At 36.2% G+C, this 71,750-nt stretch overlaps 6 protein-coding genes, 1 non-coding gene and 1 pseudogene across 13 annotated transcripts in view; 2 read left to right on the forward strand and 6 right to left on the reverse strand.

Annotated features, from left to right (window-relative positions):
* LOC126715710 (WAT1-related protein At4g30420-like) overlaps positions 1–4,735 on the reverse strand; it is an 8,222-nt gene extending 3,487 nt beyond the window's left edge. The window contains exons 1-6 of the mRNA XM_050416461.1: positions 4,459–4,735; positions 4,308–4,376; positions 4,115–4,231; positions 2,653–2,881; positions 2,412–2,570; positions 2,102–2,250 (exon numbers count right to left, since the gene is read on the reverse strand). Coding sequence (XP_050272418.1) covers positions 2,102–2,250; positions 2,412–2,570; positions 2,653–2,881; positions 4,115–4,231; positions 4,308–4,376; positions 4,459–4,640 — 905 coding nt within the window. The 5' untranslated portion in view covers positions 4,641–4,735. The remainder of the gene's footprint in view (positions 1–2,101; positions 2,251–2,411; positions 2,571–2,652; positions 2,882–4,114; positions 4,232–4,307; positions 4,377–4,458) is intronic.
* A 3,458-nt stretch (positions 4,736–8,193) lies between these two features.
* On the forward strand, positions 8,194–9,606 carry LOC126707479 (uncharacterized). The gene is made up of 2 exons (XM_050407139.1): positions 8,194–8,643; positions 9,012–9,606. The coding sequence occupies exon 2, from the start codon at positions 9,017–9,019 to the stop codon at positions 9,464–9,466; it is 450 nt and encodes a 149-aa protein (XP_050263096.1). The 5' UTR covers positions 8,194–8,643; positions 9,012–9,016; the 3' UTR covers positions 9,467–9,606.
* A 10,863-nt stretch (positions 9,607–20,469) lies between these two features.
* On the reverse strand, positions 20,470–22,324 carry LOC126705195 (B3 domain-containing protein At4g01580-like). Its single transcript, XM_050404115.1, has 4 exons — positions 22,223–22,324; positions 21,212–21,566; positions 20,987–21,114; positions 20,470–20,751 (listed from the first exon to the last, which is right to left on the reverse strand). The coding sequence occupies exons 1-4, from the start codon at positions 22,322–22,324 to the stop codon at positions 20,470–20,472; spliced, it is 867 nt and encodes a 288-aa protein (XP_050260072.1).
* Positions 22,325–29,827: 7,503 nt separating this feature from the next.
* On the reverse strand, positions 29,828–32,253 carry LOC126715713 (uncharacterized). 3 transcript variants are annotated; one of them, XM_050416470.1, is made up of 4 exons: positions 31,715–32,250; positions 30,956–31,059; positions 30,731–30,799; positions 29,828–30,156 (listed from the first exon to the last, which is right to left on the reverse strand). In XM_050416470.1, the coding sequence occupies exons 1-4, from the start codon at positions 31,795–31,797 to the stop codon at positions 30,152–30,154; spliced, it is 261 nt and encodes an 86-aa protein (XP_050272427.1). In that variant the 5' UTR covers positions 31,798–32,250; the 3' UTR covers positions 29,828–30,151. The 3 variants fall into 3 exon arrangements, with proteins under 3 accessions (XP_050272427.1, XP_050272426.1, XP_050272425.1); XM_050416469.1 differs by having other exon boundaries at positions 29,828–30,167; positions 31,715–32,247; XM_050416468.1 differs by lacking the exon at positions 29,828–30,156 and adding an exon at positions 30,330–30,370 and having other exon boundaries at positions 31,715–32,253.
* On the reverse strand, positions 31,957–40,072 carry LOC126715711 (serine/threonine-protein phosphatase 7 long form homolog). Of its 5 annotated transcripts, none has more exons than XM_050416465.1 (8): positions 39,868–40,072; positions 39,309–39,415; positions 38,468–39,225; positions 38,208–38,295; positions 34,342–34,740; positions 32,509–33,193; positions 32,349–32,408; positions 31,957–32,270 (listed from the first exon to the last, which is right to left on the reverse strand). In XM_050416465.1, the coding sequence occupies exons 2-7, from the start codon at positions 39,411–39,413 to the stop codon at positions 32,359–32,361; spliced, it is 2,085 nt and encodes a 694-aa protein (XP_050272422.1). In that variant the 5' UTR covers positions 39,414–39,415; positions 39,868–40,072; the 3' UTR covers positions 31,957–32,270; positions 32,349–32,358. The 5 variants fall into 5 exon arrangements, with proteins under 5 accessions (XP_050272422.1, XP_050272421.1, XP_050272420.1 ...); XM_050416464.1 differs by having other exon boundaries at positions 31,957–32,195; positions 32,324–32,408; XM_050416463.1 differs by having other exon boundaries at positions 31,957–32,242; positions 32,324–32,408.
* Positions 36,978–37,088, reverse strand: LOC126716272 (U6 spliceosomal RNA; annotated as a pseudogene).
* Positions 40,073–48,359: 8,287 nt separating the features above from the next.
* On the reverse strand, positions 48,360–52,544 carry LOC126715714 (WAT1-related protein At4g30420-like). Its single transcript, XM_050416471.1, has 7 exons — positions 52,199–52,544; positions 51,965–52,036; positions 51,728–51,844; positions 50,099–50,300; positions 49,853–50,011; positions 49,542–49,693; positions 48,360–48,755 (listed from the first exon to the last, which is right to left on the reverse strand). The coding sequence occupies exons 1-7, from the start codon at positions 52,375–52,377 to the stop codon at positions 48,527–48,529; spliced, it is 1,110 nt and encodes a 369-aa protein (XP_050272428.1). The 5' UTR covers positions 52,378–52,544; the 3' UTR covers positions 48,360–48,526.
* LOC126716296 (small nucleolar RNA SNORD116) lies at positions 48,808–48,896 on the forward strand. The gene has a single exon (XR_007652098.1). It is a non-coding gene; the product is annotated as a small nucleolar RNA SNORD116 (small nucleolar RNA).
* Positions 52,545–71,750: the final 19,206 nt, after the last annotated feature.

Raw genomic sequence — 71,750 nt, forward strand, 5'->3', positions numbered from 1 at the left:
TAGTTTCCTACATCATCTTCCTCAGAGTCTCCCATTTTTACTGATCTTTTCCTCTCTCTCTATCCTGAACTTGTGGAGGATTCTTCAACATCGACTGCCTCTCCAGACGACTCATCTCCGGTTCTGTCTCCGGCATATGACCCACCTGTCTTGGATCCTGTGGCACCACCCTCTCCTGAGTCTCCTATTGGTCCTGAACTTCGTCGTTCCACTCGGGTAAGCATTCCTCCCCCTTATCTCACTGATTATCATTGCTCTTTTGCTCTTGCCACTCTCTATGAACCTCACACCTATCGTGAGGCTCATACTGACCCTCTTTGGCAACAAGCCATGAATGAAGAACTAGATGCCCTTCATAAGAATCACACTTGGGATATAGTTGATTTGCCTCCTGGTCAGTCTGTAGTAGGTTGTAGATGGGTTTACAAGATCAAGACCAAGGCTGATGGATCTGTTGAATGATACAAGGCTCGCCTAGTTGCCAAGGGCTTTACTCAGGAGTATGGTATTGACTATGAGGAAACATTTGCTCCTGTTGCTCGTCTTACATCTGTTAGATGTCTCATTGCTGTGGCTGTTGTTCGCCGTTGGCCTCTTTATCAAACGGATGTGAAGAATGCTTTCCTCAATGGAGACCTCCATGAAGAAGTGTACATGCAACCACCCCCTGGCTATCCACACTCAGACAATCAAGTTTGCCGCCTTCGCCGTGCTCTTTATGGCCTCAAGCAGGCTCCTCGAGCTTGGTTTGAAAATTTTAGCTCAGTTGTTGCTCAGCAGGGTTTCACTTCGAGTCCTCATGACACTGCTCTCTTTGTTCGAAGATCCTTTGCTGGTATCACTCTTATTCTTCGTTATGTTAATGATATGATTATTACTAGAGATGATTCTGCAGGTATCCGCTCTCTTCAGAACTTCCTTAGTCAGCATTTTGAGATGAAAGATCTGGGCACTCTCAGCTATTTTCTTGCGCTTGAGGTTACCTCATCCTCTGATGGATACTATCTTTCACAGGCTAAATATGCTTCTGATCTTCTCTCCAAAGCCGGTGTCACTGATAACAAGACTGTTTCCACTCCTTTGGAATACAATGCAAAGCTCACACCCTTGGACGGTGAACCTATATCTGATGCTACTCGCTATCGTCAGTTGGTTGGCAGTTTGATTTATCTCACTATTACTCATCCGAATATTTCACATGCCGTGGGTATGGTTAGTAAGTTCATGGATGCACCTCGTTCTATCCACTATGTTGCTGTTCTTCGGATTCTCCGATATGTCAAAGGCACACTTTATCATGGTCTGCATTACTCCTCTCGAGCTTCATGCTTATTCAGATGCTGACTGGGCAGGTGATCCGACTGATCGATGCTCTATCATAGGTTTCTGTTTCCTGTTAGGTACTTCTTTGGTCTCGTGGCGCAGCAAGAAGCAGGATGTGGTTTCCCGTTCCAGTACTGAGGCTGAGTATCGTGCCCTTGCCGACACCACTTGTGAGCTTGTTTGGCTTCGCTGGCTCTTGGCTGACATGGATGCTTCACAGCCTATTGCCACTCCTCTTTATTGTGACAATCGTAGTGCTATCTACATTGCTAATAATAATGTCTTCCATGAACGCACTAAGCATATTGAGATCGACTGCCACATCACTCGCCAGCATCTTAAGAAAGGAAATCTCAAGTTATTCTCCATCTCCTCTACTGACCAACCTGCTGATATCTTTATCAAGACTCACCCGCCTGGTCGTCTTCGAGATCTTATATCCAAACTCCAGTTGGCTTCCTCCTTGCCACCTCGAGTTTGAGGGGGGATGTTAGTGTATAGCTTAGCCTAGTTTAGCCCATTGGGCTTAGCCCAGTATACTGTACTTGTAATTTACTCCTTTTACTTGTACTGTACACATATCTAGCCTATATAAGACTCTCTATTGTACATTATTATACACACATCAATATACAGACTATTCAGTCTTTCTCACACTTTATATTCTTAACAGAAAACTTGGGTTAGAATTTACTTCTCCTCCTTTACAAATAAATAGAATATAGGAACTTAAACTTTGAAAGATACTTCAAAATCCAAAGGATTGGTAATATGTTACCTTCCGGTATATAACTCTTCTTGTAGAAACACAGAAGCTATAATGGTTGTAATGACTGTGCATAGAGGATTGAACATTGCAGAAAAGAGCGGACCCCTTTGTGATATGCACCAGGTCTGAACAAAAAAGGTAACTGCAGATCCAATTCCCTATTCATATATAAGGAAAACCCGTTGAGTTATTTTGATGGAGAATTCATTTTTGTTGCAGTATATGTAATCAAAATGTATACAACATGCTGTTATATAATAATAAGAAACCTTTCTAGTAAGATGGAAAAGAGAAAGTTCATGAACAACTGACAACTTACGGCATATAAACAACATCCAAATTCCTCAACTGAATGCAAATACCATGCTTCCGGGCCATTCTCTATGAGCAATGCAAATATTGCTGATTGTATCATTGCCAAGAAAAGCATCCAAGTAGATGAATATATATGATCAGGAACGCATGCTGTAACTGGTACCTAGTTAGGTAGTTATAAATTTTAACCAATATTTAGTATCAAAAAAATAATACAAGCTGGGAGAATTTGATTAGTAAAATACCTGCATAATCACCCAAAATGACCAGAAACAACTGCTTCCAAAGAGAGAGAGACAACCCAACAGCCAATTATCACCTCCTGCTCCAAAGATAGATTTTGATGGTAGCAATTCCATGTTTAATAGCTTTGGCCCTTTAAGCAATGCCATTGAGATGGCTCCACCAACACAGACGGCTGTCCCTAGTATCTTGGCACTACTTCTGAAGCTTCGTATATTAACTTTCTCCATTCTAGCCAATTTAGAGACTTTTTAAAAAAAATGTAAAAGCTTCTATAGTTAAATATAATAAAAGGGGAAACATCCATTACAATGTTTAGGGTCACTCATTTTAAAGTTCCTCAAAAAAAAGAAAAAAAAAAAGAAGGGTCACTCATTTTAAAACATAGTTCACCATGGCCTAGTTGGTTTCCAATTTTATTTATTTATTTATTTATGTTATTTATATCAGATTCTTGAATAGTTAGAATAATATTATCATACTTTAATCTAATTATATTATCATACCTAGATTATTGTAGGTGGTGGAACTCGGTGGGAACCCCCACAATTATCATACCAGATTAAAGTTGTAACAAAAGATCAATCATAAGTTTAAGCTAATTGAGGTAAGATAAATATGATTTAGTTTTTGTTGAAGTGTACCAGATCATTCTGTTCTTTTGTAATAAGTATTCAAAACAGATATGTTAGATAGCTTGATTTGAACAAGGTTTTAAGATTTCATAAAAATGGGATCAACTTAAAGTATATGCTTTAACCAAAATAACTATTTTTTTATACCAATGTATTGGGTTTTTCTTATAGAGTATGCTTGGATGTAGGATGGAAAAGTGGGAAGATAAAAAATAGTAAGATAAAAAAGTGGAGGATTGAAAAGATTTTAGGTTTTTATTTATTTATTTATTTATTTTTATGTGTATTTGATTGGAGGGGTCGAAAAGTGGAGAAATAGAAATTTTTTTGTTTAATTGAGAAGAAAAATTAGAGAATGAAAAATGATGTTTATATAAATTTAGTTTCATGGCTTTATTATTATTATTATTATTATTATTATTATTATTATATAATTTAATAGTTTATAAGTAAGGAAATAAAAAAGTTTGAGAGAGAGAGAGAGAGAGAGAGAGAGAGAGAGAGAGAGAGAGAGAGAGAGAGAGGTTGAAGGGAGAAGGACAGATATATAATTTTCCATCTTATGCCCACTTTCTTTCTCATTTTCTTCCCAATTTGGGAAGAAAACTCAATTTTCACAAAAGATGAGCCTGGTTAGAAAATAATTTTCTTTTCCATTTTTCATTTCTCTAACTAAATACATGCACTCACTATTTTCTCTCTCCCGTTTTCTACTCCTCTTGTTTTCATTCCAAGCAAAAAAGGACTAATGATAGATAGTAATAGTACTATTTTATGCATGTGCATTGACATGTTGCTATTAAGAGTTCAGTTGGGTTTGTGCATTTACCCTAAAATGGCTGCCATTACAAAGGTGATTGCAGGGATCAGATTGACCATGGCACTTGCTGCTGTTGAAGAGGCCAAGTACAGGCCTTCAAAATAGGCGTTCTGATTTGCTGTCACCCTATGAATAAAATTAAGCATTAACCTCACAACCATATGTAATTAAATCAAGAATTTAAATTTCTAGAGAACTCTACCCAATAAGAGATGTCACAAATATTAAAGAAAAGCTCCTTATTCCCAATGAGATCCGACCAGAATTCCTCCTGCCAAGTGCCAACAGAATCAAGTATGAGATCAAGAGAGAGAGAGAGAGAGAGAGAGAGAGAGAGAGAGTTTCGGGATCACCTTCTTCTAAAACAAGCTATAGGAGCCATGATCAATGTGGCTATGACTTGCCTGTAGACCACAAACACCCTGGGGCTCATACCTTGAACTAAAGCAACTCCAGTAAAGAGAGCAAACCCTGCATAAATGAATTGTAGCCCAATCATAGCCAGTGCAGGCTTGTAACAGTCGAACTCACCCATACTTTGCTTGTCAAAATACTATGGCAATTCAACTATATAACATTCAAAGCACTTCTTTAAAACCCTTTGTATTGCAACAATCATGAAAGCACACACGCGACACACATGGACTGACATGATTTGATAACACTATTTTACTATTATCTTGCAAATTAAGTAAAGAAAGAGACTTTTCTCAAAAAAAAAAAAAAAAGTAAAGAAAGAGACAAAACGGACCAACAAAATAGTAATGCAATTATACACTATAATCCAGAGAGCTGCTTCCTCTTTTAATGTATAAAATAATAATTAAAAATTGCACAGTCTGACGTGGTGAGATTAGGTCCATAAGGATAGGGTTTCGAAGATACTTTTGATATCACAACTCACAAGGATTGGCACTGACCTGTCTCAAAGTTTGTCTGCGGGTGCTCCAAATGATTTGATATATCGAGCTTGTTTATATATTACTCCTCTATCTTTTCCTTTGTCAATGTTTTTTTTTTTTTTTTTAAGGGTTTGTTTGGATAGAACTTATTTTGCTGAAAGTAAAAACTAAAAACTGAAAACACTGTAACAAAATAATTTTTAAATATGTGAATAGTGCCGTAGAATCCATTTTTAATGAAAAAGTTGATAAAAAGTGAGATTTGTGGGTTAAAATAGTCAAAAGTTGCGGTTACTATTCATGAACAGTAACCGTTGTCCCCTGAATGAGTGTTGCAGCAGAAGAAAAAAGAAAAAGAAAAAAAAGGTGAAAACGCATGAAACGCAACACGTATCTAAACCCTTCCTTAGTGTGCGTTTGTGCGCTTCCCAAACGCACGTTTTGCGTTTCAGGTTTTTTTTTTTTTTTTTTAGTCGAAATGTTTGATTTTTTCTGTGAACAGTGCATGGTATGCACTATTTATGAATTTACAAATTTCACTTTTCAGCTAGTTTTTATTAAAAATGAGTTCCACGGTACTATTTACATAATTAAAAATTATTTTGCTATAGTATTTTTCAGTTTTCAATTTTCAGTTTTCAGCTGTATCCAAACGGACCCTAGTATCCGTTTGGATACACGTTGCGTTTACTGCGTCTGGCGTTTCCTGTGCTTTCCTTTTTTTTGCAGCACGCGTTTCAGGGGGACAAGCGGCTACTATTCTTGAACAGTAGCAGTATATTTCTGACTTTTCAACTACTTTTCATCAGTTTGTGGGTCTGTGCATTGTTCACGGGACCCACAAACTTCAATTTTCAACAATTTTTTCATTAAAAATGGGTCCCACGGCACTATTCATACATTTAAAAATTATTTTGCTACAGTATTTTCAGTTTTCAATTTCAACAAAATAAGTTCTATCCAAACGGACCCTTAGATAAATGTTATGAATACCATTTTGGAATTTGTTTCGGTTTGTTTAGTAGAATGAAATGTTTTAATATATGTATATATATATATTTATATATATATATATATATTATCAATTAAAAAAAAAAGTAAATAACTAAATATCAAATAATACAACTTATTTATTTTTAAGTCTGAACATCAATATCACATCCCAAAATTTATAACAATTAGGGCACGTTTGGTATACTGTAATGATTATTATATGGAAATAAGAATAAGTAGTACAAGGAATACATTAACTTGGAATGTAATAAGTATTACTATTTATTAGTTTGGTGACCATTTAGGAATAGAATCCTGAATATGCATCCACAATTTAGTAGAATATAAAAAGAATGTGTAATTAAATCATTTTTAAGTCAAATTTCCTAAAATATACTTATTTTAGAGTGTTTAAAATAGAGCTAATAATTAACAAGAAGGAAAATTTTTTTTCTTTCCTTTTGAAGATGTGGCAACTAATGGCTTTTTAGGAAATTTTTAAAAAAAATTATTACATAAGGTGAACAAATAGATATTCAATACTTTTGATAAAGAATATTTATTTCTCATTTCGAAGAATAGCTATTCGTAAGGAATAACTATTCATTATAATAAAAACATAACCAAACAACCGAATAATTATATTATAGGAATATCTATTACATTACAGTGTCTATTACAATCTACCAAATATGCCTTTACTTTGGATTGGCTGCTTGTAGTATGTGGCTAAACATTTTATATTGTGGAAAAACTTGGGTCTCCACATGCACATGCATCCATGCAGACTATTTTTGTAGGGCATTGGTGAGGGATATGTCATATTAATTTGTTTTGAATGTATAGTGATATATATAGCAACCAAACCACATGTGCCATTGTATATTTATCAATAAGCTTTCACTGTGTAGGTGGGTGAGAGTGAGACAACGAAATCAGGAACCGCAATAGGGATTATAATGTAGAGGTTGGAAGGGTTATGGATCACCTCTGATTAGCCTGAAAAAGAAAAGTAGCCTACTTATTAGGCCATGAGACTAATAAGTGGAGTTTTTCGGCGCACCTCAATTAAAAAAAACAACATTGGTAGACTTAGAAAAATTGAAAAGTTTTTACCCAAAAAAAAGAAAAAGAAAAATCTTCTCTCTCACGCATTGGTAGAGAGCTATTTTTTTAAGTAAGATAACATATATGCTTAACACTTGAGTTTTAACGTTAACGTCCTTGAATTTTCACGTAGTTTAGGTAAGCCTGATCTGGTTTACTTAAATCTCCCTCATGTGATTGACCTTTTGCCTCTCTTTAGCAGCTTTTTGTGTTTTTGTTTCTTCTCTCTGTGCTCTCATGTTTGTTCATCTTCCTTACTTATATATTGTCCCGCAGCGGCGCAGCCACATATTTCCTTGCTTATAGCTCCAGTTTTTTTTTTTTTTTTTTGGGGGGGGGGGGGGGGGGGGGGTGCGATTATAGCACCTTATGCATTGCTCTCATAGTAAGTTCTCTCACTCGTTTAGACTTGGTATAAATAATTTTCTTTTTCTTTTAATTTTTTAGCTTATAAGAATTAGGATTATTAATAATTTTCTTATATGCATTTGATGGGTCTAAACTGTGTGTGTATATATATATATATTGTTTATTAAAAAAATAATTATGTGGTTTTTGTTTGTTTTTAAGGTCAGCAGTAGCAATTATCATACTAAAACTAATCGTAAATCAGTTTGAAAATTGAATTTTTAAGATGAGAATTCCTTTGTGAGAGTTGAACTGCTAGAACCTATATCATCAAAAGATAGCAATGATGAATTTCATGCTAATGTAGAAGGAGAAGTGATTATGAAATTAGGAATGGAATTTGAGACTGAGAAAGAAGTGTATGACTTCAAAAACAATTATGCACGTGTGGTCGGATTTAATATTAGGTGAAGTTAGGGGCATAAAAATGGCTTAGGTAAATGGTTAGGTAGAGTGTTTTTTGTTGTTATTGCCAAGGCATATAAAGAAATGACAAAAGAGATATCAACGTGAAATGCCATCATCTAGAAACAAGGTGTTGTTGTTTGGCTTAAATGAAAATTAGTCATAGATCTAGTGAAAAATATTGTGACGTAAAATTTGTGACAAATCATTCACATGTTTTAGCTCAAGGAATGGCCAAAATGGGCAAATGCCCTTTTTTCGGAAATTAAACATCTTTGTGCCCTCATTCTGAAACTAAATAGGGAAATGCCCCTCTTTTGTAACTCGATGATACTAAAATCGAGTTATATGAAATACTCGATACTTCAATAATCGAGTTATACACAGGTTTTTCCCGCACTGCTGGCATTTTTTGTTTTGAATCTCTACATAACTCGATTAGTTAAAAATCGAGTTAGTTATACTGTTATAAACCCTGATTTCGTACTGTCTTTGTGTCAGGTGGAGTGTTTCAATGTAACTCGATTCCTGGAATATCGAGGTATAAAGTATACTTGATATCCGTAAAGTCGAGTTATTCTCTTATAATTTCTGCACACCTTCTCCCACTCAGTGTGCCTTGCTCTCTGCTGAACTGAGGACTTTCTGCTGAACTGAGTTGGAACTCCTCCACGGATCAACAGCAGGTTTCTTCAAACTCAATTGAAATTTGTATCACCTCAGGTAAAAAATTCACATCACAATTTTAGGGCAATGTTATGTTCATTTGATATTGTACTAAATTTTGATTTTTTAGGTTGAATGAATGTGAAGTAAGTACATTGGTGTGATTTTGGTTATTTGTTGTAGTAAACGTTGGTAAGAAGAGAATGAAATAATTTCTTTACTATAGCAACATTTTGTATTGCACATAATCATCATTGGTCAGACATTTACAACAACATTTAGTGTTGAAGACAATGTGTAGACATTACCAACAATGTCTATTGTTTATGAATGTCTTTGTTGTATACCATTCTATGCAGGATTACATTATTTAGCAACAGTTGATACACACTGTTAACTTGATCATTTGGTGTTATTGTATTCAGTGTCAATGTCTGGTTCTGGCAACCCACAACTGTATAGGCCTCATGATGTGTTCACTGCTATGGGTCGTTGTTGGGTATTGGAAGATGAGTTCAGCTATCCAATCAATCCGAATTTGCGAAATAGTGCTTACGTTCACAATACCATGAGACAGGAGTGGGCTTGGTTATTTCGTGAACAACAAATGTTTTATGATGAGTTGGTTGGTTTTAAGTTGCCAGTGCCTCTGCGACTCGCATCAGAAATGCCCAGAGACAGCATCGACGAACTTCGTAAAGCATTGAACCGCATAAGAGAAGAAAATAATCGAATGAAGATACGTCTTAATCGATATCGGACCCAAGTTGAGATTCGAGAGTCAGTGCAGGAAGGGTGGTACGAGCATGCACAGTTCATGCAATCACTTCTTGCTGATCCCATTTATCAGTCAGACGTGGAGATGTCAGATGAAGAGTAATCGTGTTGTGTCGTGGTGTAATTAGATTTTGTTGGAGAACTATTTTGCTTAACTATGTGTTATATGTATGGTTGCATTTGTACTATGTAAACCTTATTATTGATTATGAGAAGCATGCACGTTATTCGTAATGTAGATTATTCTCACATAAGTCATAAAAGTCAAATATTCTCACACATGATGTTTTTCAATAAGCACGTACGACATAACACAGAAAACATAAAATAACTTACACTAACATTATTAACTTAACCATAGACATAACACACACACACACACACCACAGTGGCATTCATTCTGATAGGTAGTCCTCGTAGTTGAGGACATTGTTACGTTCTGCCGGAGTGAGTTGCCTGTTTGTTGCAACGGCTTGCTCCTCCGCCAATTGTAGCATATGATACCTGGACCTACGAAGTATCATAAGATTGTTTTCTTTTTTTATTTTCGTCACTGCACGCTCATATTGGTGCATGTTTTGTCGTGGCAGTGTGAGCGAGCTACGCTCGACAAGAGGCGCTCCGATTTGCAGGAGATCATTGTGCAGAGCGTTGGACTCGTTCACGCGAAAGTCCCACTCCTGTTGCAATCCGGCATAGTATTCCCTCTCGTCAGAATCTCTTTGCGTTCTATAGTTATTTGGAAAACGAGGTAGCATCCAATTACGCATTGACATTGGAAAATGTGACTTTAGATCGGTATGTGTAGAAGTTTTGCAAGGGTAGATGTATGTAAATGGGACTTCGGTATGTGTAGATGTTTTGCAAGGGTAGATGTAAATGGGACTTTATATAGGGGTTTTGCAAGGGCAAGTATTCAGGTGGATGTGAGTATAAGTATTCACGTGAATAAAGATGATATGAGTTGACAGTATATTGTTCAGTGGCGTCTGTTGGTGCATGTGATTCGTTGAGGTAGCTGTCGAGTTACACTATAGCTTGTGCTACAGTAGCGGGCTGGTGATGTGTACTGCAAAAGAGGTTGCGTATTTATTCACGTGAAGACTATTCAACATTGATGTGCTTCATCTGACATGATTTGACGAGACAATGTTGAGCTGTGTTAAATGTATCATAAACTTCTCAGGGATGCTATAGGTACATCCTTTAAAAATGCTGCATTGCAAAAGGATGCATAGCTGTGTCAGGTGTCAGGTGGAGTGTTTCAATGTTACTCGATTCCTGGAATATCGAGTTGGAACTGAGTTGGAACTCCTCCACGGATGCGTGTAGGTGATATGACTGGATAGGGTTCAATAGTGCAAAGCTATTGAGCAGCACTACGAACATCAATGTAGCACTAGGACCAATAACACTCGAAATTGATGCACAAAATTTTCTGCGTTGCTATGTGTATTGACGTGAGTGTGGATGGGTACTTCTGGTCAGGGTTCAACAATACTGAGCTATCCACCGTAGCTACAGTCATTGCTCCCTATGGTGGAATTTGGCAAGTGTGATTGAAGAAAGCTAATAACAACATTAGGTTTTGTAATGGTTGGCAGGATTTCGCTGAATACCATTCTATCTGTTATGGTTATTTTTTAGTCTTCAGATATGAAGGAAATTCAAGCTTCCATATTGTTATATTTGATAAGACTGCCATTGAGATTCAATATCCACGTAGGAAGAATTGTAAATTGGAAGATCATCAGGTAAAAATATCAAAAACTTAGATGAAGATCATACAAACATTTCTTCCTTAATGTACAAACCCATAAAACATGAAGTCAGAGAAAAGTTTGTTCTTAAAAAATTACAGATTATGTCCAGAGGAAGAAAGAGAGAGAGCAATCCAAGCAGCCAAAAAATTGAAGCCTAAAAATCCTTCTTTCATGGGTATCTCGTGGCCACATAATATGGTGAGCCTTTATACATAATGTGATTATGATGTTCTCTTAAATATGGCTTGGAAACATATATGGGAAGCAAGTATATTATTGGGAAGCAATTTGTCACACATCAATGTCTTGTGCTATTACCCTCCATCAAAACCTATTAAGCAATGAGATTCGGGGAAGGCTGGGTTGCATTTTCGAAAGACAATAATTTAGAAAAAGGAGATGTCACTGCCAATGAGGTGATCGAAAGGACTCCTGTTGTGATTAGTGTCTCAATATTTCACTTGGTTGACCATCAGAGTTTGGACAAGGATAACCTATTTAAAATTTAAACTAGTGATGTTTATGCTTATATTTAATTAGGGACTTTGATCAGTACTATGGTTTATTTCTCTGACCAGTTTGGTATGTCTTGTTCAAAACTATTCAGAATTCCTGTGCTTCATCTGACATGACTTGTTGAGACAGTACTGAGCTGTGTTCAATGTATCATAAACTTTTCAGCCATGCTCTGCATCCTTGAAAACGGTGCATTGCAAAAGAAGGCATATCTGTGTATTGACTGGACAGGGTTGAACAGTGCGAAGCTGTTAAGCAGCACATGTAGCACTACGAACAACATCTGTGTACCAATGTTGGACAGCTCACACCCAAAATTGATGCATAGCCAATTCAGGGATGCTCTGCCTCTTCGAAAACGGTGCATTGCAAAGGGTTGCACATATGTGTATTCACGTGAGTGGGGATGGGTACGTGTGGTCAGGGTTCAATAGTTTCGAGATGTTGAGTATCACATGCAGAACTACATCAATCAAGTGTAGCAATGATGGACAGCTTACCCCCAAAAATTTGCTTACACTTTTGAAGGGTCCTCTGCATCCTTGAAAATAGTGCATTGCAAAATGTTGCATATCTGTTTATTCACGTGAGCATGGATGATATGACTGGACAGGGTTCATTACCGTCGAGTTGTTGAGCAGCACATGCAGAACTGCGAACATGACTTCGCCGAACAGTGCCGAGCTGTGTTAGCCTTTTCCAACCTCACTTGCCAAATGCTAGTATTACGAGCAGTGAGTGTAGCAACAGTGGCTTGAGTTTTATCCCCCTGTTTCCCTACAAACTTTTCAGGGAGTCTTTGCAGGTAGAAAATGTAGTTACATTTTGTCAACATCAATGTAAAATTACATGAAGAAAACTATGCTTCCAAGTTTTACATCAATGGCTTCCGATCATCACAATTGCAATATTAGGGAGCTTTCAAGCAATGCTACAACAAACCAATAACTTGAATGAAATATTTCAAAGGCTGATCAGGCTTTTAGGCCTTTACTCTATTTTTAAGCAAACCAAATATCGTTGTGAGAGTGTGTTGGGTGAGCCATATGGATTTTCAGTGAGTGAGTGGTTAGTCTGGTTTGGACGAGTCTTTATGTAATGTATCTATATAAAGTAGGACACTATTAGAACTAAGATACACAGATACATGCATATTATATCGTGACTCAAAGAACTCATATAAAAGAATTATTCGAATTATTGAATCATATGCGCGGTTGGTCTATGTGGTTTGGATCAGTCTGTATGTATTGAATCTATTAAATTTTCCTACAAGTAATGTGCAATAAATATAATTTGGAGGCATTTCACTTCCTAAGGTTTTCCCTACATTACAAAGCAAAGGACATTGTTCGTCCATGACCCACATTACTTGAATGTAGCAACAAAGAACACGTATGAAAAAAATGAGAAAGTGATTTCACATAAACTTAGCCAAAAGTAATAAACAGTTAATCTTTAGAGTTGCAAAAGTTGAACATACATAATCATCATTTGTCACACATTAACAATAACATCATGTATTGCACATAATGTGTAGACATTAACAACAACGTCTAATGTTCGTAGGTAGAAATTTTTGGAAATCATCATTGCTTGAATCTGAGAAGTCTGAAATATCTGTTTCATCATCTAACGCTGTAATTTCATTAATAGACTTCATGGCTCGCTCTTGCGCCTTCCCCTTTAGATGCTTCCTAGCTTTTTGGATTGCGTGAAAACGGTCTAGTCGCCTTTGCATTTGATTGTTCTCTTGTTCAAGACGAGCAACTATGTTGGCAGGTTCATCTCTAGGTAACTCGGCAGAGCGTGCCTTAGGAACTCGTAACCCGTGCCATCGACAATACACCTCTAACTCACACCTCTTCTCGTATAGGGTTGACCATGGTGGTTCTGCTATAGTGAACTCTATTGCGGTGGTATCTGTACTTAGTTTTGTAGGTTTGCCGACCATGATGTGTCCGACGCTTCCAAGACTCTCATACGTGTATATTGGCATATTAACGAAATCTCTCTTCTTTCCAACCCATTTTCCTCCATAGTGGTCTGTGTATGTATGTAGTTGTTGATCTGTTGGAACTTGTGATGATGCATTTGTTGAAGTAGGTCCAAACTTGTTTCGCATTGTATGATTTGATGTTGAGGCATTGCGACTCATAGCTTAATCAATCTACGAAGTTAGCGGGGTAGAAAGTTAACATTATATCACTGGTGCATTTATAACCTCATTTCACGGTCCAGGCATTACAATTTCACTTATTAGGGCCTGTCATGTCAAACCCTTCAGGAAAAACACTATATGAACAAGATTTTAAATGTTCCTAATGTCACATCAAAGGTGGGCAGTAGTTGCAACAGTAGATGTAAATGAGACATTTGTGCATCCAATTTCACAATTCTGTATTCACGTGAGTGTGGGTGTGAAACAGTGTCGAATTGGGTATCCACATCGTGTAGAGCACCGAACATGACTTGACTAAGCAGCAGCGTCTGTTGGCACATGTGCTGCGATTGAAGGAGTTTGATATGACTACAGTTGGTGCTACAGAAGCAGGCTGGTGACGTGTGTTTAGAGTTGGAACTTGGTCACCTTCAAACTTCGCTATATTAATTGTGTTTTTTCTTTCACCAGCAAGTTCGCAATATTAATTTATTAATTATGTTTGGTCTTTCACAAAATAAATTATGAAGATCACAGTGTTTTCTGTGATTTGGTCATTTTGAATGTCTGTAAACATGATGGTGTGTAAATATGACGGTGTTCATTATCTTTGGTCATTAAACATTTACAGGTTAAAAGCATCACTTTGGTCTCAGAACCATCACTCTTACAAATTACGTAGCGCCATAGGTCATGTACAAGTGTACTTTCTCTTGTAATCGTAGCCAATTGATGTGAGACTGCATTTGAGGGAATACCTACTTACTCGACTATTCGATCAAACATCGTGGTCAAAGACTTGTCGGTTTGAAGCGAGGCCCAATTTGGTCTGAATACCACATCTGTTATACCGTAGATGTTGGTGGTGGCTTGAGCTCCTGGTTATATTTGTTTAATTGTGGACTTTACCTTTACAAAATCTTAAACATCATTAGTCATTGTCGTTGGTCATTTTCAAGGATGGTAGTCAAAACGCTCTTCCCATAATTCGTGACTGTTGGTTAGAAGAGATTGCATATAGGTAAAACCATGTTCAACCCTGAAACTAAGCTCTCAAACAAACGCGTGCCATAATAATTTACAGGTTGAAAGCACCACTTTGCTCTTAGAACTTTGATGTTAGTGGCTTGAGGTCACTGTTATATCTGTTTAATCGTGGTTGGTCCTTCACAACATACTTAAACTTCACGATGTTTATTATCTTCAGCTCACTGTTATCTAATATACATGGGAAGAGCAAACCACTTCAGGTTTGGATTTCTCATATTTGATTAAAAAAAATCCGTTAGACCTAATGCTAGAGTGAATGAGGTCATGCCAAGTGTCGCTTTTATATTTTTCGACGAGTCTGCACTGCAAGGTTTCATCAATAAATTTTGTAATGAAAATATGATGCATGAGGAATAGTCCAGGCGAGGATCAAATTCAGAATAATATAATTGCTGATTTAAGATCGACAAAAATATCCAATTAGTGGAAAATACATGTAAGCTCAGCAAAACCTCCAATAAAAATAGTTGCCTGAAGTCAAGATATAGCTTCAGCCATTGTTCCAAGGAAAATCTCCTAGGTGGTTCATCGTTAATATCAAAACCTGTAAACGAATTGTGCTTTCACAAAACCTTCCATTTGTATTAATAATTACTATAATCTAAAAACACGTGAGCGTCGTACAGAATTATGAAATAAATGTTATTTACACACAGACTTGGATCTACTTGATATTATATAGAATCACATAATAACATAAAAAATTCTTAGACCATTACATCCATTTCAATAATACTAATGATAGTAACGATGGGCATGAAACTAACCATCATATTAATATATCAAATTACTTTCAACGGATACCATGTTCTTCAAATTGCCACTAAAATAAAAAAATATAGAACTGTCATACAATTCTCCAAATATGTTATAGCAACCACGAACTGAAAATCGTCCCCCCCTTGGGTACAATACCCAATGGGAATCATCAAGAGTCAGATGGTGTAGAAGGTGGAACAAGACGTCTATAGTGAGCTAAGTCCGCTCGCATAGCTCCAACCTCGGCAAGAAGACCATGTAGAAGCTGACCATGGGCTGCCTGAGTCGTCATAATGGTCTCCATCATAGCATGAAGAGAGGGAGGAAGAGGGCATGTATGCGCTGCATCAACAGTGTCAACATCTATCTCATCATCACCATCCTCGGCAACAACAGATGTGGGATCCCCATGCATGTCCTCATCTTGAACATCTCCAGTAGTAGACCGTACTCGTGGTCTGTTGGATGGACCAACACTGAGGTCGACAACCTTCTTTTGGGCAGTTCGCTGTTTCAGAAATTTGGCTCCTATAGGGGCTTGGATGTGAACCAACTCGTGGGAAGGAAAGTTCTTTAATCCTAAATATTTGAGGACCCTATGGATGAGAACTGGGAAAAACAAAGCATGCCTCTTATACTTGCTCCTACGCACCTTGACAATGGTTTCGATGAAAAGGGAAGGAAAACAAATGGAACTATTGGTGACAAGGGCGTAAAGCAAGATACACCTGTCTACAGGGATTGCATGGATATGAGAGATAGGGAAAATATTGTGACAAGCTATCCTAAAGAAGATATAATTAAGCTCAGTCAACTCACTTGAGCTAATACTTCGGCCAGAATCCCGAATGTTTGATCGTCCACAAAGAACATCCATAACATCATCAATACGAGGAGACATAGAGTTTGGATAAGTAGGTGTACAAATTATAGGTACATCAAGGGCTTTAGATACGTGCTCCCTAGTTATTGTAAACGGTACACCACGTATGGACGATGCCACCTTGTGACCACCAAGATCCTCATGCACCGATAGATTCGAATAGAATTCTCTAATCAAGTCAGCTGGAGGGGGTTGTATGTTTGTACATAGGGACAGCCAATGCCTAGACTGTAGATTCTCACGAACAAAAGGATGCAGCTCCTGTAAATTGATTTGCCTTTCTCCCCAAATACGCCTACGCTTAATCAAGGTTTCAAAGGTTTGCTCATTTTCTGGCGTGAGGAACCTTAATTGATCAAACACCACTTCAGGTTCGGATGCAGCTTTGCATTTTCCCCTCTTAGTCCTCTTCGGACCCATAACTAATCGATGGTCAGTAGTGCAAACACGATCAGCTCACACAAAAACAGAACCAAAATGAAGTTTGAAGCAGAGAACAAAAATTGAAGAGTAACCAGCTACCATGTGTAGAAAATCATGCACACAATATACTGTCTAGAGCAGTTTACAACAACACAATGAAAACCAAATATTCTTATTCACGGGTTGTTTAGTTGGTGCAATAATTGTAATGCATTTTGGTCCGAGTCAATAATTTGAAGTTAGAGACCTAGAGTATATAACAGAAGTCTTATCATATAGGAAACATACAAGTGGATTTAGGAACTGACATATATCATACCATCGTAGCTACATGTAGTAAGTTTCACCAGCTTCTACAAAAAACAGAAAATAAATTGCACAATGTACAGTTCAGACATACAACCAGCATATATCTATACCACACACATATGGAGCCACTGGCAAGTTCATTTTGTGGAAGGAAGACAACCTATGACATAGGCAACCTTACTAACAACAATGCATTTGACTAGGCAAACACCCAATTTCATCACAATCTTCATAGACATAGACATAGAAGTGTGAAGCATCAAAATGCAAAATTTGAGAATAATGCACCAACAATGTGTAATTTCAAAGACAGCAACCGTTAAAAGAGTCTTACTATGTAAAATCCTCGACGAATTTGCGCGGGAAATTGTGGGTTCTAGCCGGATGAAGCGAGAGCAATCGAAGATGTAATTTTGGACAGCTGCAAGTTCTGCAGAACTGGGGAAGAGTTAATAAAAATGGGTAATAGATTGTAATGTCCATATAACTCGATATTACTATAATCGAGTTAAATGCAATCAAATTTTCAGCACAAGGGCTTGCACATAAACCGACTGTCCGTAAATCGAGTTATGTGTAGCACAAATAACAAGAATCCAGTTAATGGTGGAACGGCTTTCTCATAACTCGATGTTACAGAAAACGAGTTAATTTCAAATAACTCGATTATAAAGAACTCGAGTTATTTTTATGGGCCCCCAGGTATTTGGACTGGTCCAGATGCGGTCCAAGACGAATCGAAGTTTAAAGGTAGGCCTGCGACAATACTCGATTCTACTTGAATCGAGTTCTGTGCAGTGGACACTCACAAGAAATCAAATTCCTCGAGATTTGGAAAATCGAGTTACATTGTACACATGCACCCACCCAGCCCATATATTTGGACTGGTCCAGATGCAGTCCAAGAGGAATCCAACTGTATATGGCTACCTCGCACAAAACCGAACAAATAACATAGTACTCTGTTATTTGCAGTAGAATATCTCAAGAATGCAATTTCTGTGTGTAATGGCTTGCATATAAATGGCGACATCATAAAGCGAGTTATTTGCAGAGTTACTCAATTTTGTAGAACTTGAGTTATTTTCACTGGTCTCCCTTAATCTTCCTGTTAGGTGTAATCATTTGTCAACATTAATTGACAATAACAAGTAGTCTTCTAATACATGTTCCAAAAATCATGCGGAGCCTTTTTATTAAATATTTTTTATTTACTTATTTTTTAGTGGTATGATTCTCAATAAAATGTAAGTTTCACACTTTTTATGAAAATTTCAGCAAGAAAATGGATTTAGAAATAATCCAGACTCATGATTCCTTATGACAATGATAGAATTACTTGCATTTCTACCGTGTGGATGACCCACTTTCATAAGCAGTTAATGGCAGCAGTTATGATAGGAGTTTGACAGATGTTGTTTGCAGGTTTGTTTAGTTCAAAGATGATGTTTTTCTATAAATTTTGGTGTTTTGAATGCTTCCGTGTATCCTAAATCTCTCTCCTTTTTTATTTTCCCCTTATATTCATCCTTGCGTTTGCAACACTACTGTTCTTTTGAAGGACTACTGCAACAAAAAAAAAAAAAAAAATATCATCCATTTTGTGTAGATTTGATTTCAATATAATTTAATTATCTTATCCAGAAGCATGAGTATGGTCTCTCGAATTTTAATGTTTTTGTACATGCAGGGAGCTTGGCATTGGAATAGTTCCATACAGTCCTCTTGTTCGTGGTTTTTTAGCTGGCAAAGGAGCCGTGGAAAATTTGGCTGCAAATAGCGTATTGGTACATATTTCACCAGTATTTTGTGTTATTCATTTGTATATTAGCAAAGATTTTTCAGGAAACAATGATATTTTTCTTTGAGCAACGATTCATCAAGTTTTTTTTTTTTTTTTTTTGAGAAAGAAGCTGACTTATTTTATTAACTTGAAACAATTACATCCAAATCTAAAATCGAAACAATATGCGATGAGACATCTTCTATCCATACTTGAAAATCTGATATGCGTAATGCATTTTTCGGCAGACTATGAGCAACCCTATTGTCGTTTCTCTTAACATGAGAATACAACAATCGTTCAAAACTATTAGCAACCCTTTTCACATCATCTACCAGTAGACCTATTGGAGATAGGCTACACTCTGTTGACTTCAAACCTTTAATCTGACCGAGAGAATCTCCTTCGAGAGTAGCTCTTTGAAAACCCAACTCACGCGCAAATGTCACTGCCTTCAGAGCAGCCAGCGCCTCAACCTCATCAGGCTTGTAAGCTTGATGAATTTTTTCTGAACAAGAAGCCATCACAACTCCATTATTATCCCGAATTACCACTATTGCCGCCACTTGAAATTGATTTCCCTTGGAATATTTTTTCAAGGCATTAATTGGATTAACTCCAATTGTACATGCTAGCTGGCTGGTAGACTCCAAATTGGGTGTAACAATTCTTGCCAATAATAACTCTTCATTATTATTTATATTTGCCAAAAACGTATCCTCCTGTAATACCTCCACCGAAATAGAAGGTGTATTAATTGAGTTGGACTTATTGCTAATTGGCGTGGACTTTGGCAGCACTAAATCCTCAATAATTGCAGACACTGAAGCCCAATCCAGCTGCGTGGCTGAGGGCAGCATTAATGAGGGCGTTACTCCAGGAGTTGTAACTGAAGTAACGTTCCTCCAACTTCATCTATAACATTTGAAAAATTGCTACCAAGTGAAATTTTGAAAATTTAGCTTTCAAGCTTTTCAAGTTGCCACATTATATTGATTGACACAATTGATGGATTAACTTCTCACTTATTTTATAAACATCTAAATTTGCAAACATCTATAATAATGACTACAAATTATTGCACATGGTGTTATTGTATTAAAGTGTTACAATATATACAAAACATACAACAATGTCATCTGAAAAGAACAAAATCCTATAGCAATAACAATGTTGACCCCCCTAAAATAAAATCCAAGAGTCGCCATGCAAAAAAGGCCAAAATCCAAACAAAACCGTAGAAAAAAATACAGCATCACATTCATTTTAAAATACATATGAAAGTTCATCATAGTAATTAAAAATTTCCCAAGAGTGAAACTCTAAACATCACAAAAGTACCCAATCAATAAACTTGCAAACTGGGATGAACAAAATAGGGATGAATAGTAAAGTTGCAAAGTAAACACACTCTAAACATCACATAATATTATCATCACTTTGCATCCACCCTAACCACTTAGTCTTGGCACTTGAAAATGTGGACGTTTAACACAACACCGTCCCTCATAATCAGCTCAAATACGCAAACATCTCCTACTTGCAAACTATTTTCCCTCACAAACGCAGACCAACCAGCTGATACGACACATGATGAACCCCCACTTCGTTCATAAATGTATAGCTTCACAGGCCATAATCGGTCCACAATCTGGAGCTTGACAGGGAGTATACTTGCTTTGGTGTAGTCCTTGGTAAACCCGTCTCTTGGTAAGTAGTTGATAATGTGTTGGGGTAAACTCTGTACAAGGAACAATAATAGATATTTAACAAATATATTCCAGCAACAAGTATCTAATTGATCTACATCTTTTCACCTAAAAACACAAATAAGAACAAATCATTACCAACAAAATGTCCAGCCACAAGTATCTAGTGTGACAATCTTTCTAATTGATCTATGAAAAATGACAGTTAATGGGAGTTGCATTTCTAAATTACAAAAATATTCCATTTTACTGAAGCTAAAAGCTTACCGCACGATCCTTGCCATTAATGTAGGATGGACGCATGGTAACAGTGAAAAGGGGATTTTCTGATTTAAAAGCATTGGCTATAACAAGATTTTTAGCTACACCACCGTCTTTCTTAGGATGGGCTGATCCTGAAAGAAGTTGAAAATACGAAGTCATGCACATAAAATTAATAGAGCAGAAGCTAAACAAATCAAGCAGTTGCTTACAAAAGTGTAACATTCAAACCTGAACCCTCTCCCCTATAAAAGTGTTTGATGATTTCAACAGAGCTGTCATCACTCTCATCATCTTCGATCCTATGATGTACATGTTGTTCGTCGTCTAAAGTATAGTCTATTTCTGTTGCAGTGGCATCAAATATGAGTACATGAAACTGTGAATTTCCTTCATATTTGAAAACCAGCAAGTGCCCCACGGCTACACCATGAGAGCTTGCAAATTCGGACCAACCATTTTGAAACCAAACCCCCCCAGCATGTTGTGCCAACTTGACTTTCCATTTTCTACCATTTGGAATAGTGAGAAAGGCCATATCTGACAGGTCCACTCCAAATTTCTGCACGAACTTATCTGGAATCCGCTGTAAAAAGAATCTCCATAACATAAATGCAGGCTAGGGAAATAAACACATGCAATCAATCCTTATACACAATGCTAGAAAATAAAAGTTTGAATGACCCTCTTATACTTCTTAGTTACAGCCCCCCACCCCCACACAAAAAAGAAAAGAAAATCAAACAAAATAAAATGTAATCCTGCAACATTGACGTTATATTTAATAGCTATAACAGTAACAACTCTTATGAATTTTGAAACCAATTTATACAACCTAATCTTATAACCAAAATAACCATCAACCTCTACACTTTTACATTTCTCTGTTGTTGTTGAAATGTAAAAAATTTTGGGGAAATGTTGTACATTTGACAGGTCCACTGCAAAAGAATATATATTAAACTGTGAATTTCCTTCATATTTTTCCTCAATCTCTACCATGCGCTTATATCCCTGTTCCATTTTTTGTTCATATCTACTTGTACGATGCAAAAGTACTCTGTTATGTGACTGTGTTCTTCTTAAAGTGTAACCTACGTATTGCAAAATGAAAGTTTTTCTGACTACATGTAACAAATGTACATATTTCAACAATCACAAATAAAGAAGATGAAGTGTTCGAAGTGTATTAGCATATGATTTTCAGACAATGATAGAATTTATAAATTTGAGCATACTTACAAGCTTTCCTTCCTGAACAGCATTCTGCAGAATAATCTTGAAAAAGTGTGGGGACCGATCAGCAGGACCATCGTCGTTGTCTCTCCGCCATTGAGAAGCCATTGTTCTGGTTCTCCAAACTTTCGCTGAGAAGAAGTTGAACAGTTGCTGCTTCGTACGTTTGAGCACTAAATAGTGGGTTGGTCATACACATAACCCGACTATTTAGAAATCGAGTTATGTGTACTGGGACTAAAAGGAGTCCATGCTGTGCGCAGTGTATCTCAGAGGAATCCATGTTGTGTGTGGTGGTTTGGAAGTCCATTTGAAGTAACTCGATATCCTGAACATCAGGTTAAAGTAGAATTACTCGATATCCAAGAAATCGAGTTATATGGGACTAACTCGCTTATAAAGAAATCGAGTTAAGTTACATGGGAAATTGGGAATAACTCGGCAACAATTGTAGACAACGGTCTTCAACGTATCTCGATTCTAAATATATCGAGTTCCTCTCAACAGAACTCGGTAACCACTAAATCGAGTTACGTTGACTGGGCTTCCTGAGCCAGCCCAGATAGTTGGACTGGTCCAGAGGCAGTCCAAGAGGAATCTAAGTGGAGACAACGGCCTTCAACGTATCTCGATTCTATATAGATCGAGTTACTCTCCATTTGAAGTAACTCGATATCCTGAACATCAGGTTAAAGTAGAATTACTCGATAGCCAAGAAATCGAGTTATATGGGACTAACTCGCTTATAAAGAAATCGAGTTAAGTTACATGGGAAATTGGGAATAACTCGGCAACAATTGTAGACAACGGTCTTCAACGTATCTCGATTCTAAATATATCGAGTTCCTCTCAACAGAACTCGGTAACCACTAAATCGAGTTACGTTGACTGGGCTTCCTGAGCCAGCCCAGATAGTTGGACTGGTCCAGAGGCAGTCCAAGAGGAATCTAAGTGGAGACAACGGCCTTCAACGTATCTCGATGCTATATAGATCGAGTTACTCTCAACATAACTCGGTTACGACGAAATCGAGTTAAGTTGACTGGGCTTCCTGAGCCAGCCCAGATAGTTGGACTGGTCCAGAGGCAGTCCAAGAGGAATCTAAGTGGAGACAACGGTCTTCAACGTATCTCGATTCTATATATATCGAGTTACTCTCGACATAACTCGGTAAGGATGAAATCGAGTTAAGTTCACTGGGCTTCCAGCCCAGATATTTGGACTGGTGCCAGAGGCAGTCCAAGAGGAATCTAAGTGGAGACAACGGTCTTCAACGTATCTCGATTCTATATATATCGAGTTACTCTCAACATAACTCGGTAAAGATGAAATCGAGTTAAGTTGACTGGGCTTCCTACACCAGCCCAGATATTTGGACTGGTCCAGATACAGTCTAAGAGGAATCTCCAACGTAACTCGGTACCCTATAAATCGAGGTATGTTGAAGGTAACTCGGATATCTAGAAATCGAGTAACTCAGATACTTGACAATTGAGAGTGGATACAGTCGTAGGGGGTTGAAAATGGACTGCAACGTAACTCGTTATCTAGAAAATCGAGTTTCATTTAGTATAACCTTTCTACTTGTAGTTTTGCTTGCTACTTGCACTGTTCACACGCATTCAGTAACGTGCTTATTCATGGTTAAAGTGGACCTGCTGACAACCATGCTGTGAACAACAAGTCATCCATACAAATCATAACCAACCACATCCATCAGTAACATTCCCCCATTTGCATTACGCGAATGAAAAAATCATCCATATATACAAGCTTATTTGTAAGTAAAGAGCCTCTAAAGCTTTAATCAGTTGATGTACAAAAATAAAAAGTTCCATTTCTGCATTTTAAACAGTCATAGCAATTGTAAGTTGAAACTTGGACAGCATCCGCCAACAATGGTTTTAGGCAAACATGGAGTCATAGCATTTGAGTGACACCTTCTTTTTGTTCTTTTTAGAAGTTGCCTCCTTTCTGAGGAGTAGCCAACACAGAAATTAGTATACAACCCATGGTAATCAATAAATTGAATTGACAAATATAGAAGAGTATTCAAGCTTGCCTGCTTAAATGAGGAGCATCTACAGTTACACCTTGCGGATTGAATACAAATCTGCAGCAAAACATATACAGTTAGGGAAATAGAGACCTCATGAATACTAGAATATGTACACCACAAACAATAAGATTGAAAGAATACTACAAATTACTGCCCACATCTTAATTATAACTCATATAATGTAATATCTAAACATGTAAAGAAGAATAACTTATGATACCCCCTTGTTACTAAGATTTGTAATTCTTACCTGCTACATAGCACCATGGCTTGTTGAAGCCACATTTCGAGTTGGACATGTACGACGGTTATGACCCTCTTGGCGACACAACCCACACTTCAACTTTGGTCCATTCTCAATCCACAATGAGGTTGGCAACTCCCTATCCTCGTCATCCATCTCATTGCGGATTCTCGTGGACTTGGGCCGACCTTTTTCACGGATCAACCGCTGGTTTGGCATTACGGTTCTCCTTTCTGCTGGCTCCGGCCATTCTAACCTATCTTTTAGTGGTTGGAATATAGGCTCATAGTTGTGATAGCGTTCTTCAAGGCGGTAGAAATGATCCATATACTCAGTGGCATCATGGTTGTGTTTGGCACAAACTGCTATCAAGTGGGAACAAGGGATCTTGTTTGCTTCCCATTTGCCGCACGTGCATGTCATGTCTATGAGGGAAACCCTATGGGTGTGATCTCCCCCGCCAGTGTTCAACAGTGAAGACTGTGTCTCCACTGTATATAACCGTTGTTGCGCACTCATCCTTCTAACAATATGGAGCTTCGCCTTCTCTTGATTTTCCTCGAACTTGTCATAGGCATATTTGCACCACACTTGCCCCTCTTCCAACTTCTCTAGGGTTTTGTTTCGACGTTCGTCAAAGTATGAGTTCACCTTGTAAAATGTAAACTTCACCATTGCAGTTATGGGCAAGCTACGTGCGCCCTTAAGTACCCCATTGAAGCACTCTGACAGGTTGGTTGTCATTGCCCCATATCGGTGCCCATGGTCGTGTACAAGTGTCCACTTTTCTTGATTTACCTCCTTAAGATAGTCGTACGCAGCCAGGTTGACATTCTTGATGCAATCCATGGTGTTCTCAAACTTCCTAACTTGATTCGCAGTTGCTGCGTTCCATACCAAGTTCTTCAAGGCCACACTATTGAAGTTAGTGTTAACATTGCTTACTAAATGGCGGAGGCAATACCGGTGATGGGTTAAGGGCGGTTGCAAGTAGCCCCTAGTGGTGTCATCGAAGCATGATTGTATCCCACGATGCCTGTCGGATATTATACACAAATTGGTGCGGTCTGTAACATAGGTCAACAGGCATGCCAAGAACCATCCCCATGTCTCCGTGCTCTCGCTTTCGACAACGGCAAATGCGAGTGGATAAACCTCGTTGTTACCATCTGTTGCCATTGCTATCAACAGCTTTCCTTTGTACTTGCCATAAAGGTGCGTTGCATCTATGCTTATCACCGGCCTGCAATGCCTAAACCCTCTAATACACGGACCGAAAGCCCAAAACGCGGAGTTGAATATACAAGTCCCCGGGACATTGGGGTCACACTTTAGTGTGGTCACAGTATCCGGATCTGCATCAGACAATGCAGCTAGAAATCGTGGCAATTCTGCGTACGACTCGTCAAAATCCCCGTAAATACGTGCAACTGCCTTCTGTTTGGCTTCCCAAACCTTGTACATAGTTACATCATGCCCATGCCTTGCATGCAACATACTACGCAAGTCCCTTACCTTTCGGGTTAGGTCTTCCCGTACATACTTCTCAAGTGCAATGGAGATGAACTTTGAATCCATCATCCGCCCATCAGTTGGTAGCTGGAGGGATGAGCAACTATGGGGACCCTTACATGTACTGATAACCCACATCCCGTGCTTCTTGCTGCAATTGGCCCGAATTGACCACAGACATGCCTCATTCTTACACCGCACTACCAGCCTATTGGTGTCAGACTTGATGACCTTGTATTGCTTGTTATGCTCCACAGAGTAGAGGGTCAACACATATTGAATAGAGGCTTTATTCTTGAATAGCATCCCCCTTGCTGGGTGGTCATCTTTATGCCAACTTGTAAGATGTCCTGTACCCAATGCAGGTGATGGGTCATTAATATTGTCCCATGTGTTTGATGTGAACCATTCTGGGATAGGAACTGTTGTAAGGCAATCTTCCTCGTTATTTTCAATCAGTGGTACATCTAAGACCTCCGCGTCGTCCACTGGTCCATCTGTATCAATGAACTCTTCATACACATCTCGGCTGGCATCAATATCAATTCCCCCGTCCATATCAGCTTGGACATGCTCATATGTGTGAGTAGACCCTCCCACATCATGTGTATTGGTGGCGCCCACCACTTCGGTGTTGTCCAAATGATCTATTGCACATGGTTGATTATTGTAGGGGAAAGGCGTGGCATAGGCAAAGGGAGGATGCACGTCAACCGACAATGAGTGTGGCTCTTCCACCCCACTGGCATGCTGTGAACTTGCACTACCATGGAACCCAACAGCCTCAATAGTTACATACAAGTCAGACGCTATGAACTGGGGGGTCCGCTTAATCACTGCCCACATCATGTCCACGTCAGCATCGCAACCCAACGGATTTGAGTTGTAGACAACCTGAGTACTCACAAGTATCTGGGGGGCACGGTACACAATGGATATCTTATGTGACTCCTTGTCCAACCGTAGAGCTTCCATTATCTTCCGGTGCATTTTTCTCAAGTGTGTTCCCCATTTCAACTCAATGAACTTCTGCTTCACTGACTCGCCTTTATAGGACAGCCCATGCAAGTCATGGAAATACTGTTCCCCATCATAGTAAACGTAGAAGCAGTGACGACCCATGGCAGACCTGGATAAGGACAATTAATTGTGGTTATCATGCAGAAGATAGGGGGTTATGTTAATGCAATAGTAATTACTCTTTTACAGATGCACTATGATGCTATCCTAATTATAGGTGTACACACTTGATTCGTTTGAACACAAACATTGGCCTTTTAGGGGAGACGTGCCACAACAAAGAATTAGGGTGTTTGTAAACTCGCTTGGTAAGGATGCAATATGGAGTAGGAAAATGCAAACATGGTCAGCAAAACTTGTTCACCTCGCAGGCTTTCTTTTTCAGAACCCACACAGCAAAGACTTTCAGAACTGAAAGAGCCATACAATTTAAACCTCAGTATACATTACACATCATTAGTGTGTAGTTACGAATGAATGCATATGTCATCATATGAATTCACCGTACAATGTTTGTTTATATATATGTTTATTTAGAATGATTATATACATATTTCCCAAAAGAGTTCTCAAAAAAAAGTATTATATACATTACTATATAAAACTCGACATATTTAGGAACAATATGTATACAATATCACTATCACACACACATACACACATATAAGATTATTCTCACATAAGTCATAAGAGCACACAATAATTAATCGTTTCTTGGACAATTTTTTGCAGGATTTTCAATGCACTAACAGTTTTTGCAATTCCTAACAAAAATGTTTCAAAAAATTGGTGCCCTAAGCACATACATTATATGTAAACATACCTATACATGTGTGTGTGTGTATATATATATATATATATATATACATGTGATCATATATGGGTAGGTAGCTTTGTTTATATTTACATATATTTGCATATACATACATACATACATGTATATATATATATATTTCCCCTTATATGTGTGTGTGTGTGTATGTGTGTGTATATATATATACATATATTTGGGAATGCCACATATACATCTTATTATATGGGTAAGTACGTTTGTCTATATATACATATATCTATACAATGTTTTCTTTATGTATATATATACACACACATAATGTCAGAATAAGACAGTTGTAGAAAGCAATCCAAACCCTTAAGTAGTTATGTAAGTCAATCCATTTATAAGTAGTTATGTAAGTGAATATATACCTGTCAGGGAAGATGTGCCAGAACAAAGAAGAAGGGGACCACAGCAACAGCACGCCTGGTGAGGATGCAATAATGACAAGGAAAATGGCAGAAGAGTTAGCAAACTTTGTTCACCTCATAGGCTTTCTTTTTCAGAGACCAGACAGTGAAGGTTTTCAACACAGATAGAGCCAGACACGTGCATGGATTCTGAAATGTGGGGAGGGGGACAACATGACTCGATATTAAGTACATCGATTTTATATAATACTCGATACCACATAAATCGAGTTACTGTTGACAAGACGTATTGAAATGACGGCATTTCAGAAACTCGGTTAATGAGAAGTCGAGTTACATGTAACTCCGCATGCTATAACTCGATTTATATGGAATCGAGTTGTGGCCCCATTTCCACTACAAAAGCTCACTTCACACGTTAGAAGGTGCAGCCATGTTATTCTAGTGCAAAGAGTTCCCACCATTGCGTTTGTGTAGAGCAGGATGGGACGAACCTATGTTGTGTTTAACGGTCGTGTTCCAGGCATATACGACAGTTGGCTAGATGCGAGTAGACAAGTTCATAAATTCCCAAACGCCAATCACAAATCATATAAAGATCGAAGGGAAGCCGAAGCTGCATACATGGAGTATTTGCATGGTAATGGTATGGGCGTGCATGGTGGTGTGTCTACGTCGTGGGAAACTCCAAACATATCAACCTCAACTCCACCTAGCACTTCTCAAAGCGAAGGAACCAACTATGGCAGTGGAGACATTAGGCACACTTTGTTAAGGTATCAGTTGGAAGTTGCCATTGAGGAGCGTGACCACGCAAGGAGGATCGCAACGTTGAGTGCAAACATGTTGAATGAAGTGGTGGCTCACGTTGTGGGGGATGATGAAGTTGATGCACCCACGAGACAACGTACGGATGCATGAATGCAAAAGTACGACTTCTTGTTGTGGTATTTAGTAAGATATGTATACTTCCAAGTACCATCTGTTGTCATGTGTGCTTTAAGTAGAAGTGTCATCGTTTTCCAATTGTTTCACTGGCAGATATGTATATATGGAAAAATAACCTTATTATTTTTGTTTTTGGACTACTTTGGTCTTATTCGGTCCATTATATCTACTTTGGTCTTATTCGGTCCACTGTGGTTTCTAGGAAAATCGGTGTACTACATTCTATTTACTCTATTTGATCCTATTCAGTCACCTTTGGTCGTACCCCGTCTATTTGATTCACTGCAGTCCATTATTGTGTACTTACAAAATACTACATCAGCCTATACACAATGAGCCACGATTAACGAATGTACATGACGTAAAAAACAACAATGAATTGCATAACCTCTACATGAACGATTTGGAAATCCTCCTCGTTGGAGGATTCACTGCAATCCATACCAATCAAAGAAAATTCAAAGTTTAAAAAAGCTAGGATTGGAATTATTCATACATGATAAATCGTCCAACATTAGAAAATTATCTAAATTCTTCAAGTCAATTCTGAAAATTTTAATAGCCACAATATAGAAAGTCCAGAACAAAATGACCATGAATAAAAATTGACACCAACTAACTAAAAAAACAAATAACACAGCTATATAAAGGTTCTTGAATCCCAAACACAGTAAATAAAACCCTAAAATTATGATGTACCTTGTAGTATTATTCTGAATTAGAAAAAAAATGAACACTTAAAATTTAAAAGTTACGTAATCTCGTGAACATTACATGGAATACTACAGGTTTCAATAGATACATTACAATGGTCCCTCTAGCTAGCTCCACTGGACAAAACAGGTTCATCTCTATGAGAGTGGTCTTGCCACTGCCAATTCTGCCAACAATACGTATTTTGTGCCCTTCCTCAAATGTGCAACTGATCCCCCTCAGAACAAGTGCATCAGCCTATATTTGATCTGTTTTATCAATGATATATAAAGCCATATTATAAAGCCAAGTTTGAAGCAAATAACACAACTCTCAATCATGTGAAGATAAATAGAAAACCAGTCAGATTGGTAATGAATGCCAAAGCATTAGTCCGCTTAGATAAAGTCCGGAAGAACTTCAAATCAAGAATGCTTGCACTTCCGTCAAAAGTGCAAGCATTCCTTTCCCACTAAATACTCCACAAGAGACAAACTCAGTATCATCATGTCTAAATTTTTTAGCAATCAAACCATGTAAAGCACTAAACATATGAGGATTACCCATGTCAACAGTTTGGTCAATTAATGCCAACTTATACATCAGAAGTCTTATTAAATGCTTCTTCCACTTCTAACTTATAGGAAGCTCAAAGAAAATATGTTTGATGATCACCAAACAGACATGTAAGAAGAAAATTTTACAGCATCGTTAGTTTGCAAAATCTACAATTATTTTCATTCCCACATGATTTCAACACATTGCAGATAAGGATATATATATATATATATATATATAAAGCACAATGAAGGCAAATAAATGGAAAAAATACCTGTATGCCCAACAAAAGTATGTGTACATTTGCTTCCTCTCCAAAGTTTTAAAGTTGTATCACTTGAACCTAAAATCGTGGTAGCATAAAAATGAACCCCATAAGTTCATAGTGAAAGACATTCGTAGTTGATAATGCATTCCAATCTGATGTAACCAATTCCAACTACCAACAAAATCTAAAACAATATCTAGCAGAACAGTCATCTACTTAATCATATTATACCTGTAACAAGCTCGCCTGAAGGCAGCTTTATGAGTGCTTGGATTGCTGCCTTATGAGCCTCCCAGGATTCTGAAGGTTGGCCACTTCTCCAACGTCTTAATGTGCTGTGGTGAAGGAGACATTAGATACTAACCGAAAATTATTGAGAAAAATGCATATACCTTTGTAAGCATAGATAATAATTCAAACCCAAAAAACGGCAATACACAAACAATAAAAGTAACATTCAAACAGTATGCAAATTTTTCATTAATGCCTCCATCATTTCATTAAAGCAAATGATGGACAAGATTTGATTCATTGGCCAATGACACACACAACATATATATATATATATATATACTGAAAATCATAAAATAAGAAGGCTAATTGATGAAAAAATCAATAATCAATTAAATGTTTCTCATTGGGTTCCCAATTTGCTACCAAAATGAAAAGGTAATATATACAATGATAAATAACAATTACAAACCCCAAGAAGCAAAAGGAACAAAACATGCACACATAACTAAGATTTTTGCCGTTTTCAGCTTTGGGTAAGTTATATTGTGAGCTGCTCTAGAACAATGCTAGAAAAAAATATAAATTCTATTCTCCAAACTTCCTACTAACGAACTTGTAATCAAATGTACACAGATCTAATCATTCTAGAGAGGAGGGGATTTAAAGGAGATTAAAATTAATAAAATGGGAAGGAGGATGTACCAATCTAGGAATTGTAGGGAAGGCGAATCAGAAAATTAGGAGAGAGACACATACCTAGCCAAGCATTGTAGAGACTCGGATAAATGATTTGCTACAAAGGAGTTGGTTCTGCCATTGATCCGCATAAACTTCGTCATCAAACTCTTTTACAGAAAGTATCAAATTACTTCTTCTTGCTTATCAACAATACCACACATTTGTTTCTCACAAAACTAACAAAAATAAAAAAACAAATTACTCTCTTACAACCCACTTTACTGTAGCTAACAACATACAAAAACACAAGAAAGTTTGGCTTCAAATGAATACCAATCCAGACATTTGTCAAATTGCAATCAAAACTCCAAGTGCAGAAAAACTTCCTAATACATCAATAAATACAATACGCCTTATGGGTTTTCTCCAAAATATCAATTTCTTGACAACAAACACATTGACAGCCAGTATTCTCCCCAAGCAATGATCCAGAAATAGATGCACAGCCACCAAGATTCTCCCCAATTAGTAGAACATTTTGCATGCTTATTCCAGTCACCTATACACATGAAGAATAAGCACACAAGGACAATCCAGCTCAATGGCCTTTTCGTGTCCACCATTGCAGTTAGGTCTAAAAAAAAAATACGACTTTAGAAGAAAAGTGAAACGTAACTATGCAGTCACCTATAGGCAGGAAGTATAAGCATACACTAAGGCATTTAATGATCTTTTCGTTTCCGCCCATATGCCCTGACAGGTCTAATCTTACCTGTTTCATCAGACACAACAGCATAATTAAATTAACATAATCAATCAAATGCACAGTACAAGTAGCTCAAGAAGATGGGAAGTGTAGACGAAGTACATACCATCACCGGTCCCGCAATCGGGAGCATGCGCACGCGGGCGTCGCGATCTCCGCAAAGCCTCCACCGGCTCAATGTCCTCAGCCGGTATCTGCTCAATCTGTACAGCCTCTCCGTGGGCGGTTTGAGATGGAGCTGACATGGTGGGGTCCACTTGCACTAGAGGTGGGGTGGGCATGCCTGGTGTGGGGACAAATATGCATCCACCATCATGGGCAGATCCACTGAAAACTGGGGGCGACATACGAGGAGGGCCCTCAAAGTCCGTGCTAGCACCATGGGATGTAGTGTGGGCTGGAACAGTGCCCTGATGATCGACGCTATGGGATGGCCCAGCACCATCGCCAGGCGTGCATCGCGGTGTCCTGCCGTCGTCATCAGACAGTACCCAATCAGTGCCAAGCCATGCCTCTTCTACACCCTCCTCATTCCCTTCCTCGTAGATGGGAGCCGACTCGGTCGTACGGCTGCGACCAGCTTGACCACCTCCACGATGTCCACCCCCACGAGACCCACCACGTTGCCCGCCACGAACTGGGGCCTGTCTATCAATGTCAACTGCTTCTGCAAGCGCATTCGCCAATTTAAGTCGGCCTAGCTCCTCCACAAGCTCTAGTGTAAATGTAAGGTCAGTGTGCATGTCAGAACCTTCATCGCACCTCGGTATAGACCTAATCATCGTCCGAACCTACAAAACAAGGGCGTCATAAAAGCAAGAACGCAAGTATGATGCAAAACTTGGATAAATCTGTTCCAAAATCAAAAGAAAAAGTAGCAAACATAGCTAATGAAATCCTTATATTACTTATAATTATGAAGCATCTTTAAAAAGACAGTGTATAAAAATAGGGGTTGGCCCCCCCTGTGCAAGAATTTATAGTTCCAACCCAACACTCAAGAGGTTGTATGTTTCCTGTTATGTTTATCGCTACGCAATCTAAACATTGAGATAATACTTCTAAAAAACACGTATAGTTGGTTGTACATAAGTTCAATCTTAGCATAAGTGAAAATATCAGAATTTCACTTCTGTATCTAGGCTTCACGAGATTTACAACTCCATTAATATCACATTGCAATCAGGACACATATTTTGAAGTTATTATTTCCTAACGTACACGCCCAAATCAAATGAATTGAAAATATCAAACGCAAGCTTCAAGTTTCAATTAAGGGAAGTACCAAAAACTTAGAACATATATCATACTTGAATCTAGTATAAATGCACATCTCCTTGCTGCATACTTGCAAGATTTTAAATGACCTTTAAGCTGTTGGGAATTGCATTCTACCAACAGTTTAGTAAGGGACTTCCCAATCCTAGAGGTAATATCTATCAAGGAATATGTAATACATTAATCAGTCCTGGAGGAAAGGCTATCTAAACTATCATGAAATGCGAATTTATCACTACTACACAGAGTTGCACCGTCCATTTTAAAGTACAAGCCAACCAAAAACAAAAAAAAATTAAAAAAAATTAAAATAAAATACAATAAAACCCAACCCAACCTACCCTTTTTAAAAGTTGAATGTAATTATATGAACAAAGGTGTGGTCATCATTAGTCATTGCCCATTAACCATTCCTCATGCAAACAAATTGGATCAAGACAAATTCAGTTTGTTATGAACAACTTAAATCATGCAGTATTTTGACTTTAAAACATAATGACATGTCATGCAGTATTTTTTCACTTTAAAACAACATGACAGAGAAACTTATAGAGATGTAACAACAATAACTATTGTGGACTTCAAAATATGCATGATAAATCTGCTGAGGATATTTAATCCAACAATGGTTTCATCCATAAAATAGGAATTGTTGCCTCACCATGAGTTCCCAATACGCAGACTCTGGTGTTATGTACCGCCTTGTGTGGCGATTGTACCACATCATGTACTCAACGAGATACGTATCATCATCGTCTAGGAGATCGGACCCGCGAACTACATTCACTCGGTTGGCCCATTGCCGAATAAAGGGATCATGTTCTACCTCCCAGTTCTTCTCCCATTTACCCTGAAGGGATATCTTGTGAAGGGTAGTCGACGTATCCACGACACTTGGAACTGGTTGCTTCATCCCAAACTGACGGAGGACTCGCTCAGGATGATGCCACTCCACTATCCAAAAGAATATCAACGGCACCTCGGCCCTCCAAATATGCTGCCCAGCAGTGCAATACGCAGGTAGGGAGCCTAGCGTATGTGTGTACGGCTCCCATACAATCTGCATAAGTAGATTATGTTTGTGATAGTGAGACATCATACTAATTTAACATTATGTAGGTGATATGTAATATGCAAAGCATGGAATTTCTAGCTTCTAGTCGTACACAAAATCTTCAGGGATTATTGGGCAGAAACTAAAAGAACAACAAAATTGACCTGCAAAAAATATTAAAAGATCTAGGTTGTTCATGTCCACCATTTTCAGCCCCATGTTCATATGCTGGACAGGGTTCAAAGCTAACTGACACCATCAAATACTAGGGTTTTCAATCTGAACCAAACTTAGAGGAGGGTACTACAGCAGTCTTATGGCTGTAAGATGAATCCAAGTTGATGATTTCGCAAAATCTTTTTATCGTAATAGAAATATTGTGCTACATTAATTGCATTAGTCATTAACAATGTTTCAATGAATGAGAACAAAATGACTATTATAAGGTCTACTGAAGACATTGCATTTCAAGTACCACTTTATATTGCAAGAAATGGAAGCTATGTAAATTATTACATGGTATAATCCTCATCAAATACTGTTATTATATTTCTATGTAAATATATATTTCTTATAAATTTTAGTGTTGGAAATTACGTAAGCCTTTTAGTTATCTCAAACTAATCATGTCAATGTCTAAAATTACATTCCTCTTGAAGAATATGGTGATCAGCATATTTTGCACGCTTCTAAAATTATATGAATAAAGTACTCGTTAATAATCCATAGCTTTTAATAATTTTAGGACTATTAAGGCAGCTAAAGTGGGGACAACTTAAGGAGTTGCATGCTGCAATTAAATTGTGCTCTCCAACTTTGGTGCAAGGAGCACGAACTAACTTTTCATTTAGGTCAACAACAAGAGGTAATGTGTCAAGCGTCTTTATGTTTTCTCATATATCACTGATTAACAATTATTTGTTTCTTTAAACTTAGGCCATTGTTTTCCAAGAAGACAATCGAGGCTGTGCATATTCAAAATATACCACTTGAATACGTAAATCGAAGTCAAACAGTATTCTACTAGACTGTAAAAATATAACCTTCAATTCAGCAAAGGTAATTTATAACGTACAATGTAACAATGTTTTTTGCATCACAATAACAATTTTTGTAATCCTGGATACCCCTATGTTAGAAGAAGAAATACTAAATTGTCTACTTATTAGGCAGAGCAATAACTATGGTTTTAAGCTCATAACATTTTATTAATTAATTACAAGTGATTCACATTGACTACCTATGAAAACACCATCAACTAGAACATCCCAAACAGATGTTTAGATAACATAAAAGTTTATATTAACCTTAGATGGTCACTTAATACTAAATATTGCTATGTTCTGTCACAGGGGTAGTGAAATGCATAAACTCCAAACATTAGTAAGTTTTTGAAGGCAAAGCAACAATTGAGACTATCTTCGGTGCTCACTCTGGCATCCTAAACAACCCCAAATCTCACAAAGGGTTTAACCTATACCCTGGACTCTCGAGTTCCTACTGGGAGGGCACTAATGGCTTTGTATTTTGGAAATTTCACAGTGTGGACCCAAGCAATGACAACCATCCAGCATTGGACAAGGACAAGCTATGGCAATGGCTTAGCCTATGGTCACTCTATGACATTCAAGTCAGAGTAACTCCATCCTTTAGTTTGCTTAATTTCAAATTTCAATGAAAGCCAGAGAAGTGATCATGTGTTTTACGGGCCAATGATCAATAATGTCATCATTCCCTCTGTTTCTGTACTTAGGCCAAAAATGCAAACTTGGGTTATATTTTTGCTCTCATGTCATGATTACACAATAATTAGATAAAATTTTCGTAGTTTAACATTTGCAGCTTTCCCAACGTTCTAAATTTAAAGAATTTTATCATTTTATGAGATTTAACAGCCAACTATATTACAACAGTGAAGAGCAGCTCTAACTCAGCAAATTTAATTCAACGAAAATCTGGAATATAATTGTGGTAATATCTAAGTCAACCACCAAAACTATAGCGAATCCAGAAGGTGTGAAATATTAATAAGCTTCAACAGTTCTAAAAAAAATTTCTATTTTAAAGCTTTAATATTGAAGTATAACAACTATCAAAGATTCAAACTCTCTCTAAAAGAATTATGAGCACAAGTCTGGGCTAACCTGTTGAGCAAGACTCCAAAACGCATGTAAAGAAGCAGAAAGTGCAAAAACAACGAAGAAGACAGTGAAGCAGAATTCACACAAGGATTAGGGAAAGAAAAAAATTTGGACCATTTCTCGATTTATGCGTGTCATCCTTGCGCAGGGGCCATGCGTTTTGAAAATATCATTTGTATTCTAATATGCCTTGATTCCCTTGTTCTGAAAAGACCCATATTTGTCAAGTTTATAGTTAGAAATTTGTTGTTTAGAATTTAATTGACCATGCTGGTTCTGCGTTTACAATCATTCGCCTTATATAAAGTCTTAAGAAATATTGTTTTGAAATTTTTTAGTTCATTTTCATAGCAGGCTAAAAGTTCTATTTTCTCATGTTAAGTAGGTTGAAACGGTGTATAATAACATAATCAGAAAATGAACACAAACTTTTGATTCAGTTAGTAGCTGGAAAGAATTTAAAGATGTCATCGTCAGTTTTGAAGATGCATCATTAAAATCAAATGAATTACTTGAGCACACAAATACAACCAAAGACAAATCTGATCATCTTTGGTATACTATTAGGTAAATTCATTTCTCATTGAATTATAACCAATTACATAATCCAATATGTGCGTCTTCTCTTCATTGCATCAGCTTAATGACATTTGTAACAATTGGTGGAGTTTTTGTTTTTTGGTTGCAACACAAGTTTGAACTCACTGCCTTGCACTAAACGAAGACTTCATGCTCAATGTTTTGCGCATGTTGCACATGCTTCAAACATCTTGGAAAAGGGACAATTTATTCTGTGTTTTTTTTTTTTTTCCGTGTAAATCACAAACGTTTCCGTACATAATGAAGAATATAGCCAAATTCTACTTTATATATATATGACTAAATTTATATATAACCCATTGATTTAACCCAACTTAACCTGAGTCATGTTAGTTGGGTTGCATTGGAAAAAACCCTTCAATCCAACCCAATTTGGAAAAAACCCTTTGATTTAACATTCAAGAATTTTTTACTTTTGTTTTACTTTATGTAAGGACGAGCAAGTATTCATGCAGGTGCTACAAATGGAAGTTCTAATGTGAAGTACTTCACGATGGACATTCCAATTGAGTTAAATGATGGGATGGAAATCCAAGTACCAAACAAAATGATTGGATGGTATTATGAAATCAACTCATTCCTACAACAATCCAAGAATTCAAAATAATATAAAATTGAGGGAAACGAAAATAAAAGCATGTGCGGTGCATTTGAGGAAAACGTGCTCGGCCCGTAGTTATAAGAATTGAGGGAAACGTGGTCATAAGAATTCAAACTAAATTAACCGAATACCTGCTCGGCCCGTACTGTAGCCAGTGACGCCCGGTACGCAGCAAGGACGTGTGTGGCATGCTCTGCGGTGCATTTTGGCCCGCTCCACCTACCAAACATGAGATGTCGACAAATGCTCATTACTGAACCTTACATTTAACAAACTTTGCTTTTATATTTCACATCCATATACTAAGCATTGATAAGTTTCTTTCGTTTGTTAGTTTGGCATACTTTTAATTATATGAAAGAGACAAATAACGAGAACTCAATGAACGTACCTAATGGCAAGGGGCCCTGAGTGCACTGGCGGTAGAGGCGGCCTCACAACAGGGCATAATTGTGGGAACCTTGAATAGGCCCATAGCTGCACCAACAAGAGTGCTCCTCCAATCTGCATCGCATCCTTCTTCGATGCACCACAAAGTTGCCTATACAGCCAGGCCAATGTTGCACTACCCCAGCTATACCGTCTCGCATTGCTGACTGGGTTGAGCAACTGCAGAGGCAGCAGTGAGACCCGGTCCGCAGACCTGTCCATGAACAAGAGGGCCCCCATCCGTACAAGTAGGTGGTAGCGGGCATATTGCTGCACGACTTCGTCAGCAGCGTCCACAACTAAGGGAGCGGCAAACTGTGCATCAAGCCAGGTGTATCTTATCCTCGCCCCAGCAAGGGTAGACTTGTTTGAGTTTGGTATCGGGGGTGGAGGTTTATGGCCCAACAACTGTTCGCACAGCTCACTCCATTTGTAGTCTGTCTTCCCAGTGACAGGCAACCCATCCACCGGAAGCCCCAGCATCACCTCCATATCTTGCAAGGTGATACCCATTTCTCCATGGGGTAAGTGGAACGTGTGCGTCTCCGGACGCCACCGCTCAACCAACGCCGTGATCAAGGCGTGGTCGACCTCCATATCAGGAACCTTGAATAAACCAGTCAACCCTGCTGCATCTATGTGTTGCATGATACGTGGATCTAACCCACCCTGTGGCAATACACATTTACGGCGTCGAACCTTTATCATGCCAGGCGCCTCCTGCACACGGACGAGTATTCTGTTAGGAGATTAAACACGAGGTAATTATAAAACAAACATGTATTAATAATACTACTACATACCTCGTCAGCGGCGCACCTCCAAAGTGGACTTGACCGATGATTCGGCTGCTGGGCCAACTGGGTATCCACATCGGGTCCAGGCCGCACTCTATCTAGTGCCTGCATATCTGACATGGCAGCAAATACATTGTTAGCAATTTTCTAACAAGTAAACCACATTTAATATAAAATAAAAGCATAGATTCAGTAAGACATTATATTTTGAGCACAAGATTTTCAACATCACTTCTTAAATAAATAAGAACTTGCCATAAAAAAAATTATTTCAGAACTATTTAAATCACTTCTTAAAGCTTCGGATAATTATTAATTAACTATTTCTGAAAATATAAGTTATAACACCACTCGATTTGCCAAAACCCCTCATCAAAACCCCAAGCACATTTAAACTCATTAATGAGAAAATCATCATTGCAGCATATAAAAGACAACAAAATTCTCATCTTCATTAGTAAATTTACTACTTCCTTAAGTTTCAACAAAATAATCAAAATCCCACACAAAACGCAACCTAACATTAACCAACGTCAGAAAATATTTCAGAGGGAGAGGACCGTACCTGTAATCAGCGGCGGCGGGAACCAACGACGACTGATGGAGACTCGAGGAAGAGTGGGGAAGCCTGATCGCAGAGCGAGAGAGACAGAGTGTGGAGAGAGAGTGATGGCAGAGAGCGAGGGAAAGAGAGTGTACAGAGAGAGTGAGTGACTGAATAGCGTTGTGAGACGTTAGGGTCCTATTGATTCAAACCGCTGAACATAACTCGATTTCTAGTTTCCCGAGTTATGGCCGTCTACACAAACATTTTTTTATTCGGGAAAATTCGAAAGGTCAGACTAACTCGACTATAATAATATCGAGTTATTCATTAAAACTCGATTTCTATATTGTCGAGTTACAAAAGAGGGGCAATTCCCTATTTAGTTTCAGAAAGAGGGCAAACGAATGTTTAATTTCGAGAAAAAGGGTATTTGCCCATTTTCTCCTCAAGGAATCAAGCAAGTTAGATGTCTTCTTTGATTTATTTAACCAAGGTAACAAAATATGGGTTTGTTGTGTTTAAATTTTACAATGTAAAAAAAAAAAAAAAAAAAAAAAAGTACTAATTCTTTATAGGCGTAAATGCACTTTTAGTCCCTACATTTTGATTCTTTTCTATTTTAGTTTCTACATTTTATTTTTACCACTTTTAGTCCCTAAACCAATTAACGCGTTCCATTTTAATCCTTTCCGTTAGCCCACCAACGTAAATTGCTTAAATGGCAAACTGATGCTGACGTGGCCAATTAAAAAATAATAAAAAATTTTAATTAGCATTTAAAAATATGCCATGTTAGCTTTTAAATATAAAAAAATTTATTAATCAATTTTAACTAAATAAAAAAAGAAAAAACAGAATTAAAAACAATAAAACACATCAATTCAAATCTAATTCATTTTGAACAAGAACACACAAGAACGTTATCACAGATTTAAACATCAACACAATATCATAAAGCACAAGCCCAGAACCAAACACAAACTCAAATTTAAAAACACAATAACAAACTAAATCTTTCCTCTCATCTGTGCCAAAGATCCAAAAATAAAACCTGAAGACCCCATCAAGAAGACCAAGAAAGAAAGGTTCCAGCCCAAAAATGCAAAAAATTCTTTGCCTTTTTTCATAAACTAGAAACCACAACGGCATAAATTTCAACCAAAAGCCCCCCAAAATGTCATTCCTATTCCCACTTACCCAACACAACAACAACGGCCAAGCATGTTAAACCTGAAATCCCCAAAAGTCCTAGACCAAAACAGGAACACAGATTCATATGCGCCCACAAACAACAGCACAAATACACACATTAGACTTCAAACTTATTTTGGAATAAAACCCAAAACAAAAATCCTCTTTTTCTTAAAACCCCCAAACCTGAATACCAAATCTCTAGAACCACTACAACAAACCTAGGGCCGCCAACAAACCAAATCTAAACCCACCTACAAAGTCGATCTAAAACACAAGACCACCCACAAAGCTGATCTGAAGCTCACCCACAAAGCCAATCTGAAACCCAGGACCACCCACAAAGCCGATCTGACCCAGGACCACCCAAAGCCGATCTTGAGAGAGAGAGAGAGAGAGGCTTCACCATGAGAGGAATTAATAGGGAGGCTGAGTTCCGTGGTGGAACAGGGAGGCTGTGCCTCATTTTGGATCAAAGAGAAAGAAGCCGAGGTCTAGAGAGAGATGGACTCAGATCAGGTTTTGGGTCTCAAGTGTTCAAAGTTTGTGAGATTTAGTTTGGGTGGTAGAGAGATTGGAGGTGGAGGAAGCTCCGGCCATGGTGGCCTTGCAGCTTCGACACAAGAGGAAAGATTTAGTTTGTTATTTGTGTTCTTTGTGTTTTTAAATTTGAGTTTGTGTTTGGTTCTGGGTTTGTGCTGATTGTGTTCTTGTGTGATCTTGTTCAAAATGAATTAGATCTAAATTGATGTGTTTTATTGTTTTTAATTCTGTTTTTTCTTTAGTTAAAATTGATTAATAATATTTTTTTATATTTAAAAGCTGACATGGCATATTTTTAAATGCTAATTAAATTTTTTTTTTTTTAATTGGTCATGTCTGCATCAGTTTGTCACCTAAGCAATTTTCGTTGGTGGGCTAACGGAAATGATTAAAATGGAACGCGTTAATTGGTTTAGGGATTAAAAACGGTAAAAATAAATGTAGGGACTAAAATGGAAAAAAGTCAAAATATAAGAACTAAAAATGCATTTACGCCTTCTTTAAATTACTTATATGATAATTTTTCTTCAACAATATGGCAGCCACCTCATGATGGTAGCTCAAGGAATCAATTATTGCCACAAATTACAATGGTAAACTTTTAAATTTCAATTATGCATTTTTTTTATTGTAATATTACTCTTAAATTTTGTTGTATCACCTCATAACTGGTTCGCTGTGTTATTTGTTATTTCTTTCATTGTGAGATGTATCAAGAAGATAGCATTGCAAACTTAAAGATAGCTTTATTGAATGGTTGAACTTGATACAAGTAATTAGATGAAAGTAGATATTTTTATTGCTTTCATTTTATTGATTTATGATTGGTTAATATGTAGGCACAATTAATGGAAATGAGAAATCAAAGGAATGATGAAGATATTAAATAATAAAGAAAGAAGTATGCTAATCCCCATGGACCATCAGATCGAGCATCCACAGTAGTGGAACTAAAAATTTAGTTATTTGGTACCACAAAAAGTTACTTTATCTATTTTACCTACTCACATGCTGCAACAGTAGATCTATTTTAGCTTTTAACATAATAAAATAATATAAATATTATAATAAAATAATATATCCACTACAATAAAATAGTATATCTACTACAATAAACAACAATCACAACCACTCGCAACCGCTATTGTTGCCACTACCGTCGCCGCCACCGACTCTTCCATCGCCACCGCAATTGCTACTGTTGCCACTACTGCCGCCACTGACTCTTCCACCACCACCACCACCGACTCTTCCGCTGCCGCCACCGCCACATGATAGCAAATAATCGTTTAGTATTAACAAGTAATTTTTTTTAACTCCAAAAGTTGAAGAATCAAAAACTGACACAAGAGTATTTTGAGATGTTCCCAAAAGTTGTGAGTCAATTTCTACATCCTCATTCATGATACCCATATAATATGTTAGGTCTCTACGTGACTCCATAAAATTAGAAAAAAAAAATGTAAACTTCCTTGCGCACAGAAAATTCTCAAACTAACATTTATATTAAAACTTAAAATACCTAGAATTATAACAATAGAACATGATTATTCATAAATACTTAATTTGACATGTAGCTTAATCCCACTGATAAAGAAAACAACAAATTCATTTTTGAGCATCTCAAAACCAAACAAACAATTTCTCATTAAAATGACCACAAGAAATCCTTTTTGTGTGCTTCTGTTTCTAGTTTTGTGCAATAGAATATAAAATTAGGACAAGAACTTCTATTACAAGAAAACCACACAACAAATTCCTGCAAACAGAAAATTCCCAATACATTCCAATACAAATACATTCTGTCCATTCATAGATGCTCTGAATCAAAATGAATCAAAACGAATGGATGCTCTGAGATCAAATGACAGAACTTTTCATTGAGCAAGAATAGCAAAAAAATTATTGCATCTAAAATAATAAACTGAAAGAACAAGAAAAAAAAATCATTGACCACATTGCTAGTTATCTCAGTTTTTTCTCTTGAACCCCCAAGCTAAAATGGAAATAAGGGACACCCGTTCCAGCAGAGAACAAAATATCCATCCTTTTCTTTGATGTTATACCCAAATAAAAAATCCCAAGCATGTAGATGAAGAAGATAGAGATAACTAACCTGAAGTGGATTGGCAGAAGAGAAGTGCTCGATGAAGAAGATAGAGATAACTAACCTGAAGTGGATTGGCAGAAGAGAAGTGCTCGGGGGCGTGGGTCTGAGGCGGATTGGCGGCGTAGGTCTGAGGTTGACCAGCGGCTTGGGAGTTCGACTAAGTGGGTCAGCTGGTGGGTCGGCAACGTCGAGCTTCGGTGGCGATGACATTAAGGATCGAGGGTCGGCAGCGGTGAAACAGGGAGGTGAGAGTTTGAGAGAGTGAGCTTGAGAGAGTGAGCTTGAGAGAAAGTGAGACAGAGTGATGAGAGCTTCAGAGTGAGTTGAGAGTGACACTGAGAGAAAGACACGGTGAGAATAAAAGAATATATTTTAATTCGGTTGGAGAATAATTTTTTATTTTTTTTTAGCTTTCAGCTACAGTGCATAACCATACATAGTTGTGCATTGTAGCAATGAAGGTAAAATATTTACCTTTAGCTCCATTGCTATAGTGTGGATTTTTGTGTTTTGGTAGAGCTAAAATAGCTATATAGCTATTTAGCTCCACTGTTGTGAGTGCTCTCATGCTTGGTACCCAACCCCAAATTTGCAAAATCCCAACCTCACAATAGGCACTGTAGCTGATCTCATTGACCAAAACACTCACTCTGGGAAAACTGATTTGGTTAGATCTTTGTACCCTAACCCTACAAGCTCAGAGATTCTTAGCACCCCCATTTCCAAAATAGGTGCTATTATAGATAATCTCTTGTGGAAATTCTCAAACTTTCTCAAACTCAGGGGAGTATGAAGTCCAAAAAGTTTATGAAGTCCTTTTGGAGGATGCTAACCATTCAACCACAGTAACATCTAGACCCCATAGTATTCCTAATGTTGTATGGAAACTCATTTGGAAGGTTAGGCTGCCTTTAAAAATATGCAACTTGGATTTGCCAACTTTCCTCACTTTGAAGAGGAGGGGAATCCCAACTACTGCTCTATGCCCCTTTTGTGATAGTGAAGAGGAGTCATCTAGTCACCTTTTCCTCCAATGTAACTTTGCTAGAGCTTGCTGGTATGGCTTCCAACTAGCCATCCATACCTCTACTCTAGGTTCTATGACAGTTCAGCAATGGCTCACCACTTCTATTGTCAGACACAAAAGGATGGATGCGGATAGCATGAAATTTTTACAATTGATGTTCATCACTCTCTGGACAATTTGGAATCATAGGAACATAGTGGTTCATGAAGGAGTTAAACTTGATCCAATGAATATCATTTTAACTACTCAAAACTTGTTTTGCAAGTACCAAGAGGCCTTTGATAAACACCTCAATACTGGAAATAGGTCTTATAGGCAGAGAAGTGTGGCTTAAGGAGTTGATGGTCAATGGTGCATTGTTCTCAAGATATTTGGTGTTAGAAAGAAAAGAAGGAAAAAGAGTGCCTTTGCTTACAAGGCTCAGAATGCTCAGGGGGATACTGTGTTTAGTGGTTGCAGTAGCAGTGCAGCACGATCAGCTTATGGAGCTTTGCTTGAAGGATTAGGAGAAGCAGCAGCTCGAGCTAAAAGACTTCACTTAAACCAGATTTTGGTTTTGAGCAGTAGTAAACATCTAGTCCAGTTGTTCAACAAGGGTGGGATTCCAGGTTGGAAAGAAAAAACGTTGGTTGTTGATATTCTGTCTTTGAAACATCAGGGTCTAAGTTTTTCTTTCCTTTGGGTTCCAAGTTTTGTGCTTGGTAATGTAAATATTTTGGTTGATGTGGCTTCCAGTGTTCCAATACACTATAATTGGTCTCAGCCTTCAATTGTGTAATGCTCCTTTTTTCTGGTTGATGAGAGAGAGAGAGAGAGAAGTATGCTTGTTTGTAAGACTTTAGGATTTGGCTTATCTCCAATACTTTTTTAACTGAAGGTATTCTTTTATTTTATATATACAATAGCAAGTGATAGTGAGTTTTAATATCCACATTTTATTTAGTTAGTAGGTAATGTGACAGTTTCTCATTAAAACAAAAGGAGATTTCAATTAAAAAAGTACTGGAAATAAGTCAAACCTAGGACTTTATTGGCCAAGCTCCAAGTCTATAGAGATCATGCATTGAATTGTTAGAAAATTTGAGAGATGTTGACTTCATTTTGCAGCAGTGTGCTTTTCCTGTGGTACCCTTTTGTTAGTTCATGTTAGTAAGATTGCTACTTGGACTTATTATTTGGTGGAGGTGCAACATTTTTTTGTTTGTTTGTGTTATTAGTAAGGTTGGGATCAACTACAGTAACTCCCTCCTTTTTATTCCTTGATACCATTGCAGAAATAATAAGTACAATGACATGAAGTTCTTTCACAGAGAGAATTAACAAAAGACTTTGAGGGTTTATATTGAAGTCTTTCCTGCTACATTGCACATGGCCATCATTTAATGAATAATTAGTAAAGCTACTGTGGCACTTGCCTGATTTTGTTCATGGAGTCTCTTGTTTCTATTAAACCATATCACCCATAGAGTAATGAGTATGAGTTGTAAGAAACTATTCCCATTTAAAGATTCACTCATGGGATTGAGAATCATGCTTTCCATCCATTTATGGAGGGGTTGGCCTTGTATAAAATCATATCTGAGATTGATTGCTAAATTCCACCATAATACATGTTATGGAACATGACACATTTTATCACAAGAGCTTCTCCTTCGATTTAGGCAAAAAATTAACATGAATATCCTTTTTTTCTAAATTCATTTAAGAATTTCAACAAACATGTAAAATACAAAATCTAGCAACCCCAAATGTTTACTAAATACAACCTTTACAACAAAGGGACTTTTTTTCTCTCCACACTTTTCCTAATAAAACAAAAATCAAATATTATCATCACCATAGACACTATCCCTAACCTGGAAAAGAGAGAGAGAGAGAGAGAGAGAGAGAGAGAGAGAGAGAGAGAGAGAGAGAGAGAGAGAGAGAGAGAGAGAGAGAGAGAGAAGAAGAAGAAGAAGAAGAAGAAGAAGAAAAGAAACAGTTCCTGGGTATTAGAAAAAGAATAGCTGCAGGTCCAAGAAATCGAAACATAAATTTCCATTGATACATTGCACAATTTCATTATAAAAGTTGACTTTGTGTGCATGGACCAGTAGGCAAAAAAGTAAAATGTGGACAAACCAATTGAAGATTCAAATCATTTCCAAGTTACAATCTCGAGAGCTATAAGAGCATTCTCATCAGGTGTGTCAAATGCCAAATATTTTGCATTTGACACACCAAACACCACTATTCAAGCCTCATGAGGTGTTCTAAATGTGTCAAAAATTTGAAACATGTTACAGTACCGTCTCAAATATGAGACGGTACAGATATCAATGCCAAAATTTTTTATTATTTGTTTATTCACCGGGTTTTCTCTCTCATATATTCATTTTGACTTTCTCTCTCTCTTTTCTCTCATCTTCGTTCTTTTCTCTCATCTGAGTTCGTTCTTTTCTCTCTTGCCAATCTCGCCGAAGCTACCAATCTTGCCGCTGATCTAGCTAGAGCCATAGTCGTCCTCCATAGCTCCCTCTACACTCTCATTCTCTTCCTCTCTCATCCTCAAGCCGCCTGAAGCCGATCTCGCCTAAAACCACCTCAAGCCGCTGAAACCGATCTCGACTAAAGTTGCCTGAAGCTGATCTCGTCGCTTACGTCTCCCACTTGAAGCCGATCTTGCCACTTGAGCTGTGGGTTTGTTTGATTTGGGATGGGTTTTGAGGTTTGTGAATGTGGTGGGTTGTAGGTTAGTTGTGGCAGTGGTACTGTGGTTGTGGCGGTAATTTGGTGGTTGTGGTGGTGATTATTGGGTAGTTGTGGTGGTTATTTTTTGGGTTGTTGTGGATTTTTTTTTTTTTTTTAAGATGCTGTTAGTGGATGTGGGTTTGTGCCGGTGGTGGCTATTGATGTTGTTGCGGCAGTGGTTGTTGGTGGTTGTTGTTGCAGTAGTGGTGGAGGAGTTGTTGTTGTTGTTGTTGGAGGAGTTTAATATATTATTTTAATGTATAGAAGGGAAGAATAAAACATCTGATAAATGAAATGTTGTAAAATGACATGGTAAAATAATAAAATAAGCTTTTGGTATGTCAAAATGACATTTTTTATAGAAGAGCTACTGAGAATGCTCTAAAGAATTCTTATCCTTCTTCTAATTCTTTACCAAACTTATTGTCACCAAACTTAATCAATTCCATCACTTTTCCATATACGATCCGAAAGAATCAACAATTTTCAATTTTCGACATTCTAAAGAACATGATTTCAAGAAAATTTCATAACAAAAGCATAAATCTCAACTCTTGAGAGGGGTGTTAATTTATAGGTTATTGTTCGTGGGGATTGATGAGTCAAAGAACATCGTGACAACATGTCATCCTTTGAGAGAGAGAGAGAGAGAGAGAGAGAGAGAGAGAGAGAGAGAGAGAGAGAGAGAGAGAGAGAGAGAGAGAGAGAGAGAGAGAGAGAGAGCATTTGAAAAATGAAATGTGATGATTAAATGTACTCAATAATTCATAATAATATTATGGGTTAGGCTTAAATTCAATATCCAATAGTACTAGATCCGTTGAAATAATGACATATGTCCACTTTTAGACATGTGTCACCATCTGACCAGGTCCAGTACACTAATACACTGGACCTAAACCAAGTCTTAATATTTCTTTTATTTCACATTTTAATGTTACAAAATTCTTTCCTTCAAGTTTTATCTATCAATAGTTGCACAAACATGTTCTTCGATGCTAATCGATACACCATTGCATGTGAAGGTATTTTCTTTCTTTCTTTCTTCTCTTTTTTTATTTTTTATTTTTTTATATTTACTTACATATCCCACTCTCATCAACATTGCATGCTTTATCAGTCAAAAGGGGTTTCTCCAAATCAATTTTCCAACTTGTTTTCTCTGAAGTATCAACTTCCGAGGTCTTCACGGTACTTGCCTCATCAGTCTGGAAATTTGCGTTTTCTTTGATTTCAACAAGGTCTTTGGCTTTACCCCATAGCACGGCATATAAACCAATAATCACACTAACTCCACCAATTAAGCTGAAAAAATCCACATTGGTCTATTTTAGATATCTAAAGTTAACTTATCAAAGCATTGATAAATTGCCAAAAAAACACATTCAATTGCCCAAAAAATATGAATGAAAAATCCAAGTTGTCATAATAATTGTTGTAAAGTGCACTAACATCAGGTGTGCTAAATGCTAAAAGAAAAGAAAAGAAACGCACTAATTAATACACCAAACACTAAAAGCCCACCTATATGAAGGGTCATTATTGAGTATTCCTGGAATATCATAAATGTGTACTCTCCCATTTCAAATAACTATAAATCCTACTAATTACATTTATGATGAGACCCACAATTTATGTAAGAGGATGAGTACGCATTTATAGTACTCTTGGATGTATCAATTGCCAAAAAAATTTGGCACACTACCGTACAAATAGAATGGCATAAATATTTTGTTAATTTTGTATTCAAAGTTCTCTCCTCATGATTGTAGGAATTAATTAATAGTTATTTAAACTTTCTCTCTCCCATATGTATTCATTGCTTTTGAGAACAAAAAAGAAAAGAAAAGAAAGAAAGAAAGAATATAAAAAGAATCAAAAGAATAAAAATATATATTTATCTAAATAAAATAGCTTTTTAATGTATCAAAATAGCATATTTTTAAAACACATGATGCTAGTACATAACATAATTTTGTTAAAGTCTCATCTCGATCAAAACAGAATGGAATATAGGGATATTCTGGTTAAATAAAAATTACTTTTAATTAAAAAGATATTCCAAGTTTTACAAAGTTGAGACAATGTTACCTTCCGGTATAGATCTTCTCATGAAGAAACGCAGCAGCCAATATGGTCACAATAACTGTGCACAGAGGATTGAACATTGCAGAAAAGAGTGGACCCCTTCTTGATATGATCCATGCTTGAACGAAGAATGAAAGCCCAGATCCTATACATCCCTACTCATATGATATTCCAGTTTCAACTATTAAGATCATGTCAATTTTTAATTCAATTAATTATCATCTTAAATGAGCAATTAAAATGAACATTTTATTGAAAACCAACTACGTACTGAAAAATGTTCTTAGCATTTGCTTAAATAAAAAACTACTTACTGTAAATAAAATACATGCAACTTCAAGAGGTGAATGTATATTCCATGCATTTGGGTCTCGCTCTATAAATAGTGTAAGGATCGCTGATTGTATTGTGGCTGAGAAACACATCCAAGCTGATAAAGATAGGTGGTCAGAATAGCTTTCTGAAACTAGAACCTGGTTAAATTAAATTATAGCTTTTTAGTGATCTAGATCTAGTATAGTTATCAGATCATTAAAAGAGAAATATAGATCTATCGATACCTGTAAAATCAGCCATAGTGCCCAGCAACAACAACTTGCAAAGAGAAATAGACAACCCAGCAGCCAATTTTCTGGTTGTAATTCAGCATTAAGCAGCTTTGGCCCCTTAAGCAATGCCATGAACATTGCTCCACTGACACACAGGATTGTCCCTAATATCTTGGCAATAGTTCTCATGCTTCCAAAATTCAACTTCTCCAATCTAATTATCAAATAAATAAACTTGTAAAAACTTTGGAAATAGATAGGGTTTATTTTAACTGTCCACCCTAAACCATAACTTCATTTGCAATGTTCTTCCTAAATAAATTACAAATTGTTGCAATTGAAACTCTTATCAAGGTTTTTTCTTTCTTAAGATACAATAGAATTTTATTTTATAGCAATCACTTCAAGATAATTTCTCTTTATTATTAGGCCATGACATCAAATTTTTTTTTTTATGAGAGGCTTGAACCTCAAATATCTTATTCGATGAAAAAAATATTTTATCGGTTAAGCTAACTGAAACCCACGTCTTGTTCTCCAAATAATTTTTCAAATTAAATAAAAAATAAAGGACAAATAGTGGAGAATTGCACTAATCTATCAAAATTACTATATAATTATAACTTAATTTGAAACCTACAATATCACACTAAGGCTCCGTTTTGTTGGGATGAAAATAGGAGGGATGAAAAAGGGAGAGAGAAAAATAGGGGAGAAAATGTTGTTTTCCTTTATTTGGTTCAAGAGAGAAAATAAGAAGGAAAGAAAACAATGTGGAAGAAAATCACTCTGGGCCCACAAATTTTCATCCTCTCCATTTGGGAGGAAAACTAAGGAGATAAAAGGAGAAAAGATGCTCCAAATATTGAATTACTCATTTACTCCCTCAAAGCTGCTATCCAAGTCAAGTGAGTTATGATTACTTAATTAGCTTTTGGGTTGAGGACATCCTATATTATTTGTGCTAGTCTTGGATCAATGGGTAGAGGATTAGTATTTTATGAAACCCAATCAACGTATTTTCTTTTTTAATTTGTGTTTGGGTTTTTTTAGTTTTTTTTTTTTTTTTTTAATGAGAAATAATGTGCAACTAAAAAAAATTAGAGTTTTATACTTATAAATGTATTTTATATATTTGTGGGAAATATAATAAAAAAATTATAATATTTTAATAGTTTTATCTAATAGGGATATGAGAGTAAATTTATCTGAATTAAATTTTCCATCCTCTCTTTTTTCTTTTCAAACAAATAATTATGTTTTTCTTCTCTCCGCTTTTCCATCCTCCCAATCAAACACATATGAGAAAAAACTAAATTTCTTCCATTCTCTTACTTTTCTATCTCTTTCCAATTTTCTATCTTCTCACTTTTTCACTCATCTAACCAAACAGACCCTAATATTTTTTAATTTTGATATTTTTTTAATCATTGAAATGTTTATTGCATATTAGTCAATTAAATAGGGGTCTAAGAAAAACATAATAAAACAAGGGCATTAATTGCAAATTTTCAAATTTTATAATGAACATTAATGTAAATGACCATATATATAATACTATAACCAGGGTGAATAGCTACAATTAACCCAAAAACTGAGCACTGAACTAATTACAGAACACAATAAAGTTAATAAATTTACCCAAGAATAGATGCGAGTACAAAGGTAACTGCGGGGACAAGATTGCTCATCGCACTTGAAACTGATGTTGATGCTAAGTATAGGCCCTCAAAATAGAGGTTCTGATTCAATGTGACACTGCAGTGGGGGGAGAAGGTAAAGAATCTTAGTAGGTCCCAATAAATAATTTAAAGTAATTTAGAAAAATATAGATAAAAACTTAATTAAGGAAGGAAACAAATTCAGATAGAAATCTACCCAATAAGAGCGTTCAAAAATATCAAAGAGAAGCTTCTCAAGTTCAAAGAACACTTAATATTGGAGTTTCTCCTGCCAACAAAAAGCCATATTAATCATACGTTTCCATGCATTAATTTGTGTCACAAAAAATGAATAGATCTCATGTCTATAAGGTCTACACCAATACGAGAAGGGCATTGCATACAACAATTATACAAGATGAGAGAGAGAGAGAGAGAGAGAGAATATCACCTTGAGAAATAAACTATTGGTGTCATAATCAAAGTTGCTATGGCTTGCCTGTAAACTACAAATACCCTGGGACTCATTCCTTGTACCAGAACTATTCTAGTGAAGAGAGAAATACATGCATAAGAAAATTGCAACCCCACCATAGCCATTGTAGGCTTGTGCTCGTCGAAACCACCCATAGCTACACGGGGATGCAAAAGAATTTTCCTCGGATATTCAAGTGTGACTCTGTGACACACCAATGTATAAGATATGCATAGAAAAAGAGTGGTTTATTTATAGTTGGTATAGAAAGTATGTGAGTTGTGACACACTTTCCTAGGAATGACAGATTTTGGCCAGTGCATGTTTATGTGAATCATGACAGGTATAAACTATAATAGAATGTTTATATACACAAAAGTTTTGACAGGAAGTTTAATGTAGGCGGCATATTGCTAGTAGTAAGTAAAAAGATAGGTTAGTAATAGACCTAAATAAAAACCAATGAAAGTTTGCCAACTCAACAGGTATGGAGATAATTCTAAATGTTTAATTTTTAAAAAACTCAATTCCAATTATAAAAACAGGCAAGCCATAGTTACCAGAACTAGAAGTATTGAGATAATTCTAAATGTTTAATTTTTGTATAAATTTAATCATTGTTATAAAAAATAAAAAATCAATAAAAAAAAAAGAAGGGGGGGGGGGGGGGGGGCTTGGCCATGGATGATGTTAGAGTATATTAGACATATTAGCTCAATAGTATAGGCCAAAACTCATTCTATTTTATATGCAAGACAAGTCTCATACTTATACTAGAAGTTTAGGATTTGTCATCTTATATATACCCATGTTATGTTCATTACAATACAGAATTTGAACTGCATTCTTATATAATAAAGAAGTAACCTAAGAGCTTCTTCTATGGATGTAGGCCGTTAGGGTAACTCTCGTGTTCTTGTGTTATTTATTTTATGCTTCCATTTCCACATTTATTCTAACACATTCAACTTAGTATATTAATGCTAATATTTAATAGATGAGTCTAGGTCGAACTATCAACAACTCAATCCAGTCTTGAAATATATATATATATATATATATTGGGAGTTAAGTTAATTGAAAATTTTTCATTCAAAAATTATTATCTTATGAAATTATGTATTTTATCTTAGGAAAATAGACAAAGAAAAAAAGAAGCTTATATTCAATATCAAAATTGGAGATTTGCTGTTTTAAAGTTTTATTTATTTTATTTTTATCAAGGAGATGAAGATGAAATCATTGAAATTTGATGTCAGCCTTGCTGTTCTAATTAGTTGGCATAATGATTAATTGGTTTTGGAACTTTACTCATAATGATGGATAAATCTATAAGAATGTCTGTCCTCTCCATGTTCCATTCGCATTTTTTATTTTTTATTGTTTGCCTTACTGGTAAAAGTTAGATATAATAATCTTTAGAAGTTAGGGTCTTTCAACTTTCAATTGGATCCACTGAAAAAGAATCATATAATGGTACAAATGCCAACCAAACCATATGGGCTATAGCTGACTCTTTTTGCTGAATGCTGGCTGACTCAGCTGACTAAAAACTGTGAATTCTTTTCCATATATGCATGCATATGGTTGTATTTATAAATTATGGCAATTTTCTGGCACCGTCCACGCCTCGTGTGTAATGACTATACACATATACTATATACAAACATCAGAAGAAATGATTTCAAGGTGAGATTTGATGCCTGTGATGATAGTTCAAAAATAATTAATGTTCACACTCAATTTTTGTCATAATGTAAAATAATGGCCAACTTGTACCAATGAAGTCTGTCACTCTGTCCCTTATTGTCAGAAGAAAGTGTCGGTTTGGTACCATTCATTTTAAGAAATATTACATCTAAGTATCTAACTAAGTTTTGTTGCGAAATTGTTTTGAAAACATTATAGATATAATATTACTCATGTATTTTTTAGGTTGTCTAAAATGAGGTTATTTATTTATTATTTGTAAAAGCTATACCCAAAAAAAGTAAAGTTTAAACATGGTGTTTGATTTAGAGTTTGTAATCCATTCTCAAATTCAAGATCATTTGTACAAAAAAGAAGAATATGTAATTTTGATGGGCCTTCAATAGCCCTTTCGATTGACATTCAATTGACCTTTGATCAATCAAAAAGCAATCAAAAATTGCAAATCAATTTTTGCTAATGTGTTTTAATTGAAGTTGGATTGTTTTTAATCCTACTTGCTTCGCCTATATGAAGGCCCTTTAGGGACGACTTTAAAGTTGGAGAGGCAAAAAGCCTTGTGCTATTCATATCAATTTCATCGGAATGGGATTATTCATACTTTAGTCTTCAAACTTTGTTTGTCCATGCTCTTTGACATAGTTAACATAGCCTTGGGCTGTTCTTCATCGATGGTTCAATGGTGCATATATATCGAGCTGGATTTTCTGTAGCATAAGCTTGGGCTTCATTGATTTAACAGGATTTTCGGCCCCATGAGATTTTTTTTTTTTTTTTTTTTTAAATTCGACTCATGTATGGGGTAGGCCCATCTTGTAAAAGCTAGCTGGTGGGTTCATAAACATCAAAGGGCAGTGGATTAAAATTAAATAGGCCTAACTCATCCGGATGCTGAGGTGGGCCTAAGGGCTTTTAGGTTATAAGGCTAGGGCTCTCTCTCTCTCTCAATGTTTCCGAAAATATTTTTTTTTTTTTTGTATTTGGAACGTGTGAAAATGCAAATCAAAATAGAAGCCCAAAAAACGTTTTTAAAAATGTTATATACTTAACAAACCACCACAAATGTTTTTTAAACTCATTTTAAATGTCACAACCAAATACAAGAAAAAAAAAGGTTTTTGAAACATAAATCTTTTTTAAGAAAACATTTTTTATCCAACACAACAAAACTTAAGGTATTAGATAATTTCAATTAATAAATTTCTCTTTAAATTCATTTGATGAGATAGGGGATACTTGAGACGCCGCCCCACAAATTAAATAAATAAAGTACCAAAGGCTTTCGGGGCTTACACCTATTCGAAAGAATTGAATAACCCCCCCCCCCCCCCCCAAAAAAAAAAAAATTTTGTATTTACGTTATATTTTGTATGAAAATCAAATTTTTGTTTAGTAGTAATACATTATACATATCTCTTGTTATATATATATATATATATATATATACTATTAAGAATAGGATTTTTTGTTTGAATTTCATCATTTTGCATATTAAAATATTCTCACACAAATTCTTAAACTCTTTAAAATACCTATATCTTTTAGTTAAATAATTTTAAATTTAAAAACACAAACTGGTTGAAAGAGTAATCTACTATTTTTTAAAAAGATCCTTAAGTTTTAAGCTTTCAAACTTTTGTTAATTCTCACGTAGAGAAAGATTTTAAAAATTAAAACACTATCTTTACCTTACTTTTAAAGATTATTTCACTAAATCCAAAAAAAAAAGAAAAAAAAGAAGAGTCTAATTACAAGCATAAAACGCGTGTAATGAGTCTAATATATATATAGTAATTCAACTAGTTGGTATTTATCCTAAAAATAAAAAATAAAAAACTAGTTGGTATCTTGACGCTCAACAGGAGTTTTCTAGTGCCCAACCACTGCTTTCCAAGGTGAACTTTAATGGCACTATGTTTAAAAATGTAGACCAAGCGAATATGTGGTTGTTATTAGGGATGACATGGGGTAATCTATTGCTTCACTATCTTAGAATATTACTCTACCGCTCTCAATTGTGGAAATTGAAGCTCTGGCAGCTATTCAAGCTCTTGATTTTTGTTGGGAAATTGGTATTGACTCAAGGAGATGATTCAGAGATAATCATCAACTCTTTCAGGAATGAAGCTACTTCTATGTCCGCTTTTGGTCATCTAATTTGAAAGGCTAATTTTAATGTAGAGACCTTTGATCGTTTTTTTTTTTTTTTTTCCTCATGTTTGGCCAGAAGGTAATTTTGTAGTTTATAACCTTACTAAACATACTTTACATGTCACAGGTTTTCATTTTCTGGTTTGGATGGAAGAGCCGACTTAGTTTCGGTTAGTTAATAAAATTCACAACTTTAAAAAAAAAAAAAAAAAATTGTTGGTATCTTTTGGTGTGTCTAACAAAGATATTCAAAAACTGATTGGTATCTTAACTTGATAATAAGAGCAATTATCATGAAGTTGATATCATAGGTTGGAATCTTTATTATTAAAAAAAAAAAAAAAAACAAAAAAAAAACAAAGACATTCATGATATATACATATATTCCAGCACATTTAATCCAGAATCATTATCACCAAAAATAAAAATAAAAATCAAACCAGATAACCATTTGGTTGATCTAGAGGCTACGGTTTCTCATCTAGATCAACACGTAATAGCGCATCTTTAAAGTGGGACTTAAAATTACGAGGTTCACAAATTAAACCAGCAATTGGGAGAGAGACACATAACGTTCTACGTTACATATATTAATATATTTCTCTTTAGGTCTTCTAGTTTGAATTTTCTATCAATATCGCAGTATTATGCAAAATCAATTCTCACCGGTATAATTTGGTATGTTTTGGATACTACTCAGCCATGAACCATGTTTATGAATTGACAATTTTGTGCAGGTCGGTTCTCTATTAAAAAAAAAAAGTTGAGCATTTAATAAATCGCTACGAACCAAAATCTTGACCAGATATATTAGGAACCTAACACCCAAATACAAGTTGAGCTTGATTGAAATTAATTAAATTTGGTGCGAATTAAACGATTGACAAGGGAAACAATTGGTTCGTTCAACTTAAAAGTTGGACCACGTGGCAACTACTTGAGGTGACAATTGTGATTAAGCTCTGGTTGTACAAAATGGTTAGTAGGTGGACGACGACTAAATACCCACTCATCCGTGTGGACAACCATTGTGTGTTCGTCTTCATCACTCGGCAGCCCATGGGAAGGGACATATATCAATATCATGCTCTTTTTTACATTTTCTTTTAATTAATCGATCTTTTGGCTTTTTAGTTTAAATCTTATACTGGGTTCCAGTTAGCTCAAATGGTAAAGTCTCTGATAGTTGTATAAGAGATCTGAGATTCAATCCCTACCTACACCAAAAACTGATTGGTGTCTTAATCTAATGATAAAGAGCTATCATCAGGAGCGAACGTCATAGGTTGAAACTTTCTCAAAAAAAAAAAAAAAAAAGTTTAAATCTTATACTCTATACTTTGTTTGGCTGAAGTTGAGGGAAGATAAAAGAAAATGTTTAATGCATTAACAACCTCTTCGTCTTTTTTTTTTTGATAAATGCCACACAAACTTGCCACATATGTTTAGTCTATTAACAACTTCTTCGTCTTTATTTTCTGAAAAATGACACACAAACTTCCCACATATGTTTAGTCTATTAAAAACTTCTTCGTCTTTATTTTCTGATAATTAGTCTATTAACAACCTCTTCGTCTTTATTTTCTGATAAATGCCACACAAACTTGCCACATATGTTTAGTCTATTAACAACCTCTTCATCTTTATTTTCTAATAAATGCCACACAAACCTGCCACATATGTTGTCTATTAACAACCTCTTCGTCTTTATTTTCTGATAAATGCCACACAAACTTGCCACATATGTTTAGTCTATTAACAACCTTTTCGTCTTTATCTTCTGATAAATGCCACACAAACTTGCCACATATGTTTAGTCTATCTAATAAAATAATGTTACGTTATTTTTCGTGACAACTCTTAATATTCGTGCTTCTCTTCATGTCCACTCAAATTGGGCGAAAAAGAAGAGGTAGACCGGACCTGATGTATTTACTTCAGCTTCTCTCCTTTTCTTCTCTCTCATATGAACCAAACAATGGAAATAAAATATCTTCCTTTCAATTTCTTTCTCTTCCCTTCCCTTCCGCCCATTCAAAACACAGCGTTAAAACCATATTTCAATTCAAGCCATAAACTTATTTATGGAGATATTACTAATGAAAAATATTTAGCTAAATGATGCCATGTGATTATTGGAACATGAATAGCCATTACATAGAGATTTGCTCTATCAAGTAAGGGAAATTCAATGGAATTCAAAATTGTTTCAATTTTTTTTACCTTCTTTATTTTTATTGTTTCCCCTAAAGCCACATATTCAAATTATGTAGTTAAATTATTAAATTTACTATTTTTCAATAACTTAAACTTTAAAAAAAATTGGTAATTTAACAAAATATCAAAAGATACTTTGTTTTCTTTATTAAAAAAGATTTTTATTCACAGTCTCACGCCTATGAGTTTATAATTAAAATGCGAACAAAATGACATTTTGTGATTATTTCAACATATATCTATTACATAGGAATATTATTTCAACTTTAGCCATGCGATGTTGTTTTCTTTAACATTTCTATTAAATTACTTTTCAACAATATATGAGTGAGGTTTAAAATTATTAGTTTTTACAAGTGGGGGGCAGGAAATCCGAATCCATATTTTCTATATAAGAAAGACCATGAAATACTATTGAATTATAAAGGTTCTTGAATATTTTAATACTTATTGAGTCCAAAAGAATGATGTCATTCACCGACGTTTAAATAGATTGTGCAATTTTATGTCTATTTTGGTTGTTTTAAAAGCAAACCAAAAGGAAGGCGGGGAGAGGAAAATTCTTTATGAAAACATGATTTGCTATTTTTCAAAACACACTCAACTATTAAGCATTTTCGATAATAGGCCATGATAAATTTAAAAATAAAAAATAAAAAATTAAACATCTTGTAAATTGAGAATATTAGAGAAAAATAAAACTCGGAAAGCATAATGTCACCCCAATCGCACACAAGCCCATTTGTTTGTTATGCCAAAGTCAAATTGCGAAAGTGAACGAGGAAACTTTTCGACATGAACATGTGATATGGAGGTGAATATATATATATATATATATATATATATATATGTTGCGGATGTTGTATTCAAATGTGGCTGCAATGTTTGTGGACGAGTAATCGGCTAAAAGTAGAATCTTTGGAATAGCTTTCTTTTAGGTTACCTTATTATTTGTTTATGTACAATTTTTTTAAGGTTTAAAAAAAATACAATTGTAACTTTGACTAGATGCTATTTTGGCCCCAATTTTAAAATTTGCACGATTTTAACTCAAATTTTTTTATTTGTTTAAGGATAATTACGAGTTTTTAACTATTTGTTTTAACCACTTGATGATCAAATTACTTTCTATAGGATATTTATATTTTTTACATTCTAACTTGTTTTTAAATTTAGTGTTAATTAATTCCTTTACAAAAAGTGTTGTAATTTTTGGTTATTTACTTTGTAATGTGTTTGGGTGTAGAATGGGTTGAAAGACTGAAGGTTTTGATCACTGTGCTTGTGTTCGGGTCATTACTGTGTTGGGAAATTTGTGTCAAAAATTTCCAATGTATTTGCAAATTTCCATGTATACAATTGTTTCAATAGAATTGTTTCTTTTCTTTTTTAATAAGAATTAGGTATTGTTTCAATGGTATTAATTGTTGGTCACATTATTTTAATGGTATTGTTGTACACACTTGTCACCATTGTGGTATTATTGGCATCACATTAGGTCAAATTGTTCTTTTCGTAGGCAAGAACCAAAAGATGTGACTAAATCTTCCCACAAGAAGCCTAGATGTCATAAGTTTAATCATGTTTGCTATCATTGTGGTATTGTCGTTGGGCACATTTTTTCTCGAAATTTTTTAATTACCTTGTTACAAGGTTTTCACTTCCTGAACAAATATATGTTGTTTGTCTCTAAATTCGATTGTAGTTATATTTATTCTTTTTTATTTCATCCATATATGATTTAATTTTAGATTGAATCTTGTGATTATGAATTGAATCAATCTAGTAAAATTTGGTAGTTCAAACAGTTAGGGTCTAATGTCTAAACCGATTTTTTTTTTTCATAACTAATAGTTTTTTTTACAAGATAATTTATTTAAATTTCAAAATCCATAATCATCTTTAGGATTTATCCAATACGTACTATTCATTATATTCTTGTCTTAAAATTTAAACTTTATCAGAAAAACAGGGAAGAAAAAGTTTCTCAATCGTATTATTCAATCAATGAAAGTGCACACTTTATATACAATCAGAGGAGCCTTATCACGACTAAAACTAACTAATCAACTCTACACGTGTGAATCCACATATATCACTCTCACGTGTCTTAACTAACCTCTACAACTGATAAATACAAACTAAAACTACATACAGCTTTAACATCTTAAGCTACTTGTCGTTTAACTCTTGCTTCTCTTTTCTTTCTTCAATTCTGCAGCTTTGCCTTGTTGCTAACTCTGTCAAGTCTTTATGCCTCTCATGCTCATCATGTTTTACACTCTGATACTCCCCCTCAAGGGAAGCTGCAGAATGAATATTAATCATACCCATTTTACATATCAAACTAGAAAATTGATTGAAATTGAGTGCCTTGGTCAGTAAATCTGCTAGCTGACAGTGTGTTCTAACATGGATCAATTTGATAACCTTTTCAAGCACTTTGTCCCTCACTACATGACAATCAATCTCTATATGCTTAGTTCTTTCATGGAACACTGGATTTGATCCAATGTGCAATGCAGCCTGACTATCACAGAACAGTAAAGCCTCTCTATTGTGTTGAACTCCAATATCCTTTAGAAAATACAACATCCAAACTATCTCACATGTAGCCACAGCCATGGCCCTATATTCTGCCTCTGTTGAAGACCTTGAGACAGTACACTGCTTCTTTGATTTCCAAGAAACCAATGAATCACCAATGAATATACTATAGCCAGTCACTGATCTTCTTGTATCAGCACATGCAGCCCAATCAGAATCTGAAAATCCCTTCACATGTAGTTCTGATTTTGAAGAAAATAGAATGCCTTTCCCTAGTTCACTCTTTAGATATTGTAGTACTCTGTACACTGCATCTAAGTGAGGTTTTCTAGGCTTAGCCATGTATTGGCTCAACCTATGAATTGCATAGGTGATGTCTGGCCTGGTAATTGTTAGATACAACAATCTACCAATCATCCTTTTATACAAACTAGGATCCTTAAGTTCCTCTCCCTTATACTTACTTAACTTGAGGTTTTGTTCCATTGGAGTCTTGGCTGGCTTACACCCTAGATATCTTGCATCATTCAACAGCTCAAGAACATATTTTCTTTGGCATAAGGCTATTCCTTGGCCTGACCTAGCCACTTCAAGTCCAAGGAAATATTTCAAGTCTCCCAAATCCTTTAGTTTGAACTTTTGATCCAATAACAACTTGAACTGTGCAATCTCATCCTTGTTGTCACTAGCTACTAACACATCATCTACATAAACCAATATGATTAAGAAAGACTGATCTGTTTGCCTAGTGAACAAAGAGTAATCAGCCTTAGATTGGATAAAACCCAAGTCTTGAATCAAAGTGGTAGAGAACTTAGCAAACCATTGCCTAGAGGCTTGCTTAAGTCCATAAAGAGACTTATTCAACCTACAAACCTGCTCCCCCTGGCTATGAAACCCTGGTGGAAGAGCCATATAAACCTCCTCAGTCAAATCCCCATGAAGAAAAGCATTGTTGACATCAAGTTGAGCAAGAAACCAACCCTTGACTGCAGCCACTGCCAAGAGACATTTAACAGAAACCATCTTGGCTACTGGGGAAAAGGTTTCAGTGTAATCAACACCCTCCTTCTGAGTGAACCCCTTAGCAACAAGCCGTGCCTTATACCTTTCTACAGAGCCATCAGACTTGTATTTAACCCTATAGACCCACTTACAACCTATAGGCTTCTTACCAGCAGGTAGAGTAGTCAAGGTCCAGGTGTGGTTAGCTTCTAGAGCTGCTATTTCAGCAGCCATTGCTTCCTGCCATTTAGGGTCAGTAACTGCTTGATAATAGTGAGCAGGTTCAACAATGGAGGATATAGAACAACAAAAGGTTTTATAGGAAGGAGATAAGGACTGATATGAAAGGTGAGAAGACAAAGCGTGAGAAGTACCTGATTGGAGAACAGAAGCAATGGGAGATGAGGTAACCATGTTACAATGATAATCTTGAAGATATGAAGGCCTTTTGTGAGCTCTAGTGGACTGTCTAAGGGGAATAGGATCAGTAAGAAACTCAGGAGGTTCAGCAGGAACATCATGCAGAAAATCATCATCAAGCTCATGATGGACTTGAAGAATGGTATCATCCAGATTAGGGGAAACAGAAGTGGGAATAGGAGAATGAGATAAAGAAGGAGAAACAAGATCATCAAAGGGAAGAGAAGAAGTATAGGGCAAAGGAACAGAAGATTCAACAGGTGGAGTGGAACTAGAAATGGAAGATTTGTAAGGAAAAACAGATTCATGAAAGGTGACATCCCTTGATATAAAAACAGAATGAGAAGCGAAATCAAAAACCTTATATCCTTTGACATTAAAAGGATAACCAAGGAAGACACACCTTCTAGACCTAGGATCAAACTTAGTTCTAGTGGCTGCAATAGTGGATGCAAAACATTCATAACCAAAGACCCTTAAATGGTCATAAGAAGGGGGTTTATGGAACAAGAGTTCAAAAGGAGTCTTATTATTCAATAAGGGAGAAGGTAACCTGTTTATCAAATAGGCAGCAGTTAAGACACACTCCCCCCAAAAATGAATAGGAACATTGGATTGGAATTGTAAAGCCCTAGCAATGGAGAGAAGATGTTGATGCTTTCTCTCTACAACAGAATTCTGTTGTGGAGTGTACACACATGTTTGTTGATGTATAATACCATTAGAACTAAAGAAATTAGGCATATTAAATTCTAAGGCATTGTCAGTCCTAATTTGTTTGATTTTGACATTAAATTGAGTAGTGATCATGGCATGAAAAGAAATAATGAGAGACTGAACAGCAGACTTGGTTTTCATCAAATAAACCCAAGTTGCTCTAGTGGCATCATCAACAATAGTCAAGAAGTATTTACAACCATCCAAGGTAGGTGTGGAGTAAGGACCCCAAACATCCATATGTAAAAGATCAAATGCTGAATTACTCATGTGATTATTAAAAGGAAATAGCAAACATTTTTGTTTAGCCAAAGGACAGATATCACAAGTAGCATTACAAGAATTCTTCAAGAAAGGAAAAACATGGGACAAAACATGTAACCTAGAATCTGAGGGGTGACCTAATCTGAAGTGCCAAAGAGAGGAAAGGTTACAATGAGAAATAGTAGCAGCTGAAACAGAATTGAAAGCTGAGTCAAGCTTATGGGTGGCGAGAAATTCAGTTAGAGCAGTTGGAGATGTCTGTTGAAGATTACCAGATTGTAACAAGAATAATCCATCAACTTGTTGACCCACTCCAATCATTCTCCAAGAGGCAAGGTCCTGAACAAAACAAAGAGTAGAAAGAAAAACAAGGCAGCATGGTTGTGTCTTAGTAATGGTACTGACAGATAAAAGGTTAAATGTAAATGAGGGTACACATAAAACATTATTAAGAGTGAGGGAAGATGACAAAACAATGGTGCCAATGTGTGTGATAGAAGCAGTTTCCCCATTAGGCAATTCAACAATGGCATTAGTAATAGCAGTAATAGAGGACAATGCACTCACTAAACACACAATGTGGTCAGTAGCCCCAGTATCTATGACCCAAGTATCTGAATTAAAAGCCCTTCTGTTCACTACCTTGGCTGAGAAGACAGAATGAGACAAATTGATACCTGTTATAGCACTGGAAGATACTATAGTGGCTACATTGGACTGAGGTGTTTGTCTTCCTTGCACTACAGAAACAAGTGGAGAAGAGGGAGCAATCAAGGCAAGGAGCTGTTGACATTGCTCAGGAGTAAAGATGAAGTTGCCAGTGCTTGTGTTTGAGACCAATTCTTGTGCTTGAGGGATTGAAACTTGATGAGCCATTGCTGTCTTATTCTTGAACTTGAAGCCAGGGGGGAAACCATGCAACCTATAGCATTTATCTGTTGTGTGACCAGTCTTCCCACATTGAGTACAGATTGGTTTCTCTTTACCCTTAGTACCAAGACCATTACCAACAAAATTGTTACCAAGATTGGGAATCTTAGCAACTAAAGCAGTAGAATCAACCTTAACAGTAGATGGATTAGTGACTGCTCTTTGTGTTTCTTCTTGAATCAACAAAGAGTAAACCTTACTAAGAGAGGGAATTGGATCCATTAGCAAAACTTGGGTCCTAACTTGGGAAAATGTTTCATTCAATCCCATTAAGAATTTCATTACTGACTCTCTTGCTTGCAAATCATTAAGTCGTTTATTGATATTACATACACACTTTCCACAAGTGCAAGAGGGAAAAGGACTCAGATTCTGTAACTGATCCCAAAGTGCTTTTAACTGAGTAAAGAAATCTGTTATAGTCACCTCACCTTGATGAAGCTCAGAAATCTCCTTTTGAAGATTGAAGACCCTTGGACCATTTGTTTGAGCAAACCTATTCCTCAAATCATTCCAAATTTCCAGAGTAGTGTCTTCATAGATGATGCTTGATTGAAGCTTGGGTGAGACTGAATTGGTTAGCCAAGTGCCAACCATGTTGTCACATCTGATCCAAGCTTGCACAGCTGAGGGAGAAGACACTAATGGCGAAGAGAGAGTAAGAGTACCATCAATGAAACCCAATTTATTCTTGGTAAGCAAAGCTTTCCTCACAGCTCGAGCCCATGCTGAGTAGTTTTCTCCTCCAGTCAAGGGCTGTGTGACAAGGACTGTGCTTGGATTCTCTGCATGGTGCAAGAACAGGGGATCATCCATTGGTGAGTCCTGTGAAGAAGAAACAGGTACACTCTCTGATGTAGAACCATTTGTAGCAGCAGCGGAAACCATTATTGACAAGACAAGAAGAAATTTTCTCAACAAGAAGAAGGAAATTTTCTTGAGAGAATTGTGAGAAAGTGCAAACCCTGTGATGAGAAAATGCAAACCCTAGAGAAATTTGGGAAATTGCTCTGATACCATATCAGAAAAACAGGGAAGAAAAAGTTTCTCAATCGTATTATTCAATCAATGAAAGTGCACACTTTATATACAATCAGAGGAGCCTTATCACGACTAAAACTAACTAATCAACTCTACACGTGTGAATCCACATATATCACTCTCACGTGTCTTAACTAACCTCTACAACTGATAAATACAAACTAAAACTACATACAGCTTTAACATCTTAAGCTACTTGTCGTTTAACTCTTGCTTCTCTTTTCTTTCTTCAATTCTGCAGCTTTGCCTTGTTGCTGACTCTGTCAAGTCTTTATGCCTCTCATGCTCATCATGTTTTACACTCTGATAAACTTATGTGATTTTGACATATAAACCAAACAAAATTAACTACTAATAATCACATGGATTAAATTAACCATAGTTTGCAAAAAAGTATTTAACCATTAAATATTAATGTGGATTGAACTCTTGATTAGTTGATTTTCGTGAACTCTAATGTATTTTGGAATTAATTCATGTTGAAATTACTTTTTATCCTTTCATGATTAAAATTACAATTTTACTCTTGATTGACTCTTGTTGCTAAATGAAGTATCTACAATGAAAAGGGAAAAAAAAGAAGAATTCATTTTTAATATGGTTTGGTACTTTAGGCCGTCCACAATTTGTTATTTTTTTTACAGGAAAACTTTGGTACAAGAAAAGAGTTTATATACATGAATTTTAGTATTTTACATATAAAGTTCTATTAACCTTTCAGCCTTGCAATTATTTCTATTGTTAAAATCTCTTCTCTCTCAACTATCGAATTATAAAAATAATAATAAAAACATATTATGGTTAAATGCTAGAATGATATTTAAATTAATGACCATTAATTGCACTTTGGATGATGGAATCATGGATGTAGAAATACTTTCCTTAACAAACTCAACGAAAACAATTTTTCATAAGGAATCGTTAGTTTGTAACATCATGCCCATCTAATATATCTAACATATCTCTTCAACTAACTAATCAGTTGTCGACGTGTCGTATTTATTTTCTATCTAACTTGAAGCACATTTTTCATAAGCAGAGACCACGTATTGTAATTGTTACCTAATTTAATACTACGTACTCTCAATATCACGCAACTAGTGTTTGGTTGATAATAATAATATCTTGTAAGCTGCCTGAGCTGGCGAATCTTAACTTGTTTCGTATGAGAAAGTCAAACATATGAAATCGGCTTAAGTTCTTTGAACGGGTTGCTTCTACTAGTATTTTCCGTCACGAAAAAGGTCTCGCATATGTGGTCACCAACTCTGTCCACTTAAACCCAAATTCTTTCCTAAACTATTTAGACGAAAGAAAATGTTAACGAGTGCCCTTAGGACACTGGTTAATAATCTTTTTAAAGAAAGTTTTTATGGGAAATGAAAAAAAGTAATTAATATTTTGACAATTTTTTTCATTTCTTATAAAAGTGGTATCAAAATTTTCCTAAAATGGATTATTAATGAGTGCCCTAAGGGCACTCATTAGCATCACCCATGAATGGAAGAAGCACAATTTTTATTTTGTAGTAAAATACTAAGAAAGCAATTTGAAGTAAAATCTTTTTTTTATTTATTATTATTATTAAATTAAGTGGTTCATATAACTAAAAATGAAAGAAACTCATATATACATCTCGAATAGAAATTTTATGTTCCACTTTTTGTGTTTATTTCATGTTTCACCAGTTGTAATATGTCATATGTCATGTGTCGATTTTTTTTTTAAAGCTTTGGTTATTTTATAAGGAAAGTAATAATTAAAAAAAAATGCATAGCAAGTTGTGATTAATAGAGTATAAAGTAAAACATAACAAGTAGGAAAAATTAGAGGGTTTGTATTCCTCATATACCCTTCTCTCTTTCTTAATAAACTCTTTCCATTATTTACTAAAAAATAAAATACTTTCAGTCTTCCTATTAAAAGTCTCTTTGTCTAAAAGCATATTTCACTATTTTGACATACCGTTACAAACACAATCAAACCACCATTTCCTTTCATTTTTGCGCTTACAATAACTTTGGCGGGATTCAAACTCATATTCATCCCGTGTGGGAGATTGGGTAGTGCCATTGGCCACAAAGCTCTTGTCAATAATTTTTCACATAAGGGTCTGTTTTAAGATCTGCTTATTTTGCTGAAATTGAGAACTTTTTATTGAATGTACTGTAGATAAATATAAGAATTAGCTGAAATAGTACAGTGGGATCCATTAATAGTACCAAAAAGTGCAATGAGGTCCATGAATAGTAGCAAAAATAAGTTAAATAGTAAAATAAATTGGCTTTTTAATTTAAAACCAAACGCACACCAAGTGTATATAAAACACAATAGATAAGAATAAAAAAGAAACAAACTTATTTATCTTAAATGAAACATATGGTAATAAATTTAAGGATAACAAAGAGAGAGAGAGAGAAAAAAAAAAAGGTGAAAATCTATATTATTAATTTGGTTTTAGGTGAATGATTATTTTCTTCTAAAGATTGAGGCTATTAGGTGATTTTTTCTGTTAAATGAATGTACAATAATAGTGACTTTGATAAATCAAATTCTATTGTTTTACATTTTAATTATTCTAGTCATATTATATAGTGTTATATGGTAGATAGTGTTTCCTTTATTTATAAATATTTATTAGAATATATAAAATAAATAAAAAACTTAAAAAAAATAGAAAAATCAATTGAATCTTATTGTGGATCTCTTGTTTAATTTGTTAGAAGCAATTATAGAGAAAATATAGCAAAAAAAAGTAGACTAAATCATTACAAATTCATTAAAATATCTGTTAGAAAATAATGAAATAATACAACAAAATAAATAATGAAAAAAATTACAATGATGTTCAAATATATAACATGTATAACATTTCTTAATGAAGAACATAAAAATGATATAAGAACATTAATGATTCACTTGATTATAATGCTATTATATAAGAAAATTAAAATGATGCTCAAATATATGGCCTATATATAGCAATATCCTTAGCGAAGAAGATGAAAAAAAAAAGTTATAGTAATATAAAAATACGAATGATTTACCTTATTATATTCTTATAAAGAAAACAAAAATTTCCTAATTAGAATTATTGTATCAAACCTCAAATTATATCGAGCTAACCCTAAATCTGCTATTTTTTCAATCTAAGCTTATTCCCTAAACATTATATGATACTCGTACCAACTTATATAGCCTGGCTCTGTTAGGACCCTGACTGAAGTACATTGAGAGGCTGCGTGGCTGGACAGTGTAGACTGCAGGGCTAGGCAGTCCATGATGCAGGGCAGCCTGATGGGTAATGCAGGGCAGCCTGATGGTTAATGCAGGGTAGTGTGTTGGGTAGTGCAAGGTAGTGTGTTAGGATGAGCTGTTGTGACAGAGTGGCAAGAGAGGCTTGTAACTAAGATGTTGTACTGTTGTGCTATTGTGGTATTGCATTAAGTGTTGTACTTAGTTAGTTAGGCTTAGTTGGTTAAGCTGTGCTGTGTTGTACCTAGTTAGTTAGAATAGGATATAAGCCACAAATCAGATTGTAAGCATTTTCATTGAAGAATAATACAGAAAATAGCTAATTCTTGGATTTGCTACTGGAGGTAGATTCCCTCGAAGAATCAATCAGTGGAGGCCTAGTTCCCTCGAAGAACTACTAAACTGAAATCAATAGGTTGGGTTTTTATCATTTGGTATCAGAGCTGGTTCAATCATGGTGCAAGAAACAAGATACTCCCTGTTGAGCGAGACTGTTTCATCGGTTCAGCAGAGGATGGATGATCATGCCTCCACCATGGAAATGATCTCTCGAAGGTTGGAAGCTTTAGACAACAATTTCAAGGGATTGCAAGCTATGTTCGAAGAGAGACTGCCAGCAATACAACAACACGGAGGCTCTGTTCCTCAGGCAGGAAACAATCATGAAACAGAGGTGCGATCAAATCAAGCTCACCAAAGATTTGAGGTAGGTGTTCAATTCCCTAAACCTATTAGATTGGACTTTCCTAGGTTCAGTGGAGGTGATCCTTCTGCTTGGATTTTTAGAGCTGAACAATTCTTTAGGTATTATGAAATTCCTAAAGAAGAAAAGGTTTTGAATGCTTCTTATCACCTTGATGATGAGGCTTTAATCTGGTTCCAAGATTGTGAAAGGTCTTTGGATTCATGGGAAACATTTGTTAGGGCTATACAGGTCAGGTTTGGACCTTCCTCATATGATGATCCTATGGAAAATTTGACTAGGCTTAAACAGATTACTACTATGGTTGTTTATAAAAGTCAATTTGAGATGTTGAGCAATAGGATCAAGAATTTACCTGAGTCTCATAAACTTAGTTGTTTTTAAAGTGGATTAAAGGATGAGATAAGGCTGGCTGTGAGGATGCAAAATCCAAGGACATTGAGTGCTGCTTTTGGGTTAGCCAAAATTCAGGAGGAATATTTGCTCACTTGTAAGAAGGCTTATAAACCATTCCAAGAACCTAGCAAGACTAATTGGCAAGAATACCCAACAACTAGGCATGACAGTAAAGCTGAAGCTAAGGTGCCCGTACAAAAAATCACATCAGCCCAAATGGAAGAGAGAAGAAGGAAAGGCTTGTGTTATTATTGTGATGAAAAATGGCAACCTAGACACAAGTATAAAGGACTCAAATTATTCATGATTGATGAAGTTCAAGAAGTGTGTCAAGTGGAAGTCGGGGATGAGGAATTAACTACAAAATTGCAGTTGAACCAAGTTGATATTACCCTATATGCATTATTGGGCAATCCTTCCCCGGGTACCATGAGGGTGTTGGGTCAGATTAGGGGACATTGGGTGGTGATTCTTTTGGATACTGGGAGCTCCCATAATTTTCTTGATGCTGTTTTGGTTAGAACTTTGAAGTTGGCTGTGGACACTACCAGAATTTTGGAGGTAAAGGTGGCTAATGGAGATGTGATTAGAACTAAAGGGGAATGTAAGGATCTACTGCTTAAAATGCAAGGTACTGAATTTATAGTGAATTTGCATGTGTTGTCTCTAGGGGGCTGTGATGTAGTGCTGGGAACTCAATGGCTTTGCACTCTTGGCCTTATTAGTTGGGATTTCAAGCAGCTAAAAATGGGGTTCATGTACCAGGATAGACAAATATGGTTGCAAGGCATTAAACCTACGGGAACCTTGATTCAGGCTACGAATGAATTTCTTAAACAGCCAATCACTAAGGGGTTGTTATTGCAGATTGTGTCTACTGAAGTGGCTGACAGATCCAAGGCTTCAAAGGTTTCCACAGAAGTGTTATCCTTGCTTGAAGAGTATGCTACTGTTTTTGAGGAACCAAAAGGCTTACCTCCTTGTAAAGGGCATGAGCATCAAATTCTCCTCAAACCAGGTACTCAACCAACTTGTCAAAGACCCTACAGGTATCCATATTATCAAAAGACTGAAATTGAAACTATTGTTAAGGATTTGCTTGAGTCTGGTTCAATTAGAAATAGCCAAAGTCCTTTTGCCTCACCGGTGTTGTTAGTAAGGAAGGCAGATGGTAGTTGGAGGATGTGTGTGGACTATAGGGCTCTTAACAATGATACTGTCAAGGATAAGTTTCCCATTCCTGTGGTGGATGAGCTCCTTGATGAATTGAGTGGTGCTTGGGTGTTCTCAAAGTTGGATTTGAGGTCTGGGTATCACCAGATTAGAATGAAGGAGGAGGATGTGGAGAAAACAGCCTTTAGGACTCATGAAGGCCATTATGAGTTCTTGGTCATGCCCTTTGGGTTAACTAATGCTCTTTCTACATTTCAATCTCTCATGAATGATGTGTTCAAGCCTTATCTTAGAAAGTTTGTCCTTGTATTTTTTGATGATATTCTAGTCTATAGTAGGGACATGGCTTCTCATGTTTTGCATCTCAGATCAGTCTTGCAAGTGCTACTTGATCATAAACTATTTGCCAAGAGAAGTAAATGCACCTTTGCTTGCTCTGAAGTTGAGTATTTGGGGCATGTCATCTCAGGCCATGGAGTGAAGACTGATCCTAAGAAAACTCAAGCTATGCTAGATTGGCCTATTCCCAAGACTGTGAAAGCTTTGAGGGGATTCCTAGGATTAACAGGCTACTATAGGAAATTCATAAAAGGGTATGGGTCCATTGCTGCCCCATTGACTGACCTTCTTAGGAAGGATGCCTTTGAGTGGACTGAACAAGCTGGCCAAGCATTTCAGAATCTTAAACAAGCTGTTTCTCAACCCCCTGTCTTGGCCTTACCTGATTTTTCTCAGCCCTTTGTAATAGAGTGTGATGCCTCTGGTTTTGGAATTGAGGCTGTGCTGATGCAGCAAGGAAGGCCCATTGCTTCTTACAGCCAACCTTTGAAGGGTAAGAGTGCTCATTTATCTACATATGAGAAGGAGTTGTTAGCCCTTGTTACAGCAGTAAGAAAATGGAGACCTTATTTGTTTGGGAAGCCCTTTGTGATCAAAACTGATCACCAGAGCTTGAAGTACCTGCTAGAGCAGAGAATTGGCACTCCTATGCAGCAAAGA

This window comes from Quercus robur, chromosome 2, assembly GCF_932294415.1.
Source record: "Quercus robur chromosome 2, dhQueRobu3.1, whole genome shotgun sequence".
NCBI classification, from domain to species: Eukaryota; Viridiplantae; Streptophyta; class Magnoliopsida; order Fagales; family Fagaceae; genus Quercus; species Quercus robur.

Coding starts and splice junctions, on each gene's coding strand:
- LOC126707479 (XM_050407139.1), top strand. CDS start 9,017: ATGTCTGGTTCTGGCAACCCACAACTGTATAGGCCTCATGATGTGTTC.
- LOC126705195 (XM_050404115.1), bottom strand. CDS start 22,324: ATGGCTTCTCAATGGCGGAGAGACAACGACGATGGTCCTGCTGATCGG. Junction 21,567..22,222: donor CTGTTCAGGAAGGAAAGCTT/GTAAGTATGCTC, acceptor TTCTTTTTACAG/CGGATTCCAGATAAGTTCGT. Junction 20,752..20,986: donor TTAATGGCAAGGATCGTGCG/GTAAGCTTTTAG, acceptor TTCCTTGTACAG/AGTTTACCCCAACACATTAT.
- LOC126715713 (XM_050416468.1), bottom strand. CDS start 31,797: ATGACGAAGTTTATGCGGATCAATGGCAGAACCAACTCCTTTGTAGCA. Junction 30,800..30,955: donor TTCAGGCGAGCTTGTTACAG/GTATAATATGAT, acceptor CCACGATTTTAG/GTTCAAGTGATACAACTTTA. Junction 30,371..30,730: donor TACTTTTGTTGGGCATACAG/GTATTTTTTCCA, acceptor TGGAGTATTTAG/TGGGAAAGGAATGCTTGCAC.
- LOC126715711 (XM_050416465.1), bottom strand. CDS start 39,413: ATGCAGGCACTAGATAGAGTGCGGCCTGGACCCGATGTGGATACCCAG. Junction 34,741..38,207: donor CTACAGTACGGGCCGAGCAG/GTATTCGGTTAA, acceptor CTACTTATGCAG/ATTGTATGGGAGCCGTACAC. Junction 32,409..32,508: donor CGATTGCGGGACCGGTGATG/GTATGTACTTCG, acceptor CTGATGAAACAG/GTAAGATTAGACCTGTCAGG.
- LOC126715714 (XM_050416471.1), bottom strand. CDS start 52,377: ATGGGTGGTTTCGACGAGCACAAGCCTACAATGGCTATGGTGGGGTTG. Junction 52,037..52,198: donor CCAATAGTTTATTTCTCAAG/GTGATATTCTCT, acceptor TTTTGTTGGCAG/GAGAAACTCCAATATTAAGT. Junction 50,301..51,727: donor GTACTCGCATCTATTCTTGG/GTAAATTTATTA, acceptor TTTGATAATTAG/ATTGGAGAAGTTGAATTTTG.